At 39.8% G+C, this 72,089-nt stretch overlaps 3 protein-coding genes across 9 annotated transcripts in view; all 3 read left to right on the top strand.

Moving 5' to 3' along the window:
* LOC133653499 (tumor protein p53-inducible nuclear protein 2-like) overlaps positions 1-6,254 on the top strand; it is a 48,159-nt gene extending 41,905 nt beyond the window's left edge. For 2 of the 3 annotated variants that reach the window (XM_062052830.1, XM_062052829.1), the window contains 3 exons: positions 2,570-2,911; positions 3,413-3,935; positions 4,015-6,254. In XM_062052830.1, coding sequence (XP_061908814.1) covers positions 2,788-2,911; positions 3,413-3,935; positions 4,015-4,270 — 903 coding nt within the window. In that variant the 5' untranslated portion in view covers positions 2,570-2,787 and the 3' untranslated portion in view covers positions 4,271-6,254. The remainder of the gene's footprint in view (positions 1-2,569; positions 2,912-3,412; positions 3,936-4,014) is intronic. The other variant, XM_062052831.1, reaches the window with a different exon arrangement.
* A 6,254-nt stretch (positions 6,255-12,508) lies between these two features.
* LOC133653498 (glutathione hydrolase 7-like) lies at positions 12,509-36,942 on the top strand. 2 transcript variants are annotated; one of them, XM_062052827.1, is made up of 16 exons: positions 12,509-12,682; positions 14,925-15,161; positions 15,275-15,501; positions 15,589-15,740; positions 18,844-18,961; positions 19,041-19,108; positions 29,278-29,351; positions 29,422-29,615; positions 29,936-30,023; positions 32,478-32,605; positions 32,682-32,770; positions 32,844-32,996; positions 33,078-33,192; positions 33,268-33,405; positions 33,542-33,641; positions 36,666-36,942. In XM_062052827.1, exons 2-16 carry the CDS (start codon positions 14,942-14,944, stop codon positions 36,833-36,835), a joined length of 2,034 nt encoding a protein of 677 aa, XP_061908811.1. In that variant the 5' UTR covers positions 12,509-12,682; positions 14,925-14,941; the 3' UTR covers positions 36,836-36,942. The 2 variants fall into 2 exon arrangements, with proteins under 2 accessions (XP_061908811.1, XP_061908812.1); XM_062052828.1 differs by having other exon boundaries at positions 14,909-15,161.
* Positions 36,943-40,425: 3,483 nt separating this feature from the next.
* On the top strand, positions 40,426-65,503 carry LOC133653497 (nuclear receptor coactivator 6-like). 4 transcript variants are annotated; one of them, XM_062052826.1, is made up of 18 exons: positions 40,426-40,526; positions 41,237-41,561; positions 43,034-43,189; positions 43,392-43,514; positions 43,679-43,798; positions 46,124-46,921; positions 47,049-47,180; positions 49,676-50,646; positions 50,752-50,981; positions 51,100-51,200; positions 56,108-56,511; positions 56,618-56,842; positions 57,205-60,094; positions 64,032-64,082; positions 64,173-64,203; positions 64,653-64,694; positions 64,934-65,067; positions 65,149-65,503. In XM_062052826.1, exons 2-18 carry the CDS (start codon positions 41,276-41,278, stop codon positions 65,193-65,195), a joined length of 6,741 nt encoding a protein of 2,246 aa, XP_061908810.1. In that variant the 5' UTR covers positions 40,426-40,526; positions 41,237-41,275; the 3' UTR covers positions 65,196-65,503. The 4 variants fall into 4 exon arrangements, 3 of the variants coding, with proteins under 3 accessions (XP_061908810.1, XP_061908808.1, XP_061908807.1); XM_062052824.1 differs by having other exon boundaries at positions 49,676-50,981; positions 56,621-56,842; XM_062052823.1 differs by having other exon boundaries at positions 49,676-50,981.
* Positions 65,504-72,089: the final 6,586 nt, after the last annotated feature.

The raw sequence follows: 72,089 nt of genomic DNA, 5'->3' as shown, positions 1-72,089 counted from the left end.
CACGGGGTAACGAGTCACGTAAAATTAAACGGTGCCATATTCCGATACCTATTGCTCGTGACGTCATGTCCGGTTGAACTTGGCAGGTAAACAAGCCGTTAAGCACTGAGAGCGTATTCAGTCGGACTGCCACGAGGTAGTGTTCCAATTTTCAATAAAACATGAGAAAGGCGCTTAAAAGCACTATGAGGCTCCATTTTTCTAAATGTCCAAGCTCAATGTTAATTTACCTTGGATTTGTCGTAGACTTGCATGTAGACATGCATGTAGACATGTTCAGTATTAGCGATTTTGCATGGCGATTTGAACACCCTTTGGTTTCAACATTTTGGTAATGAAAACTACAAGAGGCTCGTTAAAATTAAACAGCTTGTGTGTAATAAACACAATACATAATTTGCAGGACTCAACAAAAGAAAAGACTGGCACCTTCAACTTAATGGCAAACACTCTGTAGTCGATACTCTACTGCCATCAAATGTCTTAAAATTGCAACTGCATGTAAAGTCTTCTATATAATCCAGCGTTTCTCAAAGTGTGGGACGCGCCCCACTGGTGGGGAATAGAGACATGAGAGGTGGGGCGCGAGGAACGGGAGGAAATTTCACTTAGATTTTTTTTATTTTTTTATTATTATATTCTTTGATATTTTTTTTACTATGCTTTCATTTTCTATACACACTGTAAATCACTTTGTGATTCTGTCTGTGAAATCCGCTATATAGATAAATGTAAATTACTTATTTTTCCTGTAGGCTTTACATTTCTAGGTAGGAGCGAAAGTTTACTGACATAGCAACAGTAACTAATGGGGGCGGGGCTAAGCGGAAGCTTTGTGAATGGCGAGTCACTGTGCGAGGATTTGCTGTTTTGCAAATACATAAAAAATAGAGCCACTGCTGATGAGCTGTTCAAGATAATGGACAGTTTCCTCAAAGAGCACGACCTTAAATGGGAAAACTGTGTGGGCTTTTGCTCTGATGGCGCGCATGGCAAAGTCAAGAAACGGGCTGCAGGCTCTAATAAAGAGGGTTGCGCCAAATGCGCATTGGACACAATGTGTCATTCACCGGGAAACACTCGCATCAAGGCAGCTCAGCCCCGAATTCAATGAGGTTTTAACCCATTTGAAAAGCTGTGCAGTGCAAAACAGGCTCATTGCAGCCACTAATGCTGGAGTACTGTAAAACTCATGTTCACTTGCCCTGTCCTCCTTTTTTTGGCAAAGATTGCAAAGTGGCACTTTTATTTTCATTTATTATTGAACTTGATGCAAGTTATTTGATTTATTATTGAACTTGATGCAAGTTATAACACTTTTATTTGATTTATTATTGAACTTGATGCAAGTTATAACACTTTTTTGATTTATTATTGAACTTGATGCAAGTTATAACACTTTTGTTTTATTTATTATTGAACTTGATGCAAGTTATAACACTTGTTTTATTTATTATTGAACTTGATGCAAGTTATTTGATTTATTATTGAACTTGATGCAAGTTATAACACTTTTATTTGATTTATTGTTGAACTTGATGCAAGTTATAACACTTTTTTGATTTATTATTGAACTTGATGCAAGTTATAACACTTTTTTTGATTTATTATTGAACTTGATGCAAGTTATAACACTTTTGTTTTATTTATTATTGAATTGATGCAAGTTATTTTATTTGATATTGAACTTGATGCAAGTTATACCACAGCTGCACAGTTATTTTATTTATTATTGAACTTGATTTTATTTTATGTTATTGAGTTTGAATGTATAAAACCTGATGTTACTTGATGTTCGATAAATTTGAAAATGTTAAGCTTGGCATTAGCGTTCGTTGGGGCGATGGGGGCAAGTGGGGCTTGAAAACTCCTCCTTGTCCAAAGTGGGGGATGACAAAAAAAGTTTGAGAACCACTGATATAATCCAACACAGCACTTGCAAATGAGACACAGAAGTGTAAAAAAAACAAGATAAAAACTGGACAGTACAGTCAGTTAAGTGTTAAAATAAAACAAATAGATTTTATGAATAAACAATTAACATTTATTAACACATTTGATGCACACACACAATAGCCCTGAAAAATATGTACCGTTGAGTACCGGTATTGATTCAAATGTAAAAGCTACACATCACTAACTGATACTAAAGCTCAAAAACAGCAAGGCTAAAACATGTTTATCATTACAGGATTTATGAGATTGTATTACGTAAAGCAGGAACAAACACAGCGTAATAGAGTCAGTCCTCCGACCGGAATTTAAACTGTTGCATTTCAGTTATTCTCGAATATTGTGATATTGTGGTTTCTATCAGAAGAAAAGTTACTTGGAACATCTAAAGCTATACATTGGCTTCATTTTTGGCAGATTGGAACTAGATTAGAAGTCAATAATACAGCTCGAACGCAAAATTTTACTTGGTGCAGTTTTGTGTTGTTTTTAGGAAAATACAACATGCCAACCTCCATTTACTACTGAAACACAGAATTGGCGTATATTGATGAAATGTATATTGACAGTGAATAACACAATTTTCTAATATTATCATGTTTTTGTTCTCTTACAGGCCTTTGCTATAAACCAAGTGAAACCTTATATTTGCACTACTGAAGCCCATGCTCCCATTGTCCAATTCAAGAACAAACAAGGGCTTTAAGTGAAAAAATAAATAAAAATAATATATGACTTTAAGTTAAATTCAAAAGTGAATACCATTCAAAGGCAGCTACAGCTTTTTTTGTTTGACAAAAAGCCTGCAAGTCAACACTTGACATACAAGCAGTCATGTTTCAACGTCTGAGCAACCTGCTGTTTGGGGAGGTGGAAGAGGTGGCAGCTGAGCTCAAGGGACCCAAGCCCTGTGTTACAGAGGCTGACGAGGAAGGATGGATGCTTGTCAACCTGCCTGGTGAGTCTCATTTATAGTGAATGTTGCTTTTAAGAGCTAAACTATTATCTGTTAAATAAGTTGTAATGACCAAACGGCAGTGAAGTAAAGAGGTATTGAAGGGTGGTGACGGGTTGTAGTCAGGATTCGATTAGGACGGGATGCCACTAAACTGAATATAATCCTCATTTATGATCCCAGTCAATGTGTGTCTTCAGAAGCCAATGAAACTAAAACATAGGAGAAAGCACCAAAACCCAAGAGGGTCAACACAACTAATGATGTGACTCTTTTATGTTTTGTGTTTCCTTGCCCCCTCTCCTCCTCTTTCCAATTTTGTACACACCCTTACAACCCCCACACTGGTATGCGTGCGCGTGCGTATGTGATCTAACACATATTTTAAAAATACCCCTTCAACCTGCATGGCATTTTGAATATCTACTTCATCTGCATCAAATCCTTACCACCTCCATCTTTATTGGCTTCCCCACCGTGATCTCATTTGTGCCAAACGTTTAGACAAATCTGTCTGCATGATGCCGGCTGAGGATGAGACACAAGCCCAACTTATTGCACATCCATTTCTGGACAGTAACCAATCAAATCACAAAGACACTGAGACACGGACTGAATGCCAAACATCCATTCCCCGCCCGCCAATCAAGCGCCGTAGGACACGTAAAAGTCAGACGCAAGGGGCAGTAGCATCATCAGAATCACTGTCTTGCCCAAGGCGGGCCAGACTGTCCACGGCCTCCTCCGCCCAGTCAACTTCTCCTCCTGGGAGCGAGTGTGGGGGCAGTGGGCAAAGCAGTAAAGCAGGCTCAGAGAGAGGCTGCATGGATGAGAGCTGGTTTGTCACCCCTCCCCCCTGTTTCACTGCAGAAGGAGCGACTGCGGAAGCGAGCCCAATGGAGGACCTGCTCATCGAGCACCCCAGCATGTCAGTGTACGTCTCCCCAAACAACCTCTCCATAGTCTCCAACAGCAACCTCTCCGTGGTGGGCGAGGAAAGCATTGTGAGCCTGGCAAGCAGTGTTAGGTGAGAAACGCAACACACTTCTCCTCAGCACCATCCCGAGTGTCTCGACATCTTTTTGTTTTCATCTCCACCACTGCAGCCGAGTGGCTGAGCCAGCTGCAGCTCCGGCCACCCACACCCCGGGGCCATTCAGGGGGACTTTTGGACCTTACGTCCAGCCTAAGTTGGCCCAAGTGGCCAGGGTCCAGCGTGGCAAAGCCCGCATCGAGAGGCGCCACCTGAGCCGCAACCGCATCCAACGCCAAAACCGCACCAGAGAGCAGGTTCCTCGTCACGCAAGCCACGCTCGCAACACCTTCCTTCACCAGCCTAGCAAGCGTAACTTCTGCCACTAAACCTCCAAGCGCTGTTTACTCTGAGGGCATTAAAGGAGCCGAGTCAACTTTATACACATTTAGTGCATTTAACATGTCTGCTTTAAATTTGGCGCACTCGTTCAAAAATTTTGCATTCTGTAGTCTTCTGCTGCCCTATTTTGCTCTTCAGAAATACTCGCCCTCAGAGTAGCTCATAGAGTAGAACTTAAAATCCTTACTGCAGCATCCAAACATAAAAAGTTTAAGTTTTAATAATTTAAAGAAAAAAATAAAGTTTAGCTATATTGATTTCTTCTTCATAGTCTTCCTTTCACTCTCACCCCAAGCATTTTTTATATTAATACAACCATAAAATAATTTTATGTTCATAAGTGATTTTCTCTGACTGAACAGACGATATTTGAGGGAACCTTGCATCACAGATAAAAAATGGCTGAACCTTATTTGCAGAAAAAACAAACCATCATTTCCTTAAAGCTCAATTATGAGTTATAGCCACCGTCCAGTTTTATTTTTGTAGATGGATATTCTGGGTGAGGACTGTTGTGATGACAAGCACAAAAATATATGTTTGCATTGTGGCAAACAATTTCATCATAGAAAATAAACATTGTGCGATTTATTCCTCACTACACTGCAAAGGTTGAGAGCAAGAAAGAGATGGTGGGAGGATGACCAAAACAGACTAAAGAATCAATGATGCAGTGAATTAGTACAATGGTGTGTGATAAAGAATAGGAAAGTGGGACGTGACCCTCCAAAGCAGTCTTGTTTTTTTTCTCAGATAAGAGAGCAGAATTTCCTTTCACTTTTTATGTTAGACAATGGTTAACTATCAATATAAAAAGTTGAATATTTAAATGCTCATAAATGTAAGCAAGATGATGAGATACAAGCTTCGGCGTTGGGTCAAAGAGAATGGCAGAATATTATAAGTGTAGAACGATAAAAATGGCTTACAACTCTTTTTTTTTTTTTTGTTCATTGTAAAGTTTGCAAGGTTCCACCAATATCAACATTCATCTGAAGAGTAAGTGGACATTTGATTAAACAAAATGAATAAAAACTTGCTGCACTTGCAGCATGACTCAATGTTGTCATCTTCTACCTGAAGCCAAGGGCCCAGCACACACCAGACACAGTGTGTACTGCGATTCTTCACATTATACATTACAATGTATACATTAGTTGCTTTAATTATTTTTAAAAAAATCCCTGGCTGCTAAGGAGTCAGATTTGAAGAAATGGGGAATAGTTCCATCAGTTTGTCTGAACATTGCTGTCTCCTTGTATGCACACCAAACTCTTAACATGGTTCGCTTAGAAGCTGAGCTTAAAGACATGTAACAACAACAATAGTAAACAATGGTGCTGATGTGTATACTAATGTTTGTAAATTATTCGAAACATGGATGTAAGTTTGCACTGTCATACATTTCTGTGAGTCAAACGTTTTAGCAGTGTGCTGTGTGCTTGTGTTTTACTTTTGAGACCTTCCCTCCCCCCCTCTCTTTTTTGTTTGTGAGAAAGTTAAAATCTCCTAAAAATAGCGGTATACATTATGATAGTCCTTTATTACTCTTGTAAATATTCTAAAGCAATTTATAGCACTCTGTTAGATGTCAAAGCCTCTAAAGACCCGAGTCCGCAATGTTGAGTTCAATGGGAGTGAGGCAAATCCTCTTTTGCCTCAGCTCGGTGCTCCTAATCACAGGACATCTCCCCCCCACCCCCTAGTTTGAGTTACATCTTGCTGAGGAGGAGCACAATAAAAATCGCTCATAGGCTCAGGGTTGATGTGCCATAGCCTCACAGTGCCCCCCAGAGGCTCCACTAAGCAGAGTACTTGCCGATCGTGTACTCTGGTGAGGACACTGACATGGTTGCAATACAATCTGTACTGCTGTGTGGAAAAGACTGAGTGGCAAACTGGTGATGCATTTACAATCTTTGGAAAGGGGAAGAGTGTTTCCTTTTGAAATTGTCTATTAAAGTCCTTTTTTTTAAATAACATACCAAAATAGCTTATTGTTCTTCTAGTAATTTCATAAAAATACTATAATAAAGTATTACATTAATTTCAGATTTTTTTTCCCGTTAACTACTTTTGTATCTCTTACGGGGGATAGACACACACTTAATGAGAAAACACAGATCAATGTGTGTGAGTGTGGGAAAACTGTGTGTCTTTTTTTGCCTCACTTTTGTCATGTAAGAAGGAAATGTGCTGTCAGTGTGTTGTGTGATCATTCAGAAGTGTGCGGTCAAGAGTAAAAGACATCCAAAAATGTGCTAAGGGAGTGCATACTATATGTTGAACTTCTATGATGTGATGTGAGTGGAAAGGTACATGATAAGTCAGGATACATAGTTTATATTTAAAGAAATTAAAAAAAAAAGTGTATGTATCATAATAACAAAATATGCTTGTATTTTCCTGTATAGTAATTAGAGATAGGGTGTTTATATGAAAAACATTGAATGTCTGGGGAGTTTCTGATGTTTATTTTTTGCCCTGAAATGATGGCAGCTTACCAACACATGGAAATTGGCCCATGTTGCATATCTCAAGTAGTCCACTCCTCCCCGATTAAATTAAATATTTAGACACATAAAATGTTGTGTATCTGATATTTATGGTGATTGTGCCTTTCACTTTTTCTGCATGTTTTTTTGTTATGTAATGATTTATTCATCCGTTATGTGGACACTTGTCCACGGACAGGCAAAACCTATGCAAAATGAGCTGATGGGTATTCCAGCAGCGATTTAGAAAACACAGGTACCCACAAACACCCCCAAAAAAACAATAAATGCTCAGGTTGATGCCTGAATCTTGTGTCATTATTTTGGGAGCACGCTGAGAGCAATCATTCAAGACTTGTGTCTCCCTGGCAGAAATGTATTGTTTACTAGTGATGTGACGTTCACAAATTAATCAAGTTTTTTGAGTGGCACTTTTTAAGTGAATGAATAGAACTGATTCGCAGTTGCGAGCCTTTCTCTGCATTTGCCAATACTGCCATGACTACACTAGATAATGAAATAATTTTAATTTTTTTAATTAATTTTTTTATTCACTTTTGTTGTCAATTGTTTGGCTGTGGATGTAGGATAGTTCATTTTTGTATTAGTTTTATATATACTGTACGTGTTTTATAGGTGAGGGAAAATTCTTACGAGTGATGTCACGGTCAAAGCATGGGAATATGGCACCACCTCACAGAAAGCTTACAATGAAAACGCAACAACAATGAAATTATTGTCAATATTTCAAAATAATCCTCACAAGTAGAGTAATATATACAGTGCATCCTAAAAGTATTCACAACGCTTCACTTATTCCACATTTTATGTTACAGCCTTATTTCTAAATGGAATAAATTATATTTTGTCCTTGAAATTCTACAGACATTACCTCATAATGACAATGTGAAAAGGTTGTTTGTTTTTTTTAATTGCCAAAAAAATATTAAATAAAAGTCTAAAAAATCACATGTATATAAGTATTCACAGCTTTTGATCAATACTTTGTTGATGCACCTTTGGCAGCAATTACAGCCTTCAAAACTTTTTGAATACGATGTCACAAGCTTGGCACACCTATCTTTGGGCAAGTTTGCCAATTCCTCTTTGCAGAACCTCTCCAGTTCCATCAAGTTGGATGAGAAGCTTTTGTTTTCATCCAGGATGTCTCTGTACATTGCTGCATTTATCTTTCCCTCTATCCTGACCAGTCCCCCAGTTTCTGCCGCTGAAAACCATCCCCGCAGAATGATGCTGCCACCACCATGCTTCACTGTAGGGATGGTATTGGCCTGGTGATTAGACTACGTTTACACTGCAGGCCAAAGTGGCCCAAATCTGATTTTTTTTAGATCAAATTTTTTCCGGCTGACTGTTTACACTGCAAGTAAAATGTGATTTTTATATTAACGAGCACAGGCCCCAATGTGGCCCCAACGTCACTTGGACGCGCATTTCGATAAAGTGAAAACAAAGTAAGTTGACCGGGAGGAAGTCGCTACTACTACAAAATAAAAATAAAAGTGGCAACACCTTTAAAATTAGTTTTGAACGTAAAGATAAATGAAAGTATTGTAATGTAGGAATGGATGTATTTAGTGTAATATATTTGGGAGGGTCGTAATATTTTTATGGCTGTTATGAAGAGGAGATCCATCAGCGTGGATCTACGGGAGCTTTATTTTTCAACTCGAAATCTGATTGGGTGTGCAGTATAAACAGTGCCTAAAATGAATGCAACAATGTTCATAAACATCCTGGATGAAAACCAACACTTCCCATCCAAACTGATGGAGCTTGAGAGATGCCGCAAAGAGGAATGGGCGAAACTGCCTAATGATAGGTGTGCCAAGCTTGTGGCGTCGTATTCAAAAATACTTGAGGCTGTAATTGCTGGCATAGGTGCATCACCAAAATATTGAGCAAAGGCTGTGAATACCTTTGTTCATGTGGGGGTTTTTTTGTTTTTTTTAAAACATTTGCAATTTAAAAAAAAATGGTTTCACATTGTCATTTTGGGGTCTTGTCTGTAGAATTTTGAGGACAAAAATTAATGTAATCCATTTTGGAATAAGGCTTTATGTAACATAACATAAAATGTGGAAAAGGGATGCTCTGTGAATACTTTACGTATGCACTGTATTGGTGTAAATTTAAATTATTCTGATCCACATTTTGTCTTACAACGGATACCAGTGATTGCTTCCTTGATTAAAAAAATAATAATAAAGAGACTTGTGAACAGCTCTTTGAAAGGAATGGCTACTCAACAGCTCCGTTTAAAGAGCCACAAATCCCATCTCTATTGTTTATCATTTTTACTGCTTATGGAACATGTTAAACAGACAAACGAGAAATGCTAAAAATCCCAGGGGGCATACACACATGGAGAAATAAATGTCAGTGAGGACCAAGTTGTGGTCAGTCAGAGCCAGCAAGGTCTCTCTGCAGGCCTAAACACTGACCTACATTTACAACTTAAACTCTGGTATTTGTTTCATGAAAAAGTATTAATATGTAGTCTATTATCTTGATTTAGTAGCATGTCTCTTGGATGCACTGCTTCCAGTTACCGGTAGATTGTCCAATCAGATTTCAGTGTGTTGCCACATCCCTGTAATCTGCCAAAAGCCTGCAGAGTCAGGAGTGCAGGCGGATGTCATTTAAACCAGGGGTCCCCAAACTACGGCCCGCAGGCCGGATACGGCCCCCAGCGTCCAAAATCCGGCCCGCGGGAAGTCCCAAGTTTAAAAAAAAAAAAAAAAAAAGTTTTTATTTTTTTACATTTGTCCTTACTAATCCTTTTTCTACCGTCTCCTAGCCACTCAGGCAAATCATATTGTCTAAAAATGCATTTTACCATCAATAACGTGACATGCAGCAAGTGCGCTCTTTAAGTCAATTAGTGCGCGAGGAATATACAGTATATGTATGAATACATACATATATATATATATATATATATGTATGAATACATACATATATATATACATATATATATATATATATATATATATATATATATATATATATATATATATATATATATATATATATATATATATATATATATATATATATACACACATATAGACAACATATACATATATACACATATACATATATATATACATATATACACATATATGAATATATATATATATACACATATAGAAACATATACATATATACACATATACATATATATATACATATATACACATATATACACATATACATATATATATATATATATATATATATATATATATATATATATATATATATATATATATATATATATATATATATATATATATATATATATATATACATGGACATATACATAGACGTATACATATATACACGGACACACACATTTACATATAATATATATACACATATACATATATATATATATATATATATATGTATATATATATATATATATATATAGGACAGGTTGGAGGGACTATGTCTCACAGCTGGCTTGGGTACACCACGGTATCCCCCTGTAGAACTACAGGAGGTGGCCGGGACAGGGAAGTCTGGGCATCTCTGCTTAGACTGCTGCCCCCGCGACCTGGACTCGGATAAGCGGCGGAAAAATGGATGGATGTTTTGACAGGACACACAAAAATGTTTTAAGAACTCACGTTTGCAAAAAAATCCGCTATTTTGGTTTGGCTATTCACTGGTCACTTTTGACTGAGTGAAATAGCAAAAAAAAGTGCATTTGTTGCCTGAACATGGGGGTTTGTTCAATGCTGTTTTCAGCTTTAATTTTCTTATATATATATATATATATATATATATATATATATGTATATATATATATATATATATATATATATATATATATATATATATATATATATATATATATATATATATATATATATATATATAAGAAAATTAAAGCTGAAAACAGCATTGAACAAACCCCCATGTTTGTTCAATGTATATGTATATATATATATACATATATATATATATGTATATATATATATATATATATATATATATATATATATATATATATATATATATATATATATATATATATATATATATAAGAAAATTAAAGCTGAAAACAGCATTGAACAAACCCCCATGTTCAGGCAACAAATGCACTTTTTTTTGCTATTTCACTCAGTCAAAAGTGACCAGTGAATAGCCAAACCAAAATAGCGGATTTTTTTGCAAACGTGAGTTCTTAAAACATTTTTGTGTGTCCTGTCAAAACATCCATCCATTTTACCGCTGCTTATCCGAGTCCAGGTCGCGGGGGCAGCAGTCTAAGCAGAGATGCCCAGACTTCCCTGTCCCGGCCACCTCCTGTAGTTCTACAGGGGGATACCGTGGTGTATATATATATATATATATATATATATATATATATATATATATATATATATATATATATATATATATATATATATATATATATATATATATATATATATATATATATGTATATATATATATATATATATATATATATATATATATATATATATATATGTATATATATATATGTATATATATATATAGATATATACACATATATATAAAGCAACAAGCGGTAGACAATGGACAATATATATGTGTGTACGATATATATACATATATACTGTGTGTATATATACTGTGTGTGTGTATACATATACATATATATATATGTGTGTGTGTATATGCATATATATACATATATATGTAAATTATAAAAAATATGAATATATAAATAATCATATTTTTATAATTTTTATTCTGCTTTTATTAGGACTTTTTATAAACATATATACATTTTGTTCCTACTTTTATTTTTTTGTATAGTTAACATGCTCTTATGCTACAAAGTTTTTTGGGTGAGAGAAAATTCTAAATAGTGATGCCACAGTCAAAGCATGCAGATACGGCACAAACTATAAAGAATATTAACAATAAAAAGCTAATATAAAATTGTAGTCAATATTTAAAAATTATTCCCACCAATAAATGCATTTTAGTGTACATTTAAGTTATTTTGATTCATGTCTTATCTCATAACTGCTACCAGTAATTGTGCCCTTGATTATGTTTTTTTTGTTTGTTTGTTTTTTTTTTACTATTTTTATATTATTTTCTATATTTACACCTCACACTCTTGAACCCTTTAGACCAGTGATTCTCAAACTGTGGCAAAACTGTGTAGGTGGAGCTAGTGGTACATCAAATAATCACTTAATTAAATATTCAAACACAGTGTTACTGTTCAAACTGTAACGTTACAGTTGCCAAAAATAATAAATATACTTGTTAAATAAAATCTCTGCCTTGTTTTTAATGAATATTTATGCCTACTACGCTACTGTATTTTAATGTTGGTCATTATGGTGGTGCTCAGTGGCCTAGTAGTTAGCGTGTCCGCCCTGAGATCGGTAGGTTGTGAGTTCAAACCCCAGCTGAGTCATACCAAAGACTGCTGAAGTGGTACTCTTTGAAACAAGTTTGAGAACCACTGCTAAATAAAGCATTGTCTAAATACTTAGTCTGCACAAGTAATTTTGCTCCTAAAATGTATTGATTTAAAAATATATATATTTTATTCAATTGTACTCTCAAATAACAGCTTTGGTGAAACATAGCTTGACTTCTGCGCATCAAACTTGAAAAGGTAGACAAGACATTATGGAAGTGTCTAGAATCTGGAGTGTTGAAGATCTCCCTTTACTGTCACCCAGAGCACAGTAAAGGGAGGGAGGGACAGAGGATAGCTGAGCTTTGCAGCTAAACAATCCTGTTTGGTGGCCTACCTTGTTCTTTCTCACACCTTGATGAAGACTTCGACTGCACGGATTTCAAAATAAAAACAAAAATCAAGCTCTTAAATGTGACCATCACCATCAATCAATGCCGTCTCAAGTAAGTCTACCACACTCCTTCTATTTACTTCAATCGATATTCGCAACCTGTAATTGGAGAACCATACATTGAGCTAAACACGTACATCGCGTGGTATGGTAAGATATGTGTCTAAACCAGTCATACCAGTCAGCCAGTTATAAAAATATGTTCGTGTAGATTCTTGGTGGATTATTTTGGATTCTATAAGCATCTATATTGCTGTGGCATCCTAGCTAGTCGTCTTGATGACAAAGGCAAGCGTAACCCCGCCATGTCTCCTTCAAAACAAAAAATAACCCCGCAAAGAATACTTCCTATTTCATTACTCACGAGTGTACTTGAAATTTCTGCTTTAGTCATTATTGTTATTAATAATAATATTATTATTATGAGGCCAATGATTTTAATGGAATTAGCCGGTGCGCGCTAGCTAGCTTGTTTGAGCCGTGACTGAGCGCACTAAACTCGCCTGGCAGGTGAAGTAAACGTCATGTTCCACCGTAACACATCGACTCTTCGTCGAATTATTCATATTGGGTTCCGCCCGAATGCAGCTGAGATAGGCTCCAGCACCCCCCGCGACCTCGAAGGGGACAAGCGGTAGGAAATGGATGGATGGATGGGTATGATAATCACGTTAATTTTTCTATTTTTTTAGGGTTGTACTGCTTGACTCTCCGTGCCGGAAATCATGCAAATAGTGTTGCCATAAGCTATTGACAATTAGCATACAATGTTAAAAATAATAGAAGCCAACAACAAGGTTTCTGTCTGCACAACTGCAAAAAATGCATAATCATAGGAACTACGAGCCCACTTCTTAGCATAACAATTGTCCAAATTGGTGTCAAGATAGTGACTAATCATCAGCTACAAACTTGGATAATTTTGGCCCCTCTAATTTTATGTTGAGGCCCTCTCCACCATTGTAAAATTGTTCTCACTTTTTTAAATCAATCAGTTAATCACTATCCCTGAATTCACCAGGTAAAAACTCATTGAGTCTCAAATCTCTTTTCCAAGAGCGACTTGGCCGTAAGGGCAGCAAAACTAAATTACTGAAATACATATTACAACAACAAAACAGCAGCAGTCACACATTATAGTAAAAATACAAATTACTTAGAACATTAACACAAAAATAATATGAAATATTTCAGTGAAAAACAATTTAAAAACAAGTACAATGCCGAATAGAAACGTTCTTGATCCTTTAAAATAGACTGAAACTCCCTCCAAAGTGATCAGTTCAGGTAGCCTCAGATCCTTCTGTAGGTCATTCCAAGGAAAGCAACATATCTGAAGGCTTTTTTTTAAACCAAGATCTGTGTTGGCTCTAAGAACCAACATGCAAATGATGTCCTGTGACCGTAAACTGTAGCGACTGGAATCTCTACACATTTAACAACACAAATTGGTGGGGAACCAATTTGAACCAAGTGATTTATGTGAAGAAAATCTGCGAACAGACAAAGATGGACAGTTTGCCTTTGCATACAAAATGCAATGGTGCACATGGTTGCCGCAACCATTAATAAAATGTAAGGCACAGGTGTATACTATATGCAGTTTTTTCAAATCAGTGTGGGTTCCATTCATAAAATGCAAGTCTCCATTATCTAGCAAAAGCATGAAAGTGGTCAGGTATAAGTGTTTCCTAACTTGTAGGGAAAAACATGATTTATTGCTAAATAAATTCGCAATTTAATTTTAAGTTTAGACAGAAGTTTTTTAAATCAAAATTGTTGATTTTCATATGTTTTGAATCAAACTATAATTTATTTGGACGTATATTTTGTATTAAAACAAATTTGTGGGAAATAAATTCTTAAAAATAGCAAATTTAACGTAATGTCACACATGCTCCTTGTGCAAACATTGACCGGGATTCAAACTATGTAGAACAACAAATTACCATCTCAGTACTAATACGGCTACAGAGGACAACTAAATTGTTTGGAAAAGTTTGCCATTATATCCCTATCAACGACAGAGCGGGAATACGTTTACGGTAAAATTTCATATCAATTGACATTTTACATGCGCTTCTTGATGCAAAATGGGGGATCGTGGGGCCCTACACACAGCACATGTTTTGCCTATAGGTAGGAACGGCCCTGTCTTTGATATGCAGTAGGCTACAAATTTTTCACCTGGAAAAGACACAGCTAATCACCTTAGGCAACTCTCAGATGTGACTAGAAGTATGACTATATTGTCCTTTGAATTAAAATACTGTAAAAGACTGTGTAACACCAAGGGTCAAGAAGAATAGCCATGAACAACAACACCCCCGAAATAGTGGCGGGACACCCTGCTGGACTTGTTGTGGATAAAGATGCTACATCAGAGACAGCATTGGGGGGCGCCTACTCTCCGGTGGACTATATGAGCATCACAAGCTTTCCCAGACTGCCAGAGGACGAGATGGTGTCTTGCGACAACGCCGCAAAATCTCGCAAAGATGAGGACAACATCTTGGGCGACCAAGAGACAGGTTGGTCGGAGTGGGTTTGGTTGTATAGCTATACAAAGTGCATTTATGTGTAAGGAACCTATCCAATGTTCTCTTGTGAAATAATAGTATACTTCACATGTCTTATGTTACAGACCCAGATGGATTTTTAAAGTCTGCTCGTCTCCAGCGTCTCCCATCCTCAGCTTCTGACCTGGCCTACCATGATGCTGTATCTCTGAGGGAAACCACTAGCGACCCTTTTACTCAAGATTGTGCCTGCCAGCGGGATGGACTGACCGTCATCGTCACTGCATGTCTCACCTTCGCCATAGGAGTCACTGTAGCTCTCGTCATGCAGATCTACTTTGGAGAACCCCAGGTAAGTTGCAATGTTGTTTTTTTAAAGGATTATGGAATTATAAGTGATGTAACCAGTTCCTATTGGCACTTGGCCGTTTTTTGCCAGGTTTTTCACCAAGGAGCAGTGGTGACAGATGTGGCTCGGTGTACATCCCTTGGGTTTGAAGTTTTAGGGAAGCAAGGGTCCAGCGTTGATGCTGCTATCACGGCTGCACTCTGTTTGGGGATCGTCCACCCTCACACCTCTGGTTTAGGAGGGTAATGTTGCAAGAACGCATTTACAGTATTACCGTATTTTTCGGATTATAAATCGCAGTTTTTTTCATAGTTTGGCCGTGGGTGCGACATATACTCCGGAGCGATTTATGTGTGAAATTATCAACACATTACCGTAAAATATCAAATAATATTATTTATCTAATTCACAGAAGAGACGAAGCAAATGTCAGCAATCGTCACACACACACACGTCAACTAGAGATGTCCGATAATATCGGCCGATAAATGCTTTAAAACGTAATATCGGAAATTATCAGTATTGTTTTTTTTAATTATTGGTATCGTTTTTTTAATTTTTTTTATTTTTGTATTAAATCAACGTAAACACAAGATACACTTACAATTAGTACACCAACCCAAAAAACCTCCCTCCCCCATTTACACTCATTCACACAAAAGGGTTGTTTCTTTCTGTTATTAATATTCTGGTTCCTACATTACATATCAATATATCACAATACAGTCTGCAAGGGATACAGTCCGTAAGCACACATGATTGTGCTTGCTGCTGGTCCACTAATAGTACTAACCTTTAACAGTTAGTTTTACTCATTTTCATTAATTACTAGTTTCTATGTAACTGTTTTTATATTGTTTTACTTTATTTTTTATTCAAGAATATGTTTTTAATTTATTCTATTTTATTAATTTAAAAACAAAAGGACCTTATCTTTACCATACCTTGTTGTCCAAATTAGGCATAATAATGTGTTAATTCCACGACTGTATATATAGCGGTATCGGTTGATATCGGTATCGGTAATTAAGAGTTGGACAATATCGGAATATCGGATATCGGCAAAAAGCCATTATCGGACATCCCTAACATCAACCAATAAGAATTTGGCAGGGGAGGGTCATGGCAGAAGTGCATTGTGGGTCATGGGATGCTAACTGCTATATGCTACTGCCATAGCTATTAAAATGGATCATTTAAAAAAAAAACTGAGAAGGGCTGAACAAAAATGGCACCGAAAAGGAAATCATATACTGCAGATTACAAGCTGGACGTAGTGAAATATGCAGCAGAAAACGGCGATCGAGCAGCAGAAAGAAAGCACGCTAGCGGCGCATACCAGGAGCGACAACAAGAAAGAAGATTTCATCGGATTTAGCGATCAAGAGTGACAGACTGTTTGGTAAACGTATAGCATGTTCTATATGTTATACAAACCCTGTTTCCATATGAGTTGGGAAATTGTGTTAGATGTAAATATAAACGGAATACAATGGTTTGCAAATCATTTTCAACCCATATTCAGTTGAATATGCTACAAAGACAACATATTTGATGTTTTTTTTTGCAAATAATCATTAACTTTACAATTTGATGCCAGCAACACGTGACAAAGAAGTTGGGAAAGGTTGCAATAAATACTGATAAAGTTGAGGAATGCTCATCAAACACTTATTTGGAACATCCCACAGGTGAACAGGCAAATTGGGAACAGGTGGGTGCCATGATTGGGTTTAAAAGTAGATTCCATGTAATGCTCAGTCATCCACAAACAAGGATGGGGCGAGGGTCACCACTTTGTCAACAAATGCGTGAGCAAATTGTTGAACAGTTTAAGAAAAAACGTTCTCAACCAGCTATTGCAAGGAATTTAGGGATTTCACCATCTACGGTCCGTAATATCATCAAAGGGTTCAGAGAATCTGGAGAAATCACTGCACGTAAGCAGTTAAGCCCGTGACCTTCGATCTCTCAGGCTGTACTACATCAACAAGCGACATCAGTGTGTAAAGGATATCACCACATGTGCTCAGGAACACTTCGGAAACCCACTGTCCGTAACTACAGTTGGTCGCTACATCTGTAAGTGCAAGTTAAAACTCTCCTATGCAAGGTGAAAACCGTTTATCAACAACACCCAGAAACGCCGTCGGCTTTGCTGGACCTGAGCTCATCTAAGATGGACTGATACAAAGTGGAAAAGTGTTCTGTGGTCTGACGAGTCCACATTTCAAATTGTTTTTGGAAACTGTGGACGTCGTGTCCTCCGGACCAAAGAGGAAAAGGACCATCCGGATTGTTATAGGCGCAAAGTTGAAAAGCCAGCATCTGTGATGGTATGGGGGTGTATTATTGCCCAAGACATGGGTAACTTACACATCTGTGAAGGCGCCATTAATGCTGAAAAGTACATACAGGTTTTGGAGCAACATATGTTGCCATCCAAGCAACGTTACCATGGACGCCCCTGCTTATTTCAGCAAGACAATGCCAAGCCACGTGTTACATCAACGTGGCTTCATAGTAAAAGAGTGCGGGTACTAGACTGGCCTGCCTGTAGTCCAGACCTGTCTCCTATTGAAAATGTGTGGCGCATTATGAAGCCTAAAATACCACAACGGAGACCCCCGGACTGTTGAACAACTTAAGCTGTACATCAAGCAAGAATGGGAAAGAATTCTACCTGAGAAGCTTAAAAAATGTGTCTCCTCAGTTCCCAAATGTTTACTGAGTGTTGTTAAAAGGAAAGGCCATGTAACACAGTGGTGAACATGCCCTTTCCCAACTACTTTGGCACGTGTTGCAGCCATGAAATTCAAAGTTAATTATTATTTGCAAAAAAAAAAAAAAGTTTATTAGTTTGAACATCAAATATCTTGTCTTTGTAGTGCATTCAATTGAATATGGGTTGAAAAGGATTTGCAAATCATTGTATTCCGTTTATATTTACATCTAACACAACTTCCCAACACATATGGAAACGGGGTTTGTAGTTATTTGAATGACTCTTACCATAATATGTTACGTTAACATACCAGGCACATTCTCAGTTGGTTATTTATGCGTCATATAACGTACACTTATTCAGCCTGTTGTTCACTATTCTTTATTTATTTTAAATTGCCTTTCAAATGTCTATTCTTGGTGTTGGATTTTATCAAATAAATTTCCCCCAAAAATGCGACTTATACTCCAGTGCGACTTAAATATGTTTTTTTCCTTCTTTATTATGCATTTTCGGCCGGTGCGATTTATACTTCGGAGCGATTTATAATCCGAAAAATACGGTATGTAATTATGTAATTACATGAGCCAGCATATATAGTTTCTGTCTGCTCTATTCAGTGGGGGAGTTATGTTGGTGCATGACATCTGGAAGAATGAGACACGGGTCATTGACTTCCGAGAGACAGCGCCATCTGCCATTCAGGAAGAGCTACTACAGACAAACATTGAGCACAATGTAAGAAATTTTCTCTGATATTCTCCTTTCTCACCCCCTTGTAAAGTTTGTTTAATACTGTATTTAATGCCTCTTTCAGCCAGGTTTGCTTGTTGGAGTACCAGGTTTACTCAGCGGGATGCATCAGGCACACCAGCTTTATGGCAGGTATGTAATTTGATTATTAAGGCCTTTAATTCAATCTTTGTGCTGTGTCTTCACGTATCTTCATTTGCTTGAATAATTCATATTGTGATTTTTTTTCTACATTTAAAACACTTCCATTGGGACTACATAACATGTAATGGTGGTGTTTTGGTCAACATTTTGTAAAGATTTTGTTGTATAGACCATCTTCGAGCTGCTTTTTTGACTGTTTCTGTGGGCGGTAGGGATGTAGCAATGATAATGATAACCGTGGTAAAACTCCCAACAGTTACCGAATTACATTGAAATGATCGAAAAACCGTGATTGGCGTTAACTTTCTAGCTATCTTAAATGCTAACATGAACACTTGAGACATTAACGTCTTTCCCTATTAAGAAACGCCATACACCAATCTAACCCTGCATAAAAAACTGAACAGCTAAAATAGATTAGCAGAAAGTATTCAATCTGTGAATGTTGTCAATTATAATTATATAGCGCTTTTCTCTAGACACTCAAAGCGCTTTACATAGTGAAACCAATTATCTACATCTTTAAGCTACGATTAAACCAGTGTGGGTGGCACTGGGAGCAGGTGGGTAAAGTGTCTTGCCCAAGTACACAAAGACAGTGACTGGGATGGCGGTAGCGGGCATCGAACCTGGAATCCCCCAGTTGCTGGCACCGCCGCTCTACCAACCGAGCCACAAATCTATACTCGACACCAACAGAGGTGTCAACAAGAAGTGTTATGTGACGTCACATAACCTTAAAAGTGAAGCAAAGTGAACACATAATTTGATTTATTAAAAAAAAACTTATAAATGTTTTCAAATTAAAATGAATGAATATTAACATATTTAAATAGAAACTGCACTTTTTTGGAATTTTGCCTATCATTCACAAGCCTTAAAAAAGACAAGAAGACATGTTTTGTTTTTTTTGCATTCTAATATGTAATAATTGGCTCATTCTCGGTAGCTAGCAATGCAGCTAATGGGAGCGATCCATTCTGCCTCTAAATCGCTCGAAACATGCATCCAAATACTGCCAACAATATTTCATTTATGTTCCATATCCTGTATATTAACCAAACTGTAGTGATATTGTTATTGTCAGAGCAAACACTGAGGTACTGTTTTTCTAGCGTAGTAACCAGTGTTGGGTTAGTCACTGAAAACCAGTAACTAGTTACAGTTACTAGTTACTTTATTTCAAAAGTAACTCAGTTACTTACACCAAAAGGTAATGCGTTACTGTGAAAAGTAACTATTTAGTTACTTCTTTTTTTTTTAAAGCTCTCATTAATGCCCTTTTAGCCTTCATTTCAGTACTATTATTGCACTGGAGAATAATACAATCTGTTGATCAACTTGACATGCATTTGCATCACTGAACTCTGCTAAGCAATGTGGTCTACATACAACACACAAAGACAAAGATATGTTTCAAAGGGCCAATTTATTTCAGGCCAGAACAAATTGACAAAACTAGTTTAAATAGCTGCAACATAACATACATAAGTAACAAACAGCATAATAACAACATAGCTGTAAAGCAAGGAAGGCACACACTACATACACAAAGCCTAACCAGGCGTTTTTTTCTCAAGGAATTCTGAAATAAAATCATGTCTGAAGCCCAGAACACTCTACGCATTTCCCCAGTTTTAGTTTAGAGAAAAGGAAAGATTGGCCTGGCCGACTAGGATCCCTCTTTATGTTTGTGAACTTTATAGTCTATACATTTAGAGTGATGTGGTAATCAAACACTCTAGAAGTCTAGAATGAAAGAGTATATAAGAGAATTGACAGAGTTTATGTACCTTCAGTGCTGAATGATGAGCAGAGGCAGAGTTAATCCTTAAGTGGTGGTGGTGGAGGTGAAGTGGCATCGGAGTCTGTGTCTCTCTTTACTAACTTTGTCAAAGCATGTTGCTTTTGTAGCTGTTTCAGCAAATTTGAATTGCTGTTTTGGGCAGTAGATCGGATCTTTGATCCAAGACACAACTTACATTTAACTAAAATGTAATTTTCTTTGTACTCGACAAAAGAAAAGTAGTGGGAATATCTACATGTTAACAAACTCCACTGCAGCTCCGCCATGATCAGACACGGCCCCCCTCCCCTCCCTCCCCACACCCACACCCACACACAGAGCGCACGTCTCTCTTGTCCGGCTTGCGACACGAGAAGAATCAAAAGGACGACACTGCAGCGCTCCAATAAAACACACTCAGATTTTCTGTTTCTAACCAATACTACATAAAACAATAACGTAAAATAACGCAGTAACGCATCATGTAGTAACGGTAACTGAGTTACTGAATATAAAAAATAACGCGTTACAAAGTAACGCGTTAGTCCCAACACTGGTAGTAACACATCACCTTGCGATGGCATGCTATGGAATTAGCCGTAAAATAGCTACTGCATCATCAGCTGAATGGTTTTTGAGTTTTTTAAGTTTAAAATGCGCAATGGAATGCAATAGGACACCAATGTCTACTGACAGAAAAACATGAACAATCATATTACGGTATGTGTAAAGCCCACATTTCATATTTTGTATGTGCTCAGCGAGCTCGACAGTGTATGTAGTTGTAATAACACGCATAGCACCCATAAAGCCCTCCACAGCATGGCCCCGTTCTACCTCTCTGACTTCCTCACCCCTCACATACCTGTTAGAAACCTGCGTTCCACCAACAATCCCCCGCTGTCCCCTCCTCATAGAACCCAGCACCAAACCTGGGGGGACTGTGCCTTCTCCATCGCTGCCCCCACCCTCTGGAACGCTCATCCCCTTTCCATACGTTCATGTCATAATCCCACAATGTTCAAAAGACTATTAAAAACCCACCTTTTCAAAATTGCTTTTAGAACTGGACATACCATTTCATAACAAAGTTATTTTTCAATTTGAACATTTTATTTTTACTGGTTGTTTTGTTATTATACTGTATGTGCTTTTATATATATGATCATGTTTTATTTTGATTACTGTGTAAGTGTGTTTGAGTGCCTCTTAAAAGCGCTATATAAATAAAATGAATTATTTTGATGTGCTGCATTTATCTTGATTACCGTATTTTTTGGACTATAAGTCGCTCCGGAGTATACGTCGCACCGGCCGAAAATGCACAATAAAGAAGGAAAAAAACATATATACTTCGCACTGGAGTATAAGTCGCATTTTTAGGGGAAATTTATTTGATACAATCCAACACCAAGAATAGACATTTGAAAGGCAATTTAAAATACATAAAGAATAGTGAACAACAGGCTAAATAAGTGTACGCCATATGACGCACAAATAACCAACTGAGAACGTGCCTGGTATGTTAACGCACCACATCATGGCAAGAGTCATTCAAATAACTATAACATATAGAACATGCTATACGTTTACCAAACAATCTGTCACTCCCAATCGCTAAATCCGATTAAATCTTCCTCCCCGGGGTCGCCTCTGGTATGTCCTTTCTTTTTGCTGCTCGAATGCCGTTCTCTACTGCATATTTCACTACGTCCAGTTTGTAATCTGCAGTATATGATTTCCTTTTCGGTGCCACTTTAGTTCAGCCCTTCTCAGTTTTTATAAGTTACCGCCAATGTTGATGTGATCCATTTTAATAGCTACGGCAGTAGCATATAGCAGTTAGCATCCCATGACCCACAATGCACTTCTGCCTTGACCCTCCCCCGCCGAATTCTTATTGGTTGACGTGTGAGTGACGATTACTGACGTGTGTGTGACGATTGCTGCCATTTGCTTCGTCTCTTACGCGTATGATATAAATAATATATCATTTGATATTTTACGGTAATGTGTTAATCATTTCACACATAAATCGCTCCGGAGTATATGTCGCACCCACGGCCAAACTATGAAAAAAACTGCGACTTACAATCCGAAAAATACGGTAATATTGTAATGACTTACTCGGTGGCTAGTTGTCCGTTTGGTCAAGCTGGCCAGGGAAGTTTTTTCCCTGTTAATTTTGGGTAAGCACTTCATTTCTGTTGCCATAGCTTTGCTTCAAGCACCACATTTGCAGCATCACGTCACGCTAGTCCTGACTCTCTCGTCTTCCGTTTGCGCCAACAATTTGAAGTCTATAATAGTGACTCGCATTAGCCGCATCTTGCAAGCGTTTTTTTTGGTCATCAGAATCCTAAAAAAAAGACGTGTTCTCAGAGCATTCACTCGATCGCAACTGGACTGTTTGGTTAGAAGATGTTTCGCCTCTCATCCGAGTAGGCTTCATCAGTTCATGCTCATAGACGAAGATTGGTCAGATTTAGTCTCGCGGCTGGTGCCAATACCTCAGTATGCTTCATCAGTTCATGCTTTGGTCACAGAAGGGGACCAGAATGCCATTTGTTTACAACTGAATGGAATTCTAAGGTGAGGGATTCCAACTATTTTGGACTGGTAGTAGTCGATCCACAGCGATCGTTCTGCCACACAATACCTCAATGCTAGCGAGGGGAAATTACACTTCAACGACTGTCGTTTGGCTTTGACTGTAGGATTGCTCGTTTGCATCAAAACAGTTGTTTTTCTCACTACGATAGGGCGAAACCATCCTTTCCCAGGCACACCCTCCTGATTTTGGAGTATAAATATTTGGGGTTTTGGCACCAGCCGCTAGACTAAATCTGACCAATCTAAGTCTATGTGCACAAACTGATGAAGCATACTCTGATGAGAGGCAAAACATCTTCTAACCAAACTGTCCAGTTGCGATCGATTGAATGCCCTGAGATTACAACGACCTGGATGAATGAGAACAGTCATAGACAAGACATGTGTTCTTATCTCTCATAAGGATTGTGGCTGTTAGGCAAAATTCCACAAAAAAGTGCAGTTCCCCTTTGAATTACGCAAATAAATCAAGCCGGAACAACATTTAATGTTTATTCTGCCTATAAAGTATATCGTCTATTTACATTAATTATAAAAAAAAAAAAAATTGTTAAAAGATTTCAGTGTGTGTATAACTACTTTTTGAGCTCATTCAACAATACCGCGATATTAATCATGACCGTGATCATTGTATTCACAATAACCGTGATATGAAATGTTTATATTGTTACATCCCTAGTGGGCGGTCTTATTTACGTGCCAAAGCCCTCCTCCAGGCCAAGTCTCTCTTTTTACTTAATTTTTTTTCTACTGACAAACATAAGGTACGCTACAAGGGAGGATTTTAGTATGCATGTGCATGTACATTTTTGGTCAAAAGTTTATATACACTTGTAAAGAACATAATGTCATGGCTGTCTTGAGTTTCCAATAATTTCTGCAACTCTTATTTTTTTGTGATAGAGTGATTGGAGCACATACTTGTTGGTCACAAAAACATTCATGAACTTTGGTTCTTTTATGTAAATAAATAAATGATAAATGGGTTATACTTGTATAGCGCTTTTCTACCTTTAAGGTACTCAAAGCGCTTTGACAGTATTTCCACATTCACCCATTCACACACACATTCACACACTGATGGAGGGAGCTGCCATGCAAGGCGCTACCAGCACCCATCAGGAGCAAGGGTGAAGTGTCTTGCCCAAGGACACAACGGACGTGACTAGGATGGTAGAAGGTGGGGATTGAACCCCAGTAACCAGCAACCCTTCGATTGCTGGCACGGCCACTCTACCAACTTCGCCACGCCGTTATTATGGATCAACTGAAAATGTGACTAAAATTTGCTGGGTCAAAAGTATACACACAGCAATGTTAATATTTGGTTACATGTCCCTTGGCAAGTTTCACTGCAATGAGGCGCTTTTGGTAGCCATCCACAAGCTTCTGGTTGAATTTTTGACAACTCCTCTTGACAAAATTAGTGCAGTTCAGCTAAATTTGTTGTTTTTCTGACATAGACTTGTTTCTCCAGGATTGTCCACACATTTAAGTCAGGGCATCGGGAAGGCCATTCTAAAACATTAATTCTAGCCTGATTTAGCCAGTCCTTTACCACTTTTGACGTGTGTTTGGGGTCATTGTCCTGTTGGAACACCCAACTGCGCCGAAGACCCAACCTCCGGGCTGATGATTTTAGGTTGTCCTGAAGAATTTGGAGGTAATCCTCCTTTTTCATTGTCCCATTTACTCTCTGTAAAGCACCAGTTCCATTGGCAGCAAAACAGGCCCAGAGCATAATACTACCACCACCATGCTTGATGGTAGGCATGCTGCTCCTGGGATTAAAGGCCTCACCTTTTCTCCTCCAAATATATTGCTGGGTATTGTGGCCAAACAGCTTAATTTATGTTTCATCTGACCACAGAATTTTCCTCCAGAAGGTCTTATCTTTGTCCATGTGATGTCAGATGAAACAAAAATTACACAATACCCAGCAATATGTTTGGAGAAGAAAAGGTGAGGCCTTTAATCCCAGGAAAACCATCCCTAACAGCGGATTTTTATTTACATTGATTTGAAGCATATTTAGAATACTATTTTTTTAAAACATTTTTCATCATGTCTTCCATAATGATTGTGTTAGATAGGCAAATTTTAAAAAACTAGGTTCAGTTACACTTTAAGTAAAAGTTTGATAACTACTTTGTAAATATTGGACCACATTTGCAAGACAACATTCAAAATCCTTTGTCACTGACCTGACACAGTAAATAATGGAAATTGTGAAAACATGTAAGTCTGAAAAATCTATTAATTTTATTGGAATTGATATAGAAATGATAAAAAAAAAGGTTATTAAAGAGATCTGAGAACCATTTCTATACATCAGCAAATTATAATTTTAAACAGTTAATTTCCCAAACAAAATGAAAATAAAGTACTGGTAGTACTAATTTATAAGACTATAGACAAACACAAGTTTATAAACTACAGACCTGTTTTCTTACTTAGACAATTTTCTAAAGTCATTGAAAAATTATTGAATTATTTCACAAAAGGTTGGACACATTCATGAACAAAAATTTAATGCTTGCCCACAACCATTATGGATACAGAGATAACATTTCGACATTGATGGCACTGATCTAAATAATGGAGGAAATCACCAACGCAATTCATCGTAAACAGTGGGCAGCTGGAGGTTTTGTGGACCTAACAAAATCATCTGACACAATTAGCCATAATATCTTAATTAACACATTAGAACAGAATGGCATCAAAGAGTTGTTTACCAATAGGAAGCAATACGTGCAGCTAGGCGAAAACACGTCTGCAGTTCTAAATATACTGTATCTTACGGTGTACCCCAGGGATCAATAATGGGACCAAAATTGTTCCATCTCTATATGAATGACATTTTCAAAGTTACAAAGGACTTAAAGGCCTACTGAAACCCACTACTACCGACCACGCAGTCTGATAGTTTATATATCAATGATGAAATCTTAACATTGCAACACATGCCAATACGGCCGGGTTAACTTATAAAGTGCAATTTTAAATTTCCCGGCAAACTTCCGGCTGAAAACGTTTCGATATGATGACGTTTGCGCGTGATGTCAACAGTTGAAGCGGAAGTATTCGGAGCCCATTGAATCCAATACAAAAAGCTCTGTTTTCATCTCATTGTTTAATGAACAATGGAGACTGCAAAGAAGAAAGTTGTAGGTGGGATCGGTGTATTAGCGGCTGGCTGTAGCAACACAACCAGGAGGACTTACTTGGATAGCAGATGCGCTAGCCGCCGACCACACGGATGATCGGGTGAAGTCCTTCGTTCTTCCGTCGATCGCTGGAACGCAGGTGAGCACGGGTGTTGATGAGCAGATGAGGGTTGGCTGGCGTAGGTGGAGCGCTAATGTTTTTATCATAGCTCTGTGAGGTCCCGTTGCTAAGTTAGCTTCAATGGCGTCGTTAGCAACAGCATTGTTAAGCTTCGCCAAGCTGGAAAGCATTAACCGTGTATTTACAGGTCCAGGGTTTAATAGCAGTGTTTCCCACACATTCATTTATTTGTGGCGGCCCGCCACGAAAGAATCACGTCCGCCACAAATATATTTTTCGGAATTTTTTTTATTTAATTTTTTTTAATTTTTTATTTTTCTTGTCCTGTCCAGCTTTTCAGGCAAGTCATATAGTTGATGTAGATGCCCATATCGGCTGTTCAGATTTACTTTACAAAAGAGAAGTGTAGGATACTTCTCTTGTTGCCTTATTTGTATTTGACTTTATTAAATGTATTTATATTATCATTTGGTGCAGCCGGGCCGGAGCAGGAGGGGATAGAAAGAGAGAAATTATTATGTTGCTGGTAAATAAATGGTTGTAGTAGTAGGCTAAAGTTAAATTATTTAGAATGCACTAATTAAAGGGGCAGAGCTTTAAGATACATTTTAGCTTTTATATTTTATAAGATATATTTTTTGTAAGAACCACAATTAATAAATATATTTCAGTGAATAACTTATTGTTCAAATCTGTATATAAATATGTACATAAAGTGTTGTAATTATATTGTAAAATGGATGGATGGATGGACGTTTAAAACAAAACTGTTATTATTAATTAGTAAGTATAAATTTTTTGAGCCTTTTTAGAGAAAATCATATCATTGTAGTAAATAATGCAAATTACTCGATGATGTCATGGTGACCACGCCCATAGCCACGCCCCCACCGCTACAGGTATCTTGGCAGTTTATGGGAAACACTGAATAGTATTGTTGATTTTCTGTCTATCCTTCCAGTCAGGGGTTTATTTCTTTTGTTTATATCTGCATTTGAGCCCGATGCTATCACTTTAGCTCCGTAGCTAAAGTGTTTCGCCGATGTATTGTCGTGGAGATAAAAGTCACTGTGAATGTCCATTTCGCGTTCTCGACTCTCATTTTCAAGAGGATATAGTATCCGAGGTGGTTTAAAATACAAATCCGTGATCCACAATAGAAAAAGGAGAAAGTGTGGAATCCAATGAACCCTTGTACCTAAGTTACGGTCAGAGCGAAAAAAGATACGTCCTGCACTGCACTCTAGTCCTTCACTCTCACGTTCCTCATCCACAAATCTTTCATCCTGGCTCAAATTAATGGGGTAATCGTCGCTTTCTTGGTCCGAATCTCTCTCGCTGCATTGTAAACAATGGGAAAATGTGAGCAGCCCTTCCTCCTGTGACGTCACGCTACTTCTGGTATAGGCAAGGCTTTTTTTTATCAGCGACCAAAAGTTGCGAACTTTATCGTCGTTGTTGTCAACTAAATCCTTTCAGCAAAAATATGGCAATATCGCGAAATTATCAAGTATGACACATAGAATGGATCAGCTATCCCCGTTTAAATAAAAAAAATTCATTTCAGTAGGCCTTTAAAGTTAGTACTATTTGTAGACCGTACGTTCAAAAGAGAACACAAAAAAGAAGCTAATAAAAATGATAACAGAAGAAATAACAATTTATCGAGATGGTTTGATGAAAACAGACTATCCTTGAATCTCAGAAAAACTAAAATACTGCTATTTGGTAACAGTAAGAGAGAAGGAATGAAAATGTATAATATGTGATGTGTAACATGCTGACATTGTCTACATGTTTAAAATAAACAGAAGTCAAACACAAATACAAATAGCAGCGTAGACATTAAAAGGGTAAAATAAACCCAAATGCTAGGTGTAATAATGGATGATAGTATGAACTGGAAATCTCATATAAAAATATACAACATAGGGTGGCAAGAAATACTTAAATTATGAATAAAGCAAAATATGTTCTCGACCAGTGATTCTCAATATGTGGTGGTACGCGGGCTCCAACTAGTGGTATGCCAAGAATCACTTAATAAAATATTCAAACACAGTGTTACTGTTCAAACTGTGGGTAATGTTACAATGGCCATAAATATTAAATATACTTGTTAAAAAGTATGCTGACTTGTTTTTAATGAATATGTAGGCCTACTACACTACTGTATTTTAATACACATTAGTTTGCCATTTGAAATTTAATTACTAAAAATTAATGGACTTTTACACAATATTCTGATTTTTTGAGTTTCACCTATGTGATAATGTCACGTTTTTTTATGGCACATGCCAAAAAGCTCAGTTTTATATACATTAGTCAAGCCAGTTTTAAAAATCTTTACTCTTGCAGAAGCTCTGTTTTTGAGGACAAAAACCTATGTTTGCGTGACAAAAGAGCTAAAACACATTTACAAAATGTGTATTAAAAATATCAATGTTTGTCAACGTTTCTTTCCCAGATTACAGTGGAAAGACGTGGTTACCATGGCAGCGGATGTGGCCAGAAATGGATTCAATATCACACATGACTTGGGTAAGGTGTGACGCATTTAAGTCGCTGTTGGAAATTAGGGTTGACATCTGCTTTCATTATGTATCTCTAGCTGAAGCGCTTGCTAATATTAAAGACCAGAACATTTCGGCTGCATTTCGGGATCTCTTCCTCCCTAATGGCCAGGCTCCACTCTCTGGGTTGCTGAGCAGACGCCCTGATTTAGCGAGCATCTTAGATGCTGTCGCAGTCAAAGGGATATCGGAATTCTACAGTGGGAACCTGACGCAGGAAATGGCTGCTGCGGTAAGAAGGATTTCATCCATCTCTGAAATATGATTATGAAGATTAAAGATGATTGCATAAGGATTCACGTTAATGGTCATAAGACATTAGACCAAAATAACCTTCAGATTTTGTAATAAAATGTTTGATATAACATATCAACTAAAGTTATCTAAAGTTTAAAACACATCGGTTTTTGATGTACCGGTAAAAGTTTTTTTTAGGGCTAATAGGTGATTACCGGTACATTAAATTGAGAGACCTTATTCAGTAATGTTTATTACATTTCTCGGTTGTTGGTGATAGTATATTGCATAGTTGTTACTACTAATTTTTCAAAGGTGCAAGCAAGTGGTGGAGTGCTCACAGAAGATGACTTTGGTAACTACAGCACTGTCCTACAGCAACCAGCCCACATCAACTATCAGGGTAAACACACCTTTCATTCTCCATTTTGTACACTGTACTGACCAGGATTTCACAGCATTTAACAGTATGTTTTACAGTAAAATACTACAATCAAACTGTACTGTAACATTACATCAAATGATGGTAAAAATTATGATACGTTATATTTAACTACAATTAACTGTTTATTTCACAATAAATTACTGTAAAACCAAACTAATTTGTCTTTTAAAGTACCAGTAGAGGGGAAAAAATAAGTTGACATTAAATTCCTAATTGTGTTTTATTGTATCCATTAAACTATATCCAATTGTATTTAGAAGCCACACAGTATGTTAAAATACAGTTTAAACATCACAAAATACCACAATTTTAGGCGGCCATTTTAAATATTCCGCTCCGAATGTCTTCGGCAATTTCCATAGATTGACGTCACTCTGACCATATTATCAGATATGCAAACATTTGAATGAGATGTGCTGTCTATCATTCACAACGTCTAGATCAGGGGTCCCCAAACTTTTTGACTCTGGGGCCGCATTGGGTTAAAACAATTTATTATATATATATATATATATTTTTTTTTAATATATATATATATATATATATATATATATATATATATATATATATTATATTATATATATATATTTATATATATATGTATATATATATATATATGTTAGATATATATAGCGCACTTTCCGCGAGCCCCATTATGTCACGTTATCGATGAGAAAATGCATTTTTAGACACTATGATTTGCCTGAGCGGCTAGGAGACACCGTGAGTAGCAAGCGGTACAAAGTGGATAAGACAAGACAGAATTATAAATTAAAAAAAAAAAAAAAAAAATTTTAATACTTGGGACTTCCCGCGGGCCTGGTTTTGGATGCTGGCGGCCCGTGGGCCGTAGTTTGGGGACCCCTGCTCTAGATATATATTTTTTCTGTTTTTATGTACTCTCAGTTGTAAATAAATAAATAGATAAAAAGTCAGCTAACAATGGAGTCATGGGGGCTCTCTATTTCAACTACAAAACCTTCTAAATAACCATCCAAAACCCACCAGCAATAGTCTATATGCATATTGTGACCTGACTAGTAACCAAATATTAGCAATGTTGTTATTATAAGTGCTAACGCAGACAAACATTTTTAGTGGCACATCGATAACAGACAGCTAAATGCCGTCTGCTGCTTTACTTTGAGCTGGTCGATGTTTTGCTGCCGCATCATCGCGTCTCGGCGATGATAATCTATTCTAGATTATAAAACAAGTGTCTCATCTGGATAATAAGAGGATTCAGCCATATATCTAAAAGTTGTTCATCTGTGTCATTCAATTTATACTCGGACATGGAGACAAACACACACAACCAAAGATGGTGTCTGCAGGGAGCAACTTTTCCTTGCTAACCCTTCGTGTAGATTATGATTAATTCTTCATCTAAACGGGAAGATATGGACATCCTGTCAGTCGTCATCGCAGTGAGAGCAGAGTGACTGATCGTTTTATTGTTTTATTATGTTTGTAGTTTGTATTTCTTGTTTAGCACTTAGCAATACTGCTATAACATGATGCTTAATGTTTAACGAAAGCTGGATTTGTTTAGCACACAGCTTTTAAAACTTGGAGCTCACCTTGCTTATTTCAGGATCAAAAATATAATTTTCTAGATCATCATTTGTCCCAAAGTAATTGTTGTTGGCTCTCACAAAGTCTGCATGATTTTCATTGTTGTTGGTGATGAAGGGATCTGTGGTTCCGACCGCTACGTCACAGATCATGTGACTGGCGGGCTCATTATCTCTCAAAATCAATCAATCAATCAAAGTTTATTTATATAGCCCTTATATAGATGTAAACCAACTGATGCAAAGAGGAGTGGTCCATCCTGGGTCTCAACTTGGAACAACTAGCACATCATCCGTGGAGGCTGATAAGTGGTCACCTGATAACTTATCAGGGCAGGACAGGGGGGCAGAGCAGAAAAGAGAGACTCGTCTAAAAAGCGGTCTATTTAAAGGCTAGAGTATACAAATTAGTTTTTAATGTCTCAGGAATCTCTGTGAGATTTATATTTGAAAGTAGCTTAATTATAGAGGCAACTTGTTTTTCCATTCTACTGATACTTTAAGGCGTTCCGTAGACTACATTGTACACTCTTGTACAAGAGGTGGCAGTATGCTGTTAAACCGAGAGAGTAATAAACAATAAAACCACAATTCTGAAGTTATAACATTTAGGTGTAATTTTATTGAAATTAACTATACAATTCAAACTGTGAAGTTATAGCCTTTAGTTGTAACTTTATTGTTATTAATTGTAAAATGGAAGCTCTGCAGTTACAGTAAATCGTCTCAAAGATATTAAGTAGTGTAATTATTCAAAATAAACATTTTAACAGATTATTTTTTTAACCACACAAACACGCAAAAATGATTGATGTATTCTTTGTGGATCTTTTTGAAGGTCACCATGTGATGGTGGCTCCAGCCCCTCATGCAGGTATCGGCCTGATCACTGCCCTTAACATCCTGGAAGGTTACAACATCACCAACCAGGTGCCCAGGAACAGCACTTATCATTGGACTGCAGAGGTAGTATTGAGATCCACACACCCTAAATTTAAAAGAATGTTTAAAGAACAGTAATTGATGTTCTGTTGTCTTCCAGTCTGTGAAGATAGCTCTGGCACTGGTGAGTGGCCTGGGAGACCCCATGTTTGACACTTCAGTCTCAGAGACGGTCAACAAGATGTTGAGGTATATACAAATCACATTTACTGCATTACAATGTTGTGTTTTTGCTTGAGCTATGCCTTTTGCTATGTCAAAGCAAGCCACAGGCGTCCTTACTCCGCCAAATGATCAATGACTCTCAGGCGTTTCCTGCCAGCCATTATGTGCCATCATTTAGTTTGGAAGAAGGTGCAGTAGCTGCCCAGGTCATGGTCATGGGCCCAGATGACCACATTGTCTCCGTAGTAAGGTATGCTTTCCCGCAACTGTTTGTTTGAGTGGCAGTTAAGATGCAATTCTTACATACTATGTTTTGATTTTGGTGTATTAGCTCCCTGAATAAACCATTTGGAAGTGGGATAGTGACTCCTTCTGGGATCATTTTCAACAGCCAAATATTGGCCTTTTCTTGGCCTAATAAAACCCAAAGCCCCAAACCTAACCCTGTGAGTATTCATTCTGTTAGTAAGTTGTGTTTTACAATGTTGTTTTTTTATTCCTTGTCATGATTTTGTCATTAGCATAACAGCCTCCAGCCTGGGAAGAGGCCATTGTCCTTCCTGATGCCCACAGCAGTGAGGCCAGCCATCGGGTTGTGCGGTACCTACGTTGCGGTTGGATCCTCCAATGGAGCAAAAGCTCTTAGTGGCATCACACAGGTCATTAGCTTGCATAAGAAGGTTTTAAGTTTTTATGATTAATGGTGGTATTTAAACCAGGTAGGAAATAAATGTTCCTGCAGACAGATGTTGTGCTTTTGTTCATGTAATCACATTGATCCTTTCTTCTTCACAGGTGCTGCTAAATGTTCTCTCCTCACGTAAAAACATGAGCGACAGTTTAGCGTATGGTAGACTCCACCCACAGCTGCAGCAAGAAACTCTTCTAGTGGACTGTAAGTCTTTCTCCCTTAACAATCACTATTTTGGACTCAAGTTAAGCCATATTTTATGACCTGGTTTTCACATTTGCTGCTTGAATTGGTGTTTTTATTTCATTTAAAGGGGACAATTGATTATTTTAATCTACATTTAAAACACTTCCATGTGTTGTAGATAAAATGTATTGGATATGCTTTGGTGGAAATTTGAAAGGATCTGGCCAGAAATGGTAATGCAATCACGGTCAAATTTCTGTAGTCCCCTCCGCCTCTCCCGGACGGAGGTTGCCAGATACGCAGCCGAACCCAGCTCTATCGACTGGGCTACTCCAAGGAACTTCAAATGGCAAGCGATTGTCAATACCATCAGAAAACAAAGACTAAAACGAACTACAACCAACGCTAGCAATGGTTATACTGGTGAAAATAAGTAGTGCATGCTTAGCAGCCTAAAACTAAAGAGGAGACATTTCACCAAGGTATGCCTATAGGCTACTGTTTCAAACGTTGCAGATTGCATTATAATTTGGTACATGTAGTCCACAATATGCAAACACGAATGAGGAATTATTTTATTATGTGATATGGCTGTCTCCGAACGTTTCACATTGCCATGACAGCCGTGCTAATGTTGGAACCCATTTCCTCAGTGTATCAGCATATTGACAACGAAATAGACACTGACATTACCCATATCCACATAGTTTTTTTTTTGTTGAAAAATATTTTGCCCTGTCAGTTCGATTACACATCGACATACAGGCCAACGGGCATATATTTACCCTGTTAACCTATATGTCGATGTGTCATCGAACTGGGCTATATGTATGCTCCCATCGACCGGGCTAGCATGCTAAGCATTCATTGCACGAACATACTAGCTCTGTTAGACAAGTTTATAGACTGTATTGGACAATATAGTTTACATACGAAATGTCCATTTCCATTTATTGCAAGTAATAAGAAAATGTAAACGCCTGACTTACCTATCAAGGAGGAAAGTTTGGCATCAGATGAAAAACTCTTCTCCGCCTTCAATCGTCTCCATCTTTCAAAGGCATCCTCGATACAAACCCTTGTTTCGTTCCTGGCTTTGTCATGAATAAGTTGAGAATCGTAATGAGGCCTTTTAGATGTACTAAGATCTGACATGTTTAGTAACTTTACCAGTGGCAGTAGCTAGACGAATGATGGCAGTGCGTAACTGGCAACCTGGATGTAACACATTCACAGACTTTCTAATTGGTTAAAACGGTGGAGGGCAGGACATCGAAATGAAAACAATAACAAGATTTCGGGGCTGTAAATCTAATTTTGAAATGAGCATATCCCGGCTGAACTACTGTTATCAAGTATAGAGGTATTTGAAAAGAACATGATTTATTCTTGCCTTTTGACATATCAGGGCCATTTAATGATGACTTGACATGCAATTATTGCATATGGCTCCTTTAAATTACCAGTAAAGTGGAAAAACAAGTTTCCTCTATATGGAAGCTATTATCAAATAAATATCTGATTTATGACACCAAAAGTAAAATATGATCAAAATAGTATCAATCTCACAGAGATTCCCCAGCCATTTTGAGAGATAATGAGCAAGCCAGTCACGTGATCTGTGTCGTGGAAGTAGCAACCACAACAACAACAACAATGCTAATCAAGCAGACTTTGTGAGAGCCAACGATTACTTTGGGTAAAATGATGATCCAGAACCTTATATTTTTGAGCCCAAACACAAAGAGGATGGGTAATAAGTTTTAGAAGCCGAGTGCTAAACAGATGCAGCTTTATTGAAAAACTCTAGCACCAACAGCTGGCTAGGTGCTAAACGTACACACTAACGATAATAAACCATAATAAATAAAATACTTACTGTAATATTTCAACTTTTGCTGGGATGCCAACCGACAGGACGCTCACATAGTTCAGTTTAGATGAAGATTCAATCACAATCCTCACTAAGGGTTAAAAAATGTTTCAGCAACTAGCGTCTTTTTCATCACCTCGTCGGATGTGAAAGTCGACCAGCCTCTAGGTCCATGGCCACATCTGTCTACTACCAGATGAGAGATGCAATAATTATAATCTAGAATGAACTTTTGGTAAGTTTGAAATGAAGCAGAAGCAGTGTGTCAACAATAGCAGCGTAAGCATTAGCTCACTGCTATCATTGTGCCGCTAAAATAGGCTGTCTGCGTTGGCACTTATAATAACAAAATCGCTCATATTTGGTTCATTTTCAGGTCATGACATGGCATTGGAGTATTGTTGGCGGTTTCTGGATGTTTTTAGAGAGGTTATAATGAGCGCAACAGAGGACGCTCGATCTGTTGACTCAATTGTTAAATATTTATTTACGATTTGAATGAATAAAAAAAGCCAAACGTATGTGTTCTTGTCTTACATCAGGATTGTGAATGACAGACAGCACATCTCTTTATAATTTTTGCATATATCTTGTATGACTGATCTGATATACATGGTCAGAGTGCAGAAGCGTTACTCAGGTGATGTACAATCTACGGAAACTGCCAAAGATATTCAGAGCACTATGTTTAAGATGGCTGACCGAATTTGTGACACTTTGTGATGTTTAGAAGGTATTTTGACATACTTTGTGGATTGTAAATATAATTGGATATCCATAAAAAAAATTTTTTTACGAGCATTTATCAGACTGCACGTTGCATGTCTGTTATTTTGTGCATGCCACGATTAGATTAAAGTAGTACTTTACCTTTTTTGTATTTCCTCATGGCCTAAAGTACAGGGCGAGGAAGTCTTTCACCTCTGGCTGAGAGGTTGACTTAATGTCGAAATAAGTTCTTCCACTTTACGGTGATGTCACAGGGTATACAGACTGAGGCAGGATAGCGAGGCATCAAAAACAGTGTGGGAGCTCACGCCAAAATGTTTTGATCTCACATTGTTTAACATGAGTATCCAACATTGTAACAACATATATAAGTCAGACAAGACTATATTGATTGATTATTGCAACAAATCCCTCTCTGACTCACTCATCCTCTTTTACAGCTGAATTTCTAGATGAAGATGTTGAGCTGCTTCAGGCCAAGGGTCACAAAGTTGAAAGGATAGAAGTTTTGTCATTGGTGGAAGGCACCCGAAGAACTAATGATGTCATCATTGGTGTGACGGACCCCCGTAGTGCTGATGCCTCAGCCCTGACCATGTACAAGACTTAGTACTTTAGTCTTAAAATACCACTTAATAATTTGGGCACTGAACAAATAGCGATAGTCTGTTCCCACAACTGTGTGCAATTTTAAATAATTATTATCTGTTGCTGAGACTGACAGATTTTTATTTATTTATGATAGTTCAGCTTCTAAGGTATATAGACGTTGTTAAAATACTATACTCTTCCCCACACAATGTCATTCATCATTGTTTGTTGAGCATATTTACAGGTATATAAAGCCACAAAATTGATTTTCCAATTCAGATCTGGTGCATTCCAGTTCAGCTGAAATTATTTTTTTTTCTAAAAATGTAATTATGGGTATGTTTGTGCTGATATAAAAAGTTAATGTATAGCCAGCATCCATGCTGTACAATGCTTTGTGGCACGTTGAGCATTTTAAGAAGATACCATTCATGCAAGTGATTTATTATTGTTGCACTCGTGGCTGTCCATAAAAAGCAAACTGATATCTAAAATGGTTAGATGATAATTGGCCCACTTACAAAAGTATGTATTTGCTGTGAAATATTGACATGTCATTTACACAAACGAGTGGAGAAATATAGATGAAAATGGAATGTTAATGGTCAATTGTGTGCAGTGTTGGGTCAGTTACTGAAAACCAGTAACTAGTTACAGTTACTAGTTACTTTATTTCAAAAGTAACTCAGTTACTAACTCAGTTACTTACACGAAAAAGTAATGTGTTACTGTGAAAAGTAACTATTTAGTTACTTATTTTTTTCTTATTTTTTTTAAAGCTCCCATTAATGCCCTTTTAGCCTTCATTTCAGTACTGTTATTGCACTGGAGAATAATACAATCTGTTGATCAACTTGACATGCATTTTTATCTTCATTTTAACATAATTAACAAAAAACAGTGCAACATTAAAAAGGCATTCTCCTTTCTTTAAACTTGGACCATTGACCATTAATAAAAAACAACTTAAAGTGCAACATAAGAAGGCACATCATCTTTCTTGAAACACAGGTAGTGAAATAAAGCCTGTCATCTAGAGTGATGCTGCTGTCTTCCACACTTGGAGCCATGGATTGTAGAGTCCTTGTTTTCAGCGGCAGGATCATTGACACAGATGGTGAAGTTTCAGTGGTCAGTAGAGATGTAACAGTTTTGAGGGGTTTAAGCACCTGGAGGACCTCCTCTGCCACTCTCACATCATCATCAGACAGGTTGATGATGTCTTTTGACATTTGTCTTCAGGGTCTTGTGGGTCAATGCAGAGTATATAGCTGCCTGCTGCTCCAACATATCATAAGTGGAGTTCGACCTCGTTAGGACATCATGTATGAGCTTATGAGTAGGCAGCTTTAGCAGTTCTTGCTTTGTCTTAAGCACATGAGCAGCTGTTGTGCTTGGGTGGAAGTAGGAAACCTCCTTCCTGATCCTCCCAAGGAAGCGCTCCATCCTATTGACTGAGATTCCCTTCTGTGATGCCAAATTCACTACATGTGCAAAGCACCTATCTGTGGTCCCAGTCCTGCCTCATTCACTGCATTTATTTGATTGTTGGCATTATCACTTGTGACTGGGATATCTTTATCTTCCATTCCTCCACTGCTTGTGTCAGTACCTACGCAAGGTGACTCTCGTAGAGGGGGCGTGTCTTCTCATCTCCCAGTCTGCTGTGATGAAGTGAGCGCTTATCGTCACATAGTTCACCTGGACGTCCACCCTTCTGTCGTGAGCGCAACAGATGATGCTCGGGATAGTTCATCCAGAACTTTTTTCTTCTCCTGCTCATAAAGATCTGGCACAATCTTATCGCTGAAGTGGGTGCGCGACGGGATGTCGTAACGTGGCTCAAGCACATTCAGCATGTGTTTAAAACCCTCGTTTTGCACAACCGAGTCTGCACCTATAAACACACCGATTAAATGGCGCGGGGTGTTGAAGCTCTTCCGTTACTCTGCTCGACATGACCACGCTGTGTGTGGACTGAACGTGCGAACGTTTTTTTTTGTTTTATATATCAAACCGCGGATCACGTGTCCCACACACACAGAGCGCGCCTCTTTTCTTCTCTCCGGCTTGTGACAGAGGAATAATCAGAAGGACGACACCGCAGTGCTCCAATAAAACACACTCAGATCTTCTGTTTCTAGCCGATACCACATAAAAAATAACGTAAAATAACGCAGTAACGCATCATGTAGTAACGGTAACTGAGTTACTGAATATAAAAAATAACGCGTTAGATTACTAGTTACCGCCGAAACTGACGGCGTTACAGTAACGCGTTACTTTGTCCCAACACTGATTGTGTGTGTATATATGTAGATGTACAGTAATTTCAGAGATACTGTATGCTTCTTGTGTTTACAGTTGCTGGGGGTGTTTTGTAACTGGCATTGAAGCATTATTTGTGAATTTACTACAATCTGTCTATTTTTATATTAAATATATGGTTGTTGACATTATGTTTTCTATCACCACAAGTTTGTAGAAAAGGTTGTACATTTATTTTTGGACGTGTTGATTTGTGGGAGCGTAAAGGTGATGCATCTCAATGTGACCTGTTAAGAGACGTCAGAAACAAATACACCATACCATACTGTTTTTGTGAACTTTGTGAAGTTATGTAAAACCAACATAGATTGTGAAGTTTTCTAAAGTGGTTTTATGTTATTCCAGACTGCTCCTAATCCAAAATGAACTTCTTCTTCTTGTGAGTGAGGATGCAATATAGATTTTTATGCTAGTTGTGTGTTCTGTAGATGGTCATGCGCACATTTGCACAATATTTGATGTTTGATTTCATGTGATTGTTATTGTTTTGAAAATAAACATAATCAACTCTTCCACAAATAATACAGTGTGAGTCTACTGTACTATTATTTTGAATGTTAATTTTAGCAACCAACTGTTTTATGTTCTTAGATTATTAATTGCTTGGCCCTGCGATGAGGTGGCGACTTGTCCAGGGTGTACCCCGCCTTCCGCCCGATTGTAGCTGAGATAGGCTCCAGCGCCCTCCGCGACCCCAAAAGGGAATAAGCGGTAGAAAATGGATGGATGGATTATTAATTGCCCATCTATCCATCCATATTCTACCGCTTGTCCCTTTCGGGGTCGCAGGGGGTGCTGGAGCCTATCTCGGCTGCATTCGGGCGGAAGGCGGTGTACACCCTGGACAAGTCGCCATCTCATCGCAGGGCCAACACAGATAGACAGACAACATTCACAATTTAGTGTTGCCAATCAACCTATCCCCAGGAGCATGTTTTTGGAGGTGGGAGGAAGCCGGAGTACCCGGAGGGAACCCACGCTGTCACGGGGAGAACATGCAAACTCCACACAGAAAGATCCCGAGCCCAAGCTCGAAACCAGGACCTTTGTATTGTGAGGCACATGCACTAACCACTGTACCACCGTGCTTGATTATTAATTGGTATTCCAGAATACAGTTGGATTAATATAATAATGATGAGTTAACATGAGAATACTTTATTTATCATGACATTAAGATATAATTGCATAATGTATAAAAGTTAAACATTAAGTACATTTGAATTGTAAAAGTTTACTGTACTAAATACTTCATGCTGCTTGTTTTATTTTTAAAAGCCTCACCGGAAGTGCTTAGCTGGCTAGTTCGTGATCCGTGTTTGTTAGCTAATTTAGCTAGCAGATGTGGATAGGTCGCTTACATTTTCAGAGGAACATGTGCGGTAAGACGTTTTCGAATCACATTGTAACCTACCGTAAATAATATGCAGCTCACATGTTAACCTTTAGAAACTGAGACGCTATCATTTGTCGTTTTAATACATCCGCGGTGAATTACCTGCATGTCACTAGCGCTTGCTAATTGACGCTTGCGTAGATGCTAAGGATCCGCCTGGTCACGGATTTTGTCCATTCTCTAAGTACATTAAATAATAAGCATTTTAGTAAGCAATGCAAAACGCACATATGTTTTAAATGCTGTATACATGTGTTGTTTTTACTAGACTGGTTGTTTAACTTGTGCAGACGCTTGCGCTTAGGCCCGCTACTGCTGGGCCATGTCATCCACGCTACATGGAGATATAATATTTAACTCCTAGTATGAAACAATAATGTCTGCATTTTTGTAGTTAAGACATCACCTGCACCCCATTCGGTGCCAAAACAAGACATTTGTTGTACGCATTATTTTGGGTTTCAGAGTGACTAACCCAAGGCATAACGTCCAAGTGACGTTCGCGTTTTGACGTCATTGAATTGAAGTGCAGACTTTCTATGCTTGAATCCTGCACAGTGTACACTTTTTTATATTTGTGAGAATAATTACCATGTGATGTGTTGTTCGTGTGATGATGAGACACAGCCATCACTCCTGACAATGACAGTGGTCCACATCAGACATGATCTCTTGTGTTTCTGTGCGCAATTTTAGCATAAAACGGCTCCCAACGCCTCTCCTAGAAAGAGGAGCATGGCGCACAGAGGCACTTCACCTCAGCTGTCCCACAGGACGGAGGACCCGGAGCAAGATGATGACTCCGACAGGGATTCTGGTGTTGGTGATGATGCTGAGAGTTGCCATGGAAGCCCTGCGAATGTCCAGGATGGAGACAACCATCTATATAACTCAGAAGAAAGACATCAGGGAGAAGAAGACTTTACTGTTTTTGTTGCCTTTCAAGGGAATATGGAAGATGAAGACTTCATGAATAAGCTGGACACGGTTTTAAGCGGTCTACCTAACATGCTTGATATGGGTTAGTATGTTAACCATACACCATTCTGTCCTTGCATTATAAACGCATAATTGGTATGAATGGCCTTGCAACATGTTAACTGTATGTGTGGAATTACATTTGTATTTTCACCATAGCATCAATATTGATCTCAGTATTACATGACTGTGTGTTTTGTAAACATTCTTTTAATCGGATTTCTATTTTGTATATAGATACAACTCAAAAAAATATGCATAACATGCAAAGTTATTTTATTCCAGCAATTAGATTTACAAGGTGAAATGTATTAATGAAATAGACTATGTTTACACTGCAGGTCAAAGTAGACCAAATTAGATTTTTCCCAGCTGACTGTTTACACTGCAAGTAAAATGTGTTCTTCATCAGACTTCAGTATAAACGCGCACAGGCCCCTTTTTCTTTCGTATACCATCAGATGGCCTACTCAGTGTCATGTAGCTACACCCTCGTCTCTGGTTCTCAGTGGGAAAAGGTCAGCTTCTGAGGGCAGGCTGCTTAGGGGGCAGCTGGTGATGATGTGCTCGGCAGTCTGCTCAGGCTCGCCACACTCGCATGCCGCACTCTCTGAAAGGCACCACTTCATAGATGACTTGAATCAAGTGCGCAGGCGGTTCAGCGGGGCATAGTTGGCGTGGCAAGTCTTCTCCTTTTACCCTGCCTCCTGGGTCCCAGATATATTGTTGGATGTGGGAAGGCCCAGCCGTCTCCTACGACTGCTTCCAGGATCCTGCCAACTAGGCATCTCTGGACAGGTCCTCAGGGATTGACTGTGTTCAGGCCCCAATGTTACTCCAATGTGGCCGTGACGTCACTTCTTTGAGCAGTTGGATTAAGCGTAAACAAAAAATGTGTCTGTGATCTGTCGAATTGAGCTACCTCTTGTAGATGAAGAGTTGACTTGTCACTGGCGCCTCAAATAACTGATTATTTTAGTATATATTTTATTTGATGTATAAATCAGAGTTTCAAAACCTAAGGTATCATTTTTTGATGCGGCTGCAGTGTAAATTAATAGACACCGATGGTTGCTTTTTTTCGATGAAGCAGCTCATGTCAACAGAATACTGTATTACGTAAATAAAAGTAAGTCGCTACTACACGAGAAAACATTGGACACCGCAGATCAGCGTGTTTGTTAGGCTTATAAAACGCATAGAATAATAACATCCAACTCAAGATATTTCAAGCCTTCGTTTGATATAATTTTGATTAATTTTGGTTTATAGCTTATGAAAACCTCAAATTGAATTTTTTATTTTATACTTGGGGTTTTAAAAAACTGCAAGCCATGATAATCATAAGAAATAAAGGCTTGACATATCTCACACTTTACATGTAATGAGTTTATTCCATATTTTAGTTTCACATTTGAAGTTGAATTGATGACAATAAGCTTTTGAATTTTTTTGAATTTTTTTTAGTTTTAGTTTTACCTGTACACTGAAATTGTAAATTGTGTTCTTTTTTAGAATCCAATAAATTGCATCCACATCACGTAGAGCCGTGGAACAGTGTGCGCGTTACCTTCAACATTCCACGGGATGCTGCTGAAAGACTTAGGCTGCTGGCTCAGAACAACCAGCAGCAGCTCAGAGACCTGGGGATTCTTTCTGTGCAGATTGAAGGTGGATACAGTTTTGAATTTCATTTAATTCTGTGACCACTTAACATATGATGTATTTATACCTTCATGGCATGTTATTGCAATTTTGTTGCAGTAGTCATTTGTTGTATATGGTGATTCCATTTCAAACAATTTTAACAAACCACAAATCAAAGATGAGAATGGCTTTTGATGTAACTTGCACTGGTCCAACTATTCCTCAGGAGAGGGGGCCATCAATGTTGCAGGGGGACCAAATCGTGGGCAAGAAGTTAGAGTTAACGGACCAATTGGAGCACCTGGCCAGATGAGAATGGATGTTGGTTTTCCAGGACAGCCTGGTCCAGGTATATTTGGTCTTTCACTGCTACAATGAAACAATTCTTGAATATCTATTTGTCTCCGTTGGTACAGGAGTACTCAGTAATGGAATTGCCCACCTCAAGATAATCACCCAGTAACTTTTTATTGTTAGGCAACATAAATGAATAATGCATTTTTCCACAAATAGGAATGAGGATGACCAATCCTTCGATGGTCCCCCCAAGCCCAGCTATGCCAGGTCAGGCACTAGTACCAGGTGGCAGTGGACAGATGCATCCACGCCTTTCAAGACCGTCATCACAAACAGGTAAATACTTTAAACAAGTACAGTACTTGTATATATTAAGGCTGTCAAACAATTAAAATATTTAATTGCGAATAATCGCATATAATAGTTTTTAATTTTTAACAGGTGCACCTTATTTAAATGTACATCCAACCTTAGACTGGACAATTTTTTTCATTTATGCAAATGTTTGTTCATTAAACATGAATTGTTTTTTTTTAACAAAATGGACACAGACACAGATGCACACAGAACAGACATAAGAATCTTTTAACCTGAGGTCTAATCCAGTCTAGGGGAACTGCTTTTTTGGGGGGGAATTTTGCCTATTGTTCACAATCAATATGAAAAACATAAGGACAGATGTATTTTTTTTATTGAATTCTAACTCGTAAATAAAAGTATAAAAACATCCAAAAAGGACCAACAATACTCAATTTACATTTTGTGATTTGAATATTAATCAAGTACTAGTGGTATTGTTATTATAAACGCGAACACACACAAACAATTCATAGCAGCACTGTGACCACTTGCATGTTTGTCTATGTTTACATCATGGGGTGGTAAGCTGCTTCCTTTGCTCGTGAAAGTTTATTGCAGATCATAAATCATGCCTCTCACCTCGATAGCTGAAGGGCGAGGATGTAATCTGACATGTTGGTACATTTTGACAGCCAATTTAGACCTGGAAATGGTAAAAACGACATAAAAAAACACTTCGTTCCACCCCCTTTTTTTGGGGGAGTGTGCTGGGATAGGCTCCAGTACCCCCACGACCCCGAGAAGTACAAGCGGTAGAAGAGGGATGGATGTATATAATAATTAATTACATTTTGTAGTCTAATTTTGCCACAAATTCTCTCTCGTCTCGTCTTTAGTTTGTGTGTCTGTCTGGGCTCTGGTGTAGTTGCAAATCCCTCATTTACATGAGTGTGTTTTGGGGCAGGCTAAGGTGATTGGGGGCACCACAACCAGGAAAAGTTGTGTAGGATTAGGGTTCGCTACTAATACACTCAAGCTTTGCTTTATTGTGAGGACAGAAAAGAAAGCCTATATAAGCAACCATACATTAAAAAACAGGCCGCCAAAAATCACAACCCGCGACTCAGAATCTTTGCAAGAGACTTTAAGGGGAACTTTTTGCCTATCATTCACAATCCTTATGTTCGACAAGAACACATGTTTTGTTTTTTTTATGCATTGTAATTCGTAATATACAGAGGAGGCTAACAATGCAGCTAATGGAAGTAATATACAGTGTTGCGCCCATAAAGCCCTCTAAAAAACATCCAAAAACCGCCAACAATACTCCATGTACATGTGGTGACCTGAATATTAAGCAAGTTTTAGCGTTGTTAAAAAAACAAACACTTTTAGCGGCGCCGTGATCACAGAGAGGTAAGTAGCTTATGCAGCTATTGACATACTGAGCCGGTGAGCTGCTGCATCGCCTCTGAGTTGGTAAACGTTAATTCTAGATTATAAATCATGCATCTCACTTGTATATTAGAAGGTTGTGGCAATACACTGAGAAGTCGTCAATTTTGACATTTTACTTAGACCCAGTGGTGATGAGAAAGACACGACTAAGACACTTGTTTCTTTTTCTTTTTTTCTTTTACCTTCTTGAGAATTATGATTAATTCTTCATCTAAGCAGGAAGATATAAACATCCCATAAGTTGGCATCCCACTCAGAGCAGACATTGTTTTATTATGTTCGTAGCTTGTATTTCTTGTTGAACTTTTAGCAATTGTCCTACTTGCTGGATCTGCTTATCACTTAGCTTCTAAAACTTGTAGCTCATCTTCCATATATTCTGGCTCAAAAATATAAGTCTCTGGGTTATCAATTGTCCAAAAGTAGTCGTTGTTGGCTCTCATGAAATCTGCAATGATTAGTAGTTGTTGTTGAAAGAAATATTGAACGTTGGGTGGGATGCATTCTTGAAATTAATACGCCGTTGTATGCTTAAAATGACCAACATTTGTAAATATTACATGTAATAGGTTTTTTTAGAGTGCTTAATAGGCGGAATAGAACAAATCCCATGACTGCCATTGTTAGCTGACTTTTGTCAACGTTTATTAGAATGCGGTACACATTATTAGAATGCATTAAAAAAAAAAAAAAATTTGCTTGTCTCACATAAGAATTGTGAATGATAGGCAAATTTCCCGAAAAAAGTGCAGTTCCCCTTAAAGGAAAACCTTGCAACACTATGGCTGCTAGCAGCTACGAACTCCGGTGATAACTCACAACTTTGACAGCCCTTATAGATATTTTACTGTTGTGTACTCCAAAGAACTGTATCATATCATCAAATTTACATTCTTAATTTAGATGTCATGGATCCAATGATGCCAGGCATGTCAGTTCAGCAGCAACAACTTCAACACCAACAGGCTGGTCCCCTTGGTCCCATTCCTCCACAGGCCGCCCATCATATGCAGGCTGGAAGACCAATCAACCCTGCTGCTTTGCAACATCTTCAGCAACAACATCATCAACAGCAACAAGCTCAACAGCAAGCACAGCTCTCTCAACTTGGACCCAGACATCCATTCAACCCATCGGGCCAGATGGCAATGCCTCCTGGTTGGACCCCCTCTGGAATGCTTCAGACACCAGCTGCCCAAGGAGGCCCTGGCTGGAGGAAGCCTCCACCTCAAGCCCAGATGGTTCAACGACCTCCTTCTCTTGCCACAGTTCAGACGCCCAGTCACCCTCCACCACCTTATCCATTTGGTAGCCAGCAGGCAGGTCAGGTATTTAATGCAATTGGACAGGGGCAGTTGCAACAGCAGGCAGGAATGGGTCAGTTTGCTGCCCCCCAGCCTAAAGTACCACAGGTTGGCCCTGGAGGTATTGTTGGGCCACCTCGACCTCCTCCAACCCTTCCACCGACATCTGGCCCACAGGGAAATCTCACTGCCAAGTCCCCAGGGTCCTCATCATCTCCTTTTCAGCAGAGTTCTCCTGGTACTCCCCCCATGATGGCTCAGAGGCCTACAACACCACAGGGTTTTCCTCAGGGTATTGGCTCACCAGGAAGAGCAGCCCTCAACCAACAAGGTACCATGCAACAAGGATTCATAGGAATGCCCCAACATGGACAACCTGGAACACAAGTTCATCCTGGTCAGTAACCTTTTTTTGTTGTGAATGACATTGCACACTTAAAATAACCAAGCCCTATATACAATATGTTATTTATGAGAAAACACTTGATAGCTTACATGACTAAGTCAATGAGTACTAATTACAGGTATGCCAAAGCGGCCTATGGGCTTCCCAAACCCAAACTTTTCTCAAGGTCAGGTGAGCGCTAATACTCCAGGAACCCCCAGTCAAGGATCCAGTCAGCAGCTACAGAGTAGCCAAACATTGACACACACAGGTAAAATGCCCTTAGTAGCTTTTGTTTTTTTTAAACCAACATTAGAAAAACAAAAACATCACTTTTTCACTTTCACTTTTTAAACAAAGACTAAAAATGTATAACTTCTCGTTTTTTGCGAATTCATCATCTATCAAATAGAAAATTGAGCAAATAACAGGCGTTAAAAATTCAATGTTTGCGAATCTGTTTGATAGACGCGTTCACTGACACCTTTACTTCAAAGTGGTCTATATTTCACATTGTGTTTTGTCGCTTTCCAAAAGTGTAATTATGTCAGCAAAAGCCTCCAAATTTACCATGTCAAACCGCTTCCTGGTGAACTCATCGTTTTAAATGGATTTACAAAAAATACGTTTATGCACTTATTCTTTTTTTAATATTTGATTTAATCAATATATGTACAAAAAAACATGACACATTGTTTTACTTGCAAAATGACTTATGAGAAACATGTAGTTTTCTGTTTAGTGTTGGTTTCACGTGGAAAAACAAATGATACACGGAGTCTGTCACCAAACCATATTTTTAAGTTTGAATTAATGATTGGCGTCTTAAATGTAACCATTGACATTGTGTGTTACAATCGTCCATCGGTTATTAATTGGTAATTGGTTCCAGGCCTGACAATGGTAAACAAATTTCCACAAAGTATGATTATTATTAATAAGTCGAATATTTTCATAGTTGGAGCATATGAACGGTTTACAACCTTCTAAAAATGTTTTTGTTTTTTTTAACATTATTGGTTGCGTTCTACTGTAGATTACAGTACTTACCAGTAGCCCAATGATCCTCCAAGTATCATTGCTATAGCCAACACGGCCAGTACGTGGAAATACTTTGTCACATTCTCTAAGTTTGAATTGAGTATCAAAGTATTATTCTGGCAAAATGACTTGCAAATGGGTATCTCAATATGTGTGTCTGTAATTCAATTCACGTGTCTGTAATGTTTGTGTCTGTATCTCTGCGTGCGTGTGTGTGTAAACAGATCCGCTTGTGCATGTTTTAAGTTGTCTGTCAGTATTGATTTTTGTGGGTAAAAAAAAAAAATCTGTCGGTAATTCTTCGTTTGACTGTCTTTTTACACATGACTTTTTGCTACATTTCTGTTGTGAAAGAGTTGTGTGTGTGTAATCATAATCGTGTGCGCGTATTCAGATGTGTTTATGTGCAATGCAATCTGAGTCTAAGAGTTGTGTGCGCATAAAAATATTTGTGTGTCTGTAATCAGATTTGTGTGAAGCAGGAACCCTGACTGGCCGTCTTTTTACACGTGACTTTTGCGACACTTCTGCCGTGTAAGAGTTGTCCGGCTGTGCAGCTATCCAAAGTTGTAAAAAGAGTTGTTTGTCTGTAACTGATTTTTTTTACCCATGCACCGACAAAACAATACAGACAAAAAACTTAAAACACACAGCTCTGATCACGCACACACTCTGATATACAGACACACATATAAGTACACAGACACATGAATTGGATTATAAACGCATAGATTGAGATACGCATTTGCAAATAATTTTGCTACAATATTACTTTCATAACTGGGATTTGTTATGGTGAAACTATAGCTGTGTTGTTCTGCAAAAACTTAGTCAACTTGACAGTTGCACCTAAGATAGCCTCGTCCATTAGCTGTGTTGTTAGCATTACGTGTCGTGCTTTGTCATTCCACATCGCTCACAAGGCTCACCAATGTCATGTGGTTATTGCTGTCGAAGGTGAAGTGCATCCTTAATCAGCAAAGATCATCTCTACTTAACATAGCCTGGACAATTGCTGATAGAAGTCTTTTTAGCATTAAGTGGTGTGCCAAATCCCATTGAGTCCTGCTACGTCCCGCTGTTGCTCACCTCAAAGGCTCACCAATATGGAGATGTGTTTTGATGAACCAGGAGTCGAAGATAAAGTGCATCAAAAAGTTATTCAAGTTGATTGTCGTGGAAAAGATGGCGCCTAATCGCTGCCGTGTTCCATATGTCACCCTTTACCAGTAACGAAAGTCGCACTTGGTGACTATCTTTATCGATCGCCAATATTACAAAATAAGACTGCGCTGTTATACATCCATCCATCGATTTTCTATACCGCTTATCCTCCCTAGGGCTGTGGGCACTGTAAGACATATAGGACATATTAAGACTCAATTTAACACTTACCGTAATTTAGGCCAAAGATATGTAGAATATGCTTTAAAAAATCTGTGATGAAGTGAAGCCGCAATATTTGAAGCATGATGTGGTGAGTGAAGACTGTATCCATGTTCACAATAACTTTTAGTGTCAAATTTAGCTTTGGGTTATGACAATCTAATTCAAGTGTTTACACACTTTGTGATACACATACTTTCACTTGTTTTATCTAGTTCAACTTTGTTCATGATTCAACCTAATTATAATTACACACAGTCAAGTAGCTGAAGGTAGCAATGTCACTTATGTTAACTTCATATGTGTAAACTGCCCCTTTTCCCTGTCTGTTTGCATCAGGAGTTCAGCAGTCATCTTCGACACCAAATTCAATGCAAGGCCCACCACATGTCCAACCCAATGTTATGGGTGTACAAAGTGGCATGGCAGGTCAGTCCCCTGGCACAGCTACTGGGCCTAGCATGACCCAGCAGCAGCAGCCAGGCCTTCAGAATCAGATGATGGGCCTCCAGCATCAGGCCCAACCCGTGTCCTCGTCCCCCAGCCAGGTGGTTCAAGGCCAGGGTGGAGGTCAGACTGTCCTCTCAAGGCCTCTCAGTCAAGGGCAGAGAGGAGGGATGACCCCACCCAAGCAAATGATGCCTCAGCAAGGCCAGGGGGTGATTCATGGGCAGGGTCAGATGGTTGGAGGTCAAGGGCATCAGGCAATGGTCCTGCATCAGCAGCAACAACAGCAGCAGCAGCAAAATTCCATGATGGAACAAATGGTTGCAAGTCAAATGCAAGGCAACAAACAGGCGTTTGTAGGGAAAATGCCTCCTGGGGTCATGCCTGGCCAGATGATGCGTGGTCCCTCGCCAAATGTTACAGGAAACATGGCTCAGTTTCAGGGCCAGGTTGGCCCGCAGCAGATGACTCCACAACAGCAGCAGCAAATGGCTCATCTTCAACAGCAGCAGTTACAACAGCAGCAGCATCAATTACAACATCAGCAACAGATTCAGCAGCAGCAGCAGCAGCAGCACCACCACCACCAGCAGATGAACCAGCAGCAGCCTCAGCAGGTTCCACTTACTGGCAATCCTAATCAAGTAATGGGCATGCATGGACAACAAATGAGGCTCCCTGCTGGTCACCCTCTTATTCAACAGCAGTTGCAACAGCAGCAGTTACAGCAGCAGCAAAAACAGCAGCAGCAAGTGGTGATGCAGCAGCAGCAACAGGCTTCTCAACCACTCCCACATCCGTTGGGAGATCCCAATAGCGGAACTGGCGATTTGGGGGTCCAACAGATGGTCCCTGATATGCAGGTACAGCAGCCACAAGGCATGATGGGGGGCCCACAGCAAATGCAAATGGGAAATGGACACTTTGCAGGTCATGGCATGAACTTTAACTCACAATTCCCGGGTCAGGTTCCATTGGGGGGACCTTGTGCACAGACAGGTGGTTTTCCTGTCAGTAAAGATGTAACATTGACAAGCCCGCTGTTGGTAAATCTACTGCAGAGTGATATCTCAGCCAGCCAGTTTGGACCAGGTGGAAAAGCAGGTGGGGGTAACCAGGTCAAACCGAAAAAGAAGAAACCTGCACGAAAGAAGAAGCCCAAAGATGGAGAAGGACCCCAGCAAGGAGAGGCGCTAGGGTAAGCATTTGCTAATTGTATGTGCTTTCCTAGGTGTATTTTTGCAGAACCAGATCAATGTATGCTAACATTACAACTAAATTTAAAAAATATTTAATTTATTCCCTTTATTTTCCAGTGGTCTTGATGTGACTGGTACTATGGAGGATTCTGAACTGCAAAATTTAGGTGGTGAACAGAGTTTGGGCCTGGATAGCTCGGGCCACAATAGGCCTGCAGGTATTGTTCGTTTGTTCTGCTATATACAATATAATAACGATTATAAAATGTTACACTTTTAAATCAAATTTTAAAGGTGCATTTGAATAAGATTTTACATGTAATGTGAGCCAATCTCTGCTGCATAATTGTAGATGCACAGATGAATCTAGAGCTGAAACGTGTCCTCGAGTAATTCAATTACAGAATGTATTCGAGGAATAGTTGCTGCCTCGAGGCGTCGTTAATTTTTTTTACGGCATTTTTCCTCGTTTAGTAAACAATAGTCAAAGCTCAAGTTTTGCACGGACTGTTTAGGTATTGCACAGCATGTTCACGTCACAGATCATACGCCCCCTGCACTGCACAAACACCGCTCTTTTAAATACGCTTGAGTTTAGAAAACCTTTTCGCCGTCATAACTCGTAATTGCAGACGCCGCATAAAGCAGTGGACAAGAGCCATAGCAAAACGAGGGCATTAGACAACTTTTGTCGCTTCTTAAAGTGTGGGAACACTTCACAAAAAAATCAAAGGAAAACGCAGTAGTATGCAAACATTGCAAAGTGGAGCTCGCATACCACAATAGCACAAGTTCGATGCTGTAGCACCTGTCGAGAAAGCATCCGATTTGAGGGACGTCCAGATGCGAGGTGAGTCATCTATTATCAAATGTAAATGCAAAAGTTGTGTTAGTAAAATAAATGTTATTCATTATGATAACCAGGATGTGTTCTTTCACTCCCACAAAGTCATTCAATGCCGCCAAAAGGTGTTGAAAATTAACAACGCTATCAAAGCTGTCGTGTTCAATTAGTAACCATGCGAAAGTATTTGTGCAAAGTTATTCGGGTTATTCAAGTCATGCAACCACATGGTACTTGGATAGCTTGCACTTGCACCCACTATAGTCTCTATAGCATAGGCGTCGATCTACATTTCTGCCAGTGGGTGCTCGTACAGGCAGTAAATCTGACACTACTTTTCTGAGCATGTGCGGTTTTTGCTTGGTGGTGACTCATCACTGGTTGCATCTTTCAAATGCGGTATTAAAGGCACTACCTAATTCACTTTTTATGTTTGATATAATGAAAACTGTTCTTATTGTTTTATTTTTGATACTGAGAATATAGTTTTATTTTAACTTTCTCAGGGAATATTATTTTTTAACTAATTTTATATATATAGGGAATATTATTTTTTAACTAATTTTATATATATATGTGTTTTCATCTCAAACAGGTTATGATGGCAAGATGAACATTGATTACTATTTTGCATGCAAATAATGCAATGAACTGTATTGCATTCTTAAAATGTAAAACTGTTGTCGTCATTAAGTGGTTTGTCTTTTTATATTGTTTTATATTGGCAGGTTGAAAACAGCTCAGCTGATTTGCGTGGAGAAACCACCATTTAAACGGCACCATGTAATAATCACTTAAAAACGCACGAGAGACAATAACTTTGTTAAAGCGGGCACACCACACTGCACATAGGGCTGTGAGCGCATGTTTTTATTAGCACACACAAATTGGCACAATCAACGACGGACGCATTTCAGCCGTGCGTGTCAGCCTTCAATAATGAAAACAGGCGTTTAGGAAATAAAGGACAATTAGGCCAAACACAATAATTGAGGGCACATCTTAACATGTATATCCATCCATCCATCCATTTTCTACCGCTTATTCCCTTTGGGGTCGCGGGGGGCGCTGGAGCCTATCTCAGCTACAATCGGGCGGAAGGCGGGGTACACCCTGGACAAGTCGCCACCTCATCGCAGGGCCAACACAGATAGACAGACAACATTCACACTCACATTCACACACTAGGGCCAATTTAGTGTTGCCAATCAACTTATCCCCAGGTGCATGTCTTTGGAGGTGGGAGGAAGCCGGAGTACCCGGAGGGAACCCACGCAGTCACGGGGAGGACATGCAAACAGAAAGATCCCGAGCCCAGGATTGATCCCAAGACTACTCAGGACCTTCGTATTGTGAGGCAGATGCACTAACCCCTCTTCCACCGTGCTGCCCTTAACATGTATAATTAAACCTTAATTAAACAAAAATATTGCTCCGGCCCGGCTGCACCAAAAATAATATAAATCCATTTAATAAAGTCAAAATACAAATAAGGCAACAAGAGAAGTATCCCACACTTCTCTTTTGTAAGGTAAATTTGTACAGCCGATATGGGCATCTACATCAACAATATGATTTGTCTGAAAAGCTGAACAGGACAAAAAAAATACAAAATCAAGCAAAAATATGATTTATTTGATTACTCCATTAATCGATTGGGATATTTGATAGAATACTCGATTACTAAAATATTCGATAGCTGCAGCTCTAGATGAATCACACTTGGATGATATCAGAATTTTTGCAGCATATTGAAGTAGTCATCCATCCATCTTCTTCCGCTTATCTGGGGTTGAGTCCCGGGGGCAGAAGCCTAAACCGAGAAGCCCTAGACATCTTGAAGTAGTACAACAGTAAATTGCTTGATTGCAAATGTCAAAAGTTGTCAAAAAATGGCCATTACAGTAATACCACATTTTTGGGGTGAGAGTGTCAGGGAAATGAAAGTTAGGGACAATAGTAAGGTTTTTACTGATCATGTAGGCAGTTGAAGTCCTTCCGGACAGAGGGACTTCTCTGCCATCCCTGTGGAGGTTGGGGACATTGAACAGGAATGGGCAATGTTCAAAGCCTCTATTGCTAAAGCTGCAGCTGCGAGCTGTTGGCAGAAGGTCTTAGGTGCCTCAAGGGGCGGTAACCCTCGAACACCCTGGTGGACAGTGGTGGTCAGGGAAGCCGTCCGACTGAAGAAGGAGTCCTACCGGGGTATGTTATCCCGGGGGACTCCGGAGGCAGTTGCAAGGTACCGACAGGCCCGAAGGGCAGCGGCCGTGGCTGTGGACGAGGCTAAGCAGAGGGTGTGGGAGCAGTTCGGGGAATTCCATGGAGAAGGACTATCGGGCGGCACCAAAGCTGTTCTGGAAGACCATACGGCACCTCAGGAGAGGGAAGCAGGGAACCATCCAAGCTGTGTATGGCAAGGATGGGACTTTGCTGACTTCAAGTGAGGAAGTCGTAGGGCGTTAGAAAGAGCACTTTGAGGAACTCCTGAACCCAATTACATCAGACACACCCTCCCTGATAGGAGCAGGGCCTGAGGATGATGGGGGCTCGGCGTCGATCTCTCGGAGTGAAGTCACTGAGGTAGTTAGACAACTCCACAGTGGCAAAGCGCCGGGGGTTGACGAGATCCGTCCAGAAATGCTGGAGGCTCTGGGTGTTGAGGGGATGTCTTGGTTGATACGCCTTTTCAACATTGCGTGGAAGTCTGGGACAGTGCCGAGGGAGTGGCAGACTGGGGTGGTGGTTCCCCTTTTCAAAAAGGGGGACCAGAGGGTGTGTGCTAATTACAGGGGTATCACACTACTCAGCCTCCCTGGGAAAGTTTACGCCAAGGTACTGGAAAGGAGGGTCCGGCCGATAGTCGAACCTCAGATTCAAGAGGAGCAATGTGGATTCCGTCCTGGTCGTGGAACAACTGACCAGCTCTTTACTCTTGCGGGAATCCTGGAGAAGGCCTGGGAGTATGCCTATCCAGTCTACATGTGCTTTGTGGATTTGGAGAAGGCGTATGACCGCGTCCCCCGGGAGATCTTGTGGGAGGTGCTGAGGGAGTACGGAGTGAGGGGAACCCTGCTGAGGGCCATCCAATCTCTGTACAACCAAAGCGAGAGTTGTGTCCGGGTGCTTGGATGTAAGTCGGATCCGTTTCCAGTGGGGGTTGGTCTCCGCCAGGGCTGCGCTCTGTCACCTATCCTGTTTGTGATTTTCATGGACAGGATTTCTAGGCGGAGTCGTGGCCATGGCGGAGAGGGTATACGTCTTGGGGGGCTAAAGGTTGCGTCACTGCTCTTTGCAGATGATGTCGTCCTGATGGCACCTTCGGTTCGTGACCTTCAGCTCTCACTGGATCGGTTCGCAGCCGAGTGTTCAGCGGCTGGAATGAGGATCAGCATCTCCAAATTTGAGGCCATGGTTCTCAGCAGGAAACCGATGGATTGTACAGTCCAGGTAGGGGACGAGACTCTGTCCCAGGTGGAGGAGTTTAAGTATCTTGGGGTCTTGTTCACGAGTGAGGGAAAGATGGAGAAGGAAATCAGCCGGAGAATCGGAGCAGCTGGGGCAGTATTGCAGTCTCTCTGCCGCACTGTTGTGACGAAACGAGAGCTGAGCCAGAAGGCAAAGCTCTCAGTCTACCGAGCTATCTACATTCCTACTCTCACCTATGGTCATGAAGTGTGGGTCATGACCGAAAGAATAAGATCGCGGATACAAGCGGCCGAAATGAGTTTTCTCAGAAGGGTGGCTGGCATCTCCCCTAGAGATAGGGTGAGAAGCTCAGTCACCCGAGAGAGACTCGGAGTAGAGCCGCTGCTCCTTCGCTTGGAAAGGAGCCAGCTCAGGTGGTTCGGGCATCTCGTGCGGATGCCTCACGAGCGTCTCCCTAGGGAGGTCCTCGTTGCATGTCCCACTGGGAGGAGGCCCCGCGGCAGGCCAAGGAACAGATGGGGGGATTACATCTCCTCTCTGGCCTGGGAACGCTTCGGGATTCCCCAGGAGGAAGTCGCTAATGTTGCTCTGGAGAGGGAAGTCTGGGGGTCTTTGCTGGAGCTGTTGTCCCCGCGACCCGATTCCGGATAAGCGGTTGAAGATGGATGGATGGATGGATGTAGGCAGTTGTAATACCACATTTTTGGGATGAGAGTGAGTGTCAGGCAAACAAAAGTTAGTGACAATAGAAATATTTTTACTGATTATGTAGGCAGTTGTCTTAATTTTGTAGCAACGTTGCTTGTATTTTTTATGTTAACATGCTTCTATTTGGTATGTGTTTGATTCAAGGTTTTCCTGGCCAACCTGGTGATCAAAGAGTATTACAGCAGGTACCAATGCAGTTTATGCAACAGCAGCTGCAACAACAACAACATCAACAGCAGCTGCAACAGCAGCAGCAGCAGCAACAACAAATGCAGCACATGCAACAACAACAGCAGCAGCAGCAATTGCAACAGCAGCAGCAGCAGCAATTGCAACAACAGCAGCAGCAACTACAACAGCAGCAGCAACTACAACAGCAGCAGCAGATGCAACAGCAGATGCAACAGTTGCAGATGCAAGGCCTTCAGAATGCTCAAGGGATGACAGGACCTCAAGCTACAGGTCAAGGCCAACCCCAAATACACCCTCATCAGCTGCAGCAACAGCAGCCGCAGCAGCAAGGTCAGCAACAACATCTGCAACAACAGGTAATTTTATTGTTTCACAATACTTTACCTTTATTACATTTATTTGAAGTGACTCAGGACTTTACAATATTCAAACCTACTGAATTTAAACCACAAACTACAACAGCAGATGCTGATGATGCTTAAGATGCAGCAAGAGCAGAAAAATCGCATGTCCATTGCCCCAGGAGGTCAGCTCCCTCCTCGTGGCATTGGCAATCAACCTGACGCGCAGAGACTTCCTGTGTCACAGCAAGGGAACTTGCCTGTAATGATCAGCCTTCAAGGACATGCAGGATTAGCACAGTCGCCTGACAAAGCTAGAGGGATGCCCCTGATTATAAATCCTCAGGTAAGGGCGTGTGCTGACTACCGTATATGAAACATTTTAACAATTTTTGAGTTCTGGGAAATAACACAGTAACTCTAAACATGTTACAGTATGCATTGCCATCAAAATGAGATTTTCTCTCTGTGCTTGTGTGGGTACCAAAAACTGCTAGGATAAAAGGAATCTCACAAAGGAGTAGTCTGTGATTGGGTATCTTCCCACGATGTATGCCTGCTTGACCACAGTTCCTAGATAATCTGTAAAAAACGCTTAGAGTAGGATGGATTTTTTTAATCGACTTTGTATTTTGAGCTACTTAAATTGTATTTTGAGTTTACTGAGTTTTTTTTGTTGAATCGGTTGTACTGTGTATTGTCTTTTAGCTTGCGAGTGCTGCACGGAGAATGTCACTTCCTGATTCAGCACAGGGCCCCCAAGGAACTGGTTCTGAGGAGACCGCTTCTGGGATCCACCAAAAACCGGACAGGCCAAGTGGTCCCGAAATTGGCATGCAGCCTGGAAATGGGGCCCAACAGATGATTGCTAACCAGGGTCCCACCTCACATGTGACGAAACAAGGCCCTATTGCACCGTCAGTGGCCCAGCACACTGGGGCCAGTCCCCAACAACAGTTACCGACTCAGCCTCAACAAGGAGGACCTATGTCTGGCATTCATTTCCCCAATGTCCCCACAACTTCACAAAGTTCCAGACCAAAAACTCCCAACAGGGCCAGCCCCAGACCATACCATCACCCCCTCACCCCAACTAATCGTCCCCCTAGCACTGAGCCCTCTGAAATCAATCTTTCCCCAGAAAGGCTCAATGCTTCAATTGCTGGGCTATTTCCGCCTAAAATAAACATTCCTCTGCCTCCTAGGCAGTCTAACTTAAACAGAGGGTTTGATCAGCAAGGGCTTAACCCAACAACTTTGAAAGCCATTGGACAGGCACCTCCAAACTTAAATTTACCAGGCAACAACAGCAACAATGTAAGTGGTGGAAACAACACTAACAGTACTCAGCAGCCTTTTCTTACTGGTCCTGGAGGAGGCACTAAACAGGACAAACAGTCTGGAGGACAAAGTAAAAGGGCAAGTCCAAGCAACAGTCGTAGGTCAAGTCCAGCTTCTAGTCGTAAGTCAGCTACACCAAGTCCTGGAAGACAAAAAGGGACAAAAGTAACCATCACCTGCCCTCCACAACCTCAACAACTGGTCAGCCCTCAGGGGCAAACTATGATGCTAAGCCCTACCTCAGTAACTCCAAATGCAGTATCTTTAGCTTCACAATTGAGTGGTAGCATGGAGACACATCAGACTCAGAGTACCTTCCATGGTTTACCTGAGGGAGTCCGAGAAAGTAACTTAACGACAACAGCAGACCAACGTCCAATGTCTCAGTCTCAGCCTGTGAGGGATCTATCAGCTCCTAGAATGACAAGTCCTCGTCTCCCCACTGTTCAGCAGCCTAAATCTGACTTGGAGCTGCAGGCTGGGGCAGTAGATAGACAGCCAACACACAAAGCACCTTTGCAAGACTCTGAGGGATCAATTTCTGTCAGACCTGCTCCTACTTCCCTCAACCAGCTATTGGACAACAACATGCTTCACCGGCCTGTGCATGGCAGTACAGTTAGGGATGTTCTTGGAAAAGACAGTTCCAAGTTGTCTGTGAATTCAGATAGACAACTTCACAGTAATATTCAGAGTGCAGACATGCAAGCCTCTGCTCCTTCTGCACCTCTTAATGAATCGGAAGCTAAACTTAAACCTGCTGTTTCAACCCCTTCTCACAGTCACAACATGAATCCGAGTACAAACATGACTTTCAATAGCACTCACAGTCATACGCTAAACCCTTTGTCCTCTCCTGGTGTCACTTCCAATCTAAATGTAAATACCACCCTTTGTCCAAACTTCAGTAACACTAATGTTGCCCAGAGTGTAAGCACCAGCCCAATTACTTCAACTCACACCAATCTTTCTTTAGCAGTTAGTGCCAGTTCGAACATCAATTCTAGCCCTAGCCAATCCAATGTGACTCTCAAACCTGGCATGGGCCCTAAACCTATAACAAGTGTTCACTCGGTTATACAAATTCCTGCTTCGTCTAGTTCTATTTCTCCAAACCAGATCACTGTATTTGTTACACCTAACCCCATCACTTCTGCCACAACATCTCAAGTTGCTGCATCTAAGGTCCCCACAATGGTAGCACTCCCAAACAAGAATATTCGGCCACAGGATATCCGACATCAGACACCTGTCCCTCGACCACCTCAGTTTATCACCACCACCCCTGTTTTTATTAACCCGATTTTTCAAGTACCGACTGTGTCATCCAATTCCACAGTAGTATCTCAGTCAGTCACGATGGTGGGACCTATCCAAATGTCTACTACCAATATCCAACTTTCTACTGCCCCAAGCGCCACACAGGCTTTAGGAGGGAACATAACCACCTCTCATCTTGCCCGAAGCACTGTTGGACAGCTTCAAACTAGTGTGTCCTCATCCACCCCAATTGGTGCCCCCTCAGTTCCTCAGCAAATCACTCATGGGACTCTTAAAATAGAGAATCGAAGTGAAGCAACTTCTGCTCAGAAGTCAAGTCCCCCAGCCAGTCAGCCATCGTATTCGAGCTCTTCAGCATCATCATCCTTTCAGCCTACCATTGTATCTCCTCCTCCCTGCTCAAGTCCAAGCACACTTAGAAAGGGCCCCATGTCTCATTCTTCCACTGCCCAATTGAAAAGTAAGCTGACACAGGTAACCACAGCTTTCTCTGCAACTGCTGATTCCCAGATACCTGCCCAGTCCTCCGTTGTGGCAGCTCCACCCCATGTCATGCCTGTAGTGGCCCACACCACTGTTGCAGGGCCAAACATTACTACACAAGCAGTCTCCTCCTATATGACAGTTCCTGGTCAGATTTCTGTTCCTACCCAGGCTTCCTTGCCTAGTACTTCAGCTTCGATCTCAAATCTCACACATGCTGTGACTTCTCAGAATCCCCTTGTCACTGTAGTTGGTGTGACCACTGCCGTCTCCTCAGCCACCTTACTCTCTACAGTCACCCCTGTTCAAAATCCAGTACCATCTGTTGCTCCAATTGTTGCTGTGCCTGGATCTATTCAGGATGCCCCACCTACAAATTCATCTCCTCTTGCTAGCGTCAGTGGAGTTCCTCTTTCTCAGGCTGGACCTCTGTCTTTTGAGCCTACCATTACACAAGTGGTGACTCCTGCTGAAACTATAAATACCATACCAGGTAAACCTCTCTTAATCCTTAAAATTTGGTGTAAATTTTGGTCCAATTAGGGCCATTTACAGCAGTGTTTCCTAAACATAGGGCCGCCAAAAAATACAAAACCCAAAACCAGTAGAGTTGGCAAGTTGTGTAATTCTTAAATAAAAACAGAATACAATGATTTGCAAATCCTTTTCAACGTATATTCAATTGAATACACTGCAAAGACAAGATATTCAATGTTTGAACTGAGAAACTTAATTTTATTTTGCAAATAATCATTAACTTAGAATTTAATGGCAGCAACACAGTGCAAACAAGTTGGCAGAAGGGCATTTTTACCACTGTGTTACATGGCCTTTCCTTTTAACAACACTCAGTAAACGTTTGGGAACCGAGGAGACCAATTTTTGAAGCTTTTCAGGTGGAACTCTTTCCCATTCTTGCTTGATGTACAGCTTAAGTTGTTCAACAGTCCGGGGTCTTCGTTGTGTATTTTAGGCATCATATTGCGCCACACTTTTTCAATGGTAGATAGGTATGGACTACAGGCAGGCCAGTCTAGTACCCGCACTCTTTTACTATGAAGCCACGCTGTTGTAACACATGGCTAGGCATTGTCTTGCTGAAATAAGCAGGGGCGTCCATGATAACGTTGCTTGGATGGCAACATATGTTGCTCCAAAACCTGTATGTACCATTCAGCATCAATGGTGCCTTCACAGATGTGTAAGTTACCCACGCCCTTGGGCACTAATACACCCCCACACCATCACAGATGCTGGCTTTTGAACTTTGCGCCTATAACAATCAGGGTGGTTCTTTTCATCTTTGGTCCGGAGGACACAATGTCCACAGTTTCCAAAAACAATTTGAAATGTGGACTCGTCAGACCACAGAACACTTTTCCACATTGCATGAGTCTATCTTAGATGAGCTCGGGCCCAGCGAAGCCGGCAGCGTTTCAGGGTGTTGTTGATAAATGGCTTTTGTTTTGCATAGTAGATTTTTAACTTGCACTTACAGATGTACCGACAAACTGTAGTTACTGACAGTGGTTTTCTGAAGTGTTCCTGAGCTCATGTGGTGATATCCTTTACACACTGATGTCGGTTTTTAATGCAATACTGCCTGAGGGACCGAAGGTCACAGGCATTCAATGTTGGTTTTCAGCCTTGCTGCTTATGTGCAGTTATTTCTCCAGATTCTCTGAACCTTTTGATGATATTATGGACCGTAGATGGTGAAATCCCTAAATTCCTTGAAATAGCTGGTTGAGAAATGTTGTTAAACAATTTTGTCTCGCATTTGTTCACAAAATGGTGACCCTCGCCCCATCCTTGTTTGTGAATGACTGAGCATTTCATGGAAGCTGCTTTTATACCCAATCATGGCACCCACCTGTTCCCAATTAGCCTGTTCACCTGTGGGATGTTCCAAATAAGTGTTGGATGAGCATTCCTCAACTTTCTCAGTCTTTTTTGCCACTTGTGCCAACTTTTTTGAAACATGTTGCAGGCATCAGATTCCTAATGAGCTAATATTTGCAAAAAATAACAAAGTTTACCAGTTCGAACGGTAAGTTTCTTGTCTTTGCAGTGTATTCAATTGAATATAGGTTGAAAAGGATTTGCAAAGCATTGTATTTTGTTTATGTATTTTAGTTTTGTATCTGTTTCTCAGCTGTGGTCTGTATGACCCGAAGCAATACTGAGTTGTAATACACTTTCCCACCACTTGTGGCAGTAATGACAGTAATGTCAAACAGAAGAAGTCTGGAGCTAAAGTTATTGGCCCCTCAAATGACACAGATGGGATATTTTTTTCCAGTCTAAATGCTCCAAAGTGCATTTCGCATCAGATTTGGGCCCCAACAGGAGGTAGTCCAAATCCGATTGAAATCTGATCTTTTTTAATATGACTTCGGTTTAAATGGAAATACGATCTTTGGGCAAGCTATGTCATTTGTGTGTGCAGGGAAAGACACAGCCCGCCAACGGAAGTGGATACGTTATCACAATATCCTGTTTGAGCGAAGTATTTTTCCGGCGGCCTAATTTATATATATGTACTTTGATTCCAAAGAAATAGCGAAGGACCGGAATTGACGTGTACACTGTCCCGTATTGGCTTACATGTTATGTACAATAAGTAAAGTAAATGAGTTGAAAAATAAAGCGAACGTAGATCCATGAGGATATCTGCAATGCCTCTACTTAACAGCCATAAAAAGAATAGAACCCTCCAAAATATATTACAATATATATATATATATATTAATTTACATTATAATACTCTTAATTTATTCACATAAAAAACACTTATTTTTAAGGTGTGGCGACTTTCAATGTATATTGTAATAGTAGTAGTAGCGACTTCCTTGTTCATTTGTTTTCAGTTTATCGAACTTCGCATGCAAGTGACGTCGAGGCCACATTGGGTCCTGTGTGCGTTTAAACTGGAGTCTGATAAAGATCGCATTTTACTAATCTAAACAGCCTGCTGGAAAAAAAATCTGATTGTGGCCACTGTGGCCTGCATTATAAGGTCCCCGAAGTCAAAAAGGTTAAGAATCCCTAATTAATGGTATATACAGTGGGTAAGGAAAGTATTCAGATCCCTTTAAATTTTTCACTCTTTATTTAATTGCAACCATTTGCTAAAATTAAAAAGTTTAATTTTATTTCTCAATGTACACTCAGCACCCCATTTTGACAGAATTTTTTGCAAATCATTAAAAATAAAAAAACTCAAATCACCTGCACACCTTCAAACTCTTTGCTCAATACTTTTTTGATGCACCTTTAGCAGCAATTACAGCCTCAAGTCTTTTTGAATAAGATGCCACAAACCTCCCAAACCTATCTTTGCAGCACCTCTCAAGCTACATCAGATTGGATGAGAAGCGTTGGTTTTCATTCAGGATGTCTCTGTACATTGCTGCAGTTGCCAGTTCCTGCCGCTGAACACCATCCCCACAGCATGATGCTGCCACCACCATGCTTCACTGTATGGATGGTATTGTCCTGGTGATGAGCGGTGCCTGGTTTCCTCCAAACATGACACCTGGCATTTACGCTAAATAGTTCAATCTTTGTCTCATCAGACCAAATAAGTTTGTTTCTCATGGTCTGAGAGTCTTGCAGGTGCATTTTGGTAAACTTCTTTACTGAGAACTGGCTTCTGTCTGGCCACTCTACCATACATGCTTGATTGCTGCAGAGATGGCTGTCCTTCTGGAAGGTTCGCCTCTCTCCAAAGAGGAATGCTGTAGCTCTGACAGAGTGACCATCGGGTTCTTGGTCACCTCCCTGACTAGACTAAGATCCATCCATTTTCTACCGCTTGTCCCTTTCAAGGTCATGGGGGGTGCTGGAGCCAATCTCAACTGCATTTGGGCGGAAGGCGGGGTACACCCTGGACAAGTCGCCACCTCATCACAGGGCCAACACAGATAGACAGACAACATTCACACACTAGGGCCAATTTAGTGTTGCCAATCAACCTATCCCCAGGTGCATGTCTTTGGAGGTGGGAGGAAGCCGGAGTACCCGGAGGGAACCCACGCAGTCACAGGGAGAACATGCTAAAGATGCATCAACAAAGTATTGAGCAAAGGGTCTGAATACTTATGTACATGTGATTTTTGAGGGTTTTTTTTCAAAAATTTTACATTTCTGTTTTTTTCTGTCAAAATGGTGTGCTGAGTGTATATTAATGAAAAATAAAATGAACCTTTTGGATTTTAGCAAATGGCTGCAATGAAACTGTGAAAAATTGAAATACTTTAATTGAATACTTTCCGTACCCACTGTAAAATGTTAACTCATGTATGTTGTGTTCTGTCCTTTTTACATTGTTTTATAATGGGCATTGATTTATTTGTATCACAAGCTGAGTAATAGGTTATTTTCTGTTTATTTTAGCTGAATGTGTATTGACTCCTTTCTTCCCTCAGATTCTATCCATCCAGAAGCTTCGGAAGAGCCTGTTGTCAGTGAGAAGACAAGTGAGTGTGTCATCACGCTCCTAAAATAAAACTTTCTCAATATCTACTTTTAATACGAGTTGACACGGACATCTTTTCTGTCTTGTTCAGGTGAAGAGGCCTTGACAGGTCCTGATCAAGGGTAAGATTTATTGTACATTAAGTATTGTTTTACTGTTTTATAACTAGCTGGATTTAACTACAAAAGGGATTTATTGAGGTGTTCCTTATTATTGATATCTTAAACGTTGGCCTATCCTTAAGACGTGCGCTCTTGAAGAAGAAATGCTTAGACATTTCTAACTACTGAAACTGAGGGAGACTATGTGGTTGGCCAAGGGTGTACATGGTGAAATCAATGAGCCTCGTGGCTTCAGCACATGGTATGTATGATTAGCATGCGACAAACGACTCATACTAATGCATGTCTCAGGTTAAGTATAATTTCAGTCTATTATCAAGAAAGTACAACTCCACTGACTCATGGCCTCATCTCTTTTTCTGGAAATTGTTTTAATATGGTTTGGAAGTGAAGCCATGTTTGTTCAGCACAGTTGATAGTTTACAGCTGTTTTTCCACTTATATCACAGATGGGCAAAGAAAAGAAAGACGCCCATCAACTTAGTACCAAGGTATGTATTTGTACATATTTGCGCTGCAAAGACACAAGCAGTGTTCATCATGTTGACGTAGTGGAACTGTCAGGATGAAGATGGACAATATCTGTGGTAGATGAGGAAAAACAGCAGAGTCCTGCGCGGTATTTTTATCTTCCTGAGTAGTGCTGAGTTGAACTGGCCTCCTCTTTAATAATGCTGTGTTTTATTGCTTTCTTTCTCTTGTTTGTCTTTCTTGTATCTGCTATTCCTAGAGCTGCTGTGGAGAAACCCAAGGGGCCGAGCAGACGCAGCTCCCGCGCAGAGAAAGAAGTGGAGGAGGAGCCAATTGCAGACAGTGGTGTTCGGAAGAGATCAGCCCGGCCGGGGACAAATGCTGCTGTAAAAGGTACCATATACTGTAATAAATAATGGGGACTGCTACATTCGTATGATGGTCAACACACGTGTATTATCTAAACTCCAACAGAAACTGGAGCCAGCCCCACACAGGCCAAACGAAGGAAGTCAAAATAGGAGCAAATGAATCTTCTGACAACGTGTGAACTATATGGTTATGTTTTTATTTTGCCGCTGTGAAACACTTGATTTTCTGTCCCGGGTTATGATTTTTCACTGGAGGAAGAAATCATGTACAGATAGTTTTAAAAAGAGTAATGTTGTATTGTCCATCAAATACTGTGAGATTGTAGTTAAAATGTGTGGATATCAATTGTGCTTGTATGGATGTGCTTTTTTTGTAACATGCTGGATTAATCATGTTTAGACTGATAATGGAGCTTGTCATGTTGTAATACCGAATAAAATTTTCTACTGCTTCAGTCCCATTATGGTGTTTACTGCAACTTGTTAGAGACTGTGTTTAGACTACTATCGGCAGCAGTTTGATTTACAGAAGAAAACCTAAACTGAATGCCACACTGGTGAGGAAAATGTGAATTAAACATTAACTCTGTTTTCAAATCACAACCAACTTGCACCATGAATGGAGCTTATTTAGAAAAGTGTCCCTTAGTTAAAAAAGATCTCAAATACAAATAGGTGCAATGATCAAGTCTGGATAAGAGTAGTGCACGATATACAGAATGATGTTGGTCCGTAAAGCATGAAGATTTTATAACTACATTCATTGCTGTCTGTGGGTCCATTACACATATTGGAGACAGACACATTTGTCCAACCCAAAAATGATACCGCAGAGAAGAAAAATATTTTAACTGACATTGTTTCATTTTGAAAGTGCAACACAGTGTCATGTGACTGGTCAGTGGCAGTTGGGACATTGCAGCTTGGTGGTTACATCCTGCACATCTGTTTGCACACAGACACATTTCATACTCACTACAAAACAGCAGACCATGAACCGAGAAACACAAGTACACCTTGTTTGATAATATACCATCCAGGGAGTTGTCTGGGCAAAACGGCAAGGAATTACTTGAAAACGTTTTATTTGCAAAAAAAATTGTTAATGCAATTTAAGTAGCAATCTTGCTTCTTCTGAGATGTTTTTATGAGTAACAATCTGTAATGCATGTATGCAATTACAAACTTCAACTGGCATTTGACAAATTCTAATAAAACTTCCTACAGTTTACAGGTCAACTCTTCATCTAAAGGAAGTGGTATGTCCTCCCTTGTGCTTTTTGAAGTCCTAACTCCGTGTTTTTTCAAACTGGTACGGGTTACCACTAGTGGTATGCTAAGCCAAATAATCACTTGATTCAAGTATAGTGTTTTATTTTCCTATATTCAAACACAGTTTTACTGTACAAAAACTGTGTAATGTTACAGTGGCAAAAATATTTAATATACTTGTTAAATAAAACCACTGCCTTGTTTTAATGAATACTTAGGGCTACTGCGGTACTGTATTTTATTGGTGGTACTTGGAAAGCCAAGTTTTTTGAGGTGGTACTTTGTTAAAAAAAGTTTTGACAACCACTGTTCTAACTGACTTAATTTCACCATCCAGCACTTGCTGCAAAGGGCTCTTTCTGTATTCACCTAGTATGCACTGAAGCAGAATGAGTGTAACCTCAGCCAACAATGTTAAAAAAAACAACTAAATGGAGGACATATATCCACAAAAATATGGAAAAGCTGCTGGTTGTGTGTTTGACAGAGAAGCAGCTTGAAGGAAATACCAGAGAAGTCCCCTCCCCAAGGTAAATGCTCTACATTATTATTACATTACTTCATAAAACTACTGTAGTTGTTAGTAATAAATTGTATTGTTTGTATGCTATATTTTGCATCTAAAAGTAAATTAATTTTTTAAAAACATGATGAGGTGGCGACTTGTCCAGGGTGTACCCCGCCTTCCGCCCGAATGCAGCTGAGATAGGCTCCAGCACCCCCCGTGACCTGAAAGGGACAAGTGGTAGAAAATGGATGGATGGATGAATGGGTGTTGCATGTTATAATTGTGCTGTGCCAGTGGGGAAAGCACCGATTAAATTGATTTTGATTCATTTCAATGGGAGATGTTTATTTGACTTTAAGTTAGGATCTCTGTCACATAACCAATTAAGCTCGTAAGTTGAGGTACTGCTATACATTACAACAGCCATTAATGTGAAGTAAATTGATAAACAAAATGTAATAGTTATTTGCATTACTTTTAGAAATGCTTGAAATAGATTCAGCCATCATTTTTTAAAGGCACTTAGAAACACGTCCTTCAAGAAAGACAAGGAATGGGAGAAAGTCAGGCACAGAAACAGGTAAGATGCTCCACCTGCACCCGGCATCTGGTCGCCATTGTATGATGCTGTGGGAAAAAATAAGCACCATATTCATCCATAATATCTTGGATATTTATGCTGACAACTGTAAAGGGTGTACTTTTCAGGCAGGTTGTTACATCCTGAATGTGTTCCCGTGTTTGTATTGATGATTATTTTCAGCAAAGTAAAGCTTAAGTAAATCTGTTTCTGTTGTTCCACCGGATGAAATGATCCCAAATAGACGAACATGCATACAATTACAATGTCTTGCATCACACATTTCCAGTGGTTTCATTACAGCAGGCGTGAAAAGGAGTAGGAAGAAGCAGAGCTTATTTAATCCTACCCCTTTTCATACCATAGCAATTTTATCCCATTTCTTTGTTCGCTGTTTGTAACAGAACAGTGAATAAATAAATAAAATATAAATAAATATACCATAAGTAAGTAAATTAATATTAAATACCAAACCCAAAACCAGTGAAGTTGGCATGTTGTGTAATTCGTAAATGAAAACAGAATACAATCATCAATCAATCAATCAATCAATGTTTATTTATATAGCCCTAAATCACTAGTGTCTCAAAGGGCTGTACAAGCCACAACGACATCCTCGGTGTCGAGTGGGTCTGATATAATATTGTGAGAGTCCAACACATCAGCGAAAGTCCAGTCCATGGTGGGGCCAGCGGGAACCATCCCGAGTGGAGACGGGTCAGCAGCGTAGAGATGTCCCCATCTGATGGACAGGCTAGCGGTCCACCCCGGAGCAGAGTAGAAAAGAAAAGAAAAGAAACGGCAGATCAACTGGTCTAAAAAGGGAGTCTATTTAAAGGCTAGAGTATACAAATGAGTTTTAAGATGAGACTTAAATGCTTCTACTGAGGTAGCATCTCTAACTTTTACCGGGAGGGCATTCCATAGTATTGGAGCCCGAATAGAAAACGCTCTATAGCCCGCAGACTTTTTTTGGGCTCTGGGAATCACTAATAAGCCGGAGTTCTTTGAACGCAGATTTCTTGCCGGGACATATGGTACAATACAATCGTCAAGATAGGCAGGAGCTTGACCGTGTAGTATTTTATACGTAAGTAGTAAAACCTTAAAGTCGCATCTTAGGTGCACAGGAAGCCAGTGCAAGTGAGCCAGTATAGGCGTAATATGATCAAACTTTCTTGTTTTTGTCAAAAGTCTAGCAGCCGCATTTTGTACCATCTGTAATCTTTTAATGCTAGACATAGGGAGGCCCGAAAATAATACGTTACAGTAATCGAGACGAGATGTAACGAACGCATGGATAATGATCTCAGCATCGCTTGTGGACAAAATGGAACGAATTTTAGCGATATTACGGAGATGAAAGAAGGCCGTTTTAGTAACACTCTTAATGTGTGACTCAAACGAGAGAGTTGGGTCGAAGATAATACCCAGATTCTTTACCGGGTCGCCTTGTTTAATTGTTTGGTTGTCAAATGTTAAGGTGGTATTATTAAATAGATGTTGGTGTTGAGCAGGACCGATAATCAGCATTTCCGTTTTCTTAGCGTTGAGTTGCAAAAAGTTAGCGGACATCCATTGTTTAATTTCATTAAGACACGCCTCCAGCTGACTACAATCCGGCGTGTTGGTCAGCTTTAGGGGCATGTAGAGTTGAGTGTCATCAGCATAACAGTGAAAGCTAACACCGTATTTGCGTATAATGTCACCTAGCGGCAGCATGTAAATACTAAAGAGTGCAGGGCCAAGAACTGAACCCTGGGGAACTCCGCACGTTACCTTAACATAGTCCGAGGTCACATTGTTATGGGAGACACACTGCATCCTGTCAGTAAGATAAGAGTTAAACCAAGACAAGGCTAAGTCTGACATCCCAATACGCGTTTTGATACGCTCTAATAAAATATTATGATCAACAGTATCGAAAGCGGCGCTAAGATCAAGAAGCAGCAACATAGTTGAAGCATCAGAATCCATCGTCAGCAATAGATCATTAGTCATTTTTGCGAGGGCTGTCTCCGTAGAGTGATTTGCCCTGAAACCGGATTGAAAAGGTTCACAGAGATTGTTAGTCACTAAGTGTTCATTTAGCTGCTGTGCGACAATTTTTTCGAGAATTTTCGAGATAAACGGAAGGTGGGACACCGGCCGGTAGTTTACCATGAGGTCAGGATCGAGGTTAGTTCTTTTGAGTAGAGGATGAATAACCGCTTTTTTGAATGCTAGAGGAACAGTACCAAAGGAAAGTGATAGGTTTATAATATTTAACACTGATGGACCTAATAATACAAAAAGCTCCTTGATAAGTTTCCCAGGAATTGGGTCAAGTAAACATGTTGTTTGTTTTGTCCCATTTACACATTTTAACAATTCCTCCAATGTTATTTCATCAAAGAGAGAGAAACTATTTTGGAGGGCAATGTCCGTCGTATATACAGTCATATTTGTGTTAATAGAACCCAGTTGTGGCTGGGATGCATTGTCTTTAATCTCTTTTCTGATGAGTTCAATTTTCTTATTAAAGAAATTCATAAAGTCATCTGCTGAGTGGGTGGAGCTACTGGGAGGAGTCCCTTGTTGGGTTAGCGATGCTACTGTACTAAACAAAAATTTAGGATCATTTTTGTTGAGGTGGATGAGATTTGAGTAATATTTAGCTTTAGCTGAGGTAAGCATGCGTTTATAAGTTATTAAACTATCACTCCATGCTTGATGGAAAACCTCAAGTTTAGTCGCACGCCATTTGCGTTCCAGCTTTCTACATGATAATTTCTGGGCTTTAGTTTCTTCTGTAAACCATGGGGTACGCCTTTTAGGGGCCCTTTTTAGCTTTAGCGGTGCTACAATATCAATGGTGTCGCGCAGGGCGTCGTTAAAGTTGTTAGTGAGGTTATCAATAGAGCCCACATAATTTGGGAAAGGTGCCATTACCGAAGGCAGTAGGTCAGTAAGAGTCGTCGTTGTGGCAGTATTAATGTTGCGGCTGCTATAGTAGTTATTATTATTATTATTAGTTTGTTGACAATGAGTCCGAACTTCGAATTTTATAAGGTAATGATCGGACATTACTTTAGTGTACGGGAGTATCGTAACTTTAGAGGTGGTGACACCCCTGACAAGCACTAGATCTATCGTATTACCGTTGCGATGCGTGGGTTCATTTATTATTTGTGTAAGACCACAGCTATCAATTATAGTCTGGAGCGCCACGCATGGAGGGTCCGATGGGGTATTCATATGGATGTTAAAGTCTCCCATTATGATTATATTGTCGGCGTGCGTCACTAGATCAGCAACGAACTCTGAAAATTCATTGATAAAGTCCGAATAGGGCCCAGGGGGGCGGTAGATGACAGCCAGGTGGAGAGGCAGCGGTGTGACAAACCTCATAGTGAGCACCTCAAACGAGTTATATTTATTATTTAGGTCCGAGGTAAGGCTAAAGTTTTTGTTGTATATTAGTGCAACACCCCCACCCCTTTTAATGGGGCGGGCAATATGCGTTCCCGCATAGCCAGGAGGAGACGCCTCACCCAGCGCAAAAAATTCGTCTGGTTTGAGCCAGGTCTCGGCTAAACCAACGACATCAAGATTGTTGTCTCTGATGACTTCATTAACTAATAACGTTTTGGAAGACAATGACCTTATGTTTAAAAAGCCCATATTATAGGTAGTGGGCTGTTTTGAGGAGTTTTTGTTGAAAGTATCCGTAGTAGCAATATTAATAATGTTACGTTTATTATGCATAGTGCACTTTAAATAATTTCGACCATATCTAGGAATTGATATGACAGGAATTTTTAGATTGTTTGCCACCTCAGTAAAATGCATGTCCACCTCTGACGCAGAAAAAACATTATGTGAGTTGTATATTATTCTAGAAGAATTGCTATGTGTGCAGGGATTATCCAGCCTGGCGCTGGCTAGTTCTAGCTTAACAGACTCCTTATTAGCGCTTCTTTGTGGATTAGCATTTAGCTTTTTCGTTAGCCCCGCTAACAACAAAGCATTTAGCTTTGTTGTTAGCCCCGCCCGACACCCCCGCTTCTGCTTCCGAGCGCACCGCTTACGTCTCTTTCGCTGACGGTCTCCGCTGGTAGTCGACGCCGCTGCTTCAAAGGCCACTGCTGGATGTAGCTCGCGAAGAATTCCCAAGCTAGCGAGCAGGTCCACCGTACACGCATCTATCAGCCCAAAATGGCCCGATCTCTCCACATCCAGAATTGTAAGTCGGTCGTAAGTGATCACGGAGTGAACACGCTGTGAGCCAGCCATGAAATTGACTGAATTGCGGGGTATTTTTGCCCTCACTTCCAGGAGCGCTCGCACGAAGCCGCTGCTCTGAAGCGCAGCCATCTTGGATGATGATTTGCAAATCTTTTTCAACTTATATGCAATTGAATAGACTGCAAATAATCATTAACTTAGAATTTAATGGCAGCAACACATTGCAAAAAAGTTGTCACAGGGGCATTTTTACCACTGTGTTACATGGCCTTTCCTTTTAACAACACTCAGTAAACGTTTGGGAACTGAGGAGACACATTTTTTAAGCTTTTCAAGTGGAATTCTTTCCCATTCTTGCTTGATGTACAGCTTAAGTTGTTCAACAGCCCGGGGTCTCCGTTGTCGTATTTTAGGCTTCATAATGCACCACACATTTTCAATGGGAGACAGGTCTGGA

Source organism: Entelurus aequoreus, linkage group LG07 (genome assembly GCF_033978785.1).
Source record: "Entelurus aequoreus isolate RoL-2023_Sb linkage group LG07, RoL_Eaeq_v1.1, whole genome shotgun sequence".
NCBI classification, from domain to species: Eukaryota; Metazoa; Chordata; class Actinopteri; order Syngnathiformes; family Syngnathidae; genus Entelurus; species Entelurus aequoreus.
Note: the sequence above shows the minus strand (reverse complement) of the source record. Positions and strands in the feature narration are given on the sequence as shown.

Bases quoted from the DNA above. Each gene is read 5' to 3' on its own strand.
- LOC133653498 (XM_062052827.1), top strand. From the start codon at position 14,942: ATGAACAACAACACCCCCGAAATAGTGGCGGGACACCCTGCTGGACTT. The intron at 15,162-15,274 runs GTTGGTCGGAGT...CTTATGTTACAG, and splicing joins CTTGGGCGACCAAGAGACAG to ACCCAGATGGATTTTTAAAG. The intron at 18,962-19,040 runs GTAAGAAATTTT...TGCCTCTTTCAG, and splicing joins AGACAAACATTGAGCACAAT to CCAGGTTTGCTTGTTGGAGT.
- LOC133653497 (XM_062052823.1), top strand. From the start codon at position 41,276: ATGGCGCACAGAGGCACTTCACCTCAGCTGTCCCACAGGACGGAGGAC. The intron at 56,843-57,204 runs GTAAGGGCGTGT...ATTGTCTTTTAG, and splicing joins CCCTGATTATAAATCCTCAG to CTTGCGAGTGCTGCACGGAG. The intron at 64,695-64,933 runs GTATGTATTTGT...TGCTATTCCTAG, and splicing joins CCCATCAACTTAGTACCAAG to AGCTGCTGTGGAGAAACCCA.